Source organism: Salvelinus namaycush, chromosome 39 (genome assembly GCF_016432855.1).
Source record: "Salvelinus namaycush isolate Seneca chromosome 39, SaNama_1.0, whole genome shotgun sequence".
Classification (NCBI taxonomy): Eukaryota; Metazoa; Chordata; class Actinopteri; order Salmoniformes; family Salmonidae; genus Salvelinus; species Salvelinus namaycush.
In genome coordinates, this window is record NC_052345.1 from 5,000,523 (window position 1) to 5,072,611 (window position 72,089).

General features: G+C 44.1%; 4 protein-coding genes across 4 annotated transcripts in view; all 4 read right to left on the bottom strand.

The window, feature by feature from the left end:
* Positions 1-4,376, bottom strand: part of lyl1 (LYL1 basic helix-loop-helix family member) — an 8,495-nt gene extending 4,119 nt beyond the window's left edge. The window contains exons 1-2 of the mRNA XM_038978829.1: positions 3,920-4,376; positions 533-2,045 (exon numbers count right to left, since the gene is read on the bottom strand). Coding sequence (XP_038834757.1) covers positions 533-1,302 — 770 coding nt within the window. The 5' untranslated portion in view covers positions 1,303-2,045; positions 3,920-4,376. The remainder of the gene's footprint in view (positions 1-532; positions 2,046-3,919) is intronic.
* Positions 4,377-29,275: 24,899 nt separating this feature from the next.
* LOC120032471 (forkhead box protein D3-B-like) lies at positions 29,276-30,280 on the bottom strand. Its single transcript, XM_038978576.1, has one exon. It carries the CDS (start codon positions 30,278-30,280, stop codon positions 29,276-29,278), a length of 1,005 nt encoding a protein of 334 aa, XP_038834504.1.
* A 1,477-nt stretch (positions 30,281-31,757) lies between these two features.
* Positions 31,758-41,809, bottom strand: zglp1 (zinc finger GATA like protein 1). The gene is made up of 6 exons (XM_038978577.1): positions 41,716-41,809; positions 39,735-39,892; positions 36,849-36,937; positions 35,369-36,771; positions 34,456-34,641; positions 31,758-32,588 (listed from the first exon to the last, which is right to left on the bottom strand). Exons 3-6 carry the CDS (start codon positions 36,921-36,923, stop codon positions 32,453-32,455), a joined length of 1,800 nt encoding a protein of 599 aa, XP_038834505.1. The 5' UTR covers positions 36,924-36,937; positions 39,735-39,892; positions 41,716-41,809; the 3' UTR covers positions 31,758-32,452.
* On the bottom strand, positions 40,539-43,873 carry fdx2 (ferredoxin 2). The gene is made up of 5 exons (XM_038979102.1): positions 43,696-43,873; positions 43,092-43,143; positions 42,725-42,831; positions 42,280-42,367; positions 40,539-42,087 (listed from the first exon to the last, which is right to left on the bottom strand). The coding sequence occupies exons 1-5, from the start codon at positions 43,871-43,873 to the stop codon at positions 41,931-41,933; spliced, it is 582 nt and encodes a 193-aa protein (XP_038835030.1). The 3' UTR covers positions 40,539-41,930.
* Between the last annotated feature and the right edge of the window lie 28,216 nt (positions 43,874-72,089).

Genomic DNA, 72,089 nt, shown 5'->3' on the forward strand with positions numbered 1-72,089 from the left:
GATGTTGATGGAGTGTGCATGCTGTCAACAGGCTGTCTCTCATTAGGGCTGACACTGGCAGAGACATGCTGCTAAAATAGAACAATGTTCCTGCTGAGAATGAAGAAGAAGAAGGATATTTCATCATAGTGATTCTAGGAAATGGGGCTCTATGGGGAAGTAGCAGTTCTAGTTTAGTAATTGGTTAGGATTAAGGGTTAGGAAAAGCAGAAAGAGAAATCTACGATATAAACTGTCAGTTGTAGTAGTGAAACTGTCAGTTATAGTGAAACAGTTTGCCATACAGTATCAGAAAGCCAGTCATAACATGAAATATGATCATGCAAGTGGAGGCTGCTGAGGGAAAGACGGCTCATAAAAATGGCTGGAATGGAGTCATTGGAATGACATCAACCACATGGAAACCACATGTTTGATGTCTGTGATACCATTCCATTGACTCCATTCCAGCCGTTATTATGAGCTGTCCTCCCCTCAGCAGCCTCCACTGGGTAATGGAATATAACGTGAATATGAAACATTTCCCTATCACCTGTTGAAGAAGTGGTGTGATGGCAGATACTGGTGGGGCAGCAGGGGGCCCTGTGAGGAGATCGGTGGGGCCCCTGGTCTGGTCCCTGACAGGGAGGTGAGCTGGGTGAGGCGGATGCCCCCGTGGTGGTGGGTGTGGTGGTAAGGGTCATGGTGGTGGGGGTGGTTGGGGATGGGGTGCAGGGTAGTTAAAGGGGTGTTACTGGGGAGGGAGAGGGGGTGGGGGGGTTTACTGTGTCCCAGACTAATAACAGGGATGTGGGGAGGGAGGGGGGCAATAGAGGAAAAGGAGGAAGAAGAGGAGGAGGAGGATTGGGGGAGGACGGCAGGGGTAGTGGATGTAGACACTGGGGCTGGGAGGAGGGGAGGCGGAGAGGAGGAGGGGGCTTTCGGAGAGGAGCGAATGAAACCTCCTCCCTTGGTGTTGTTTGTTTCCATGGCAACCGGTGGTTCAGGTGCGATGTTGGTGGCGGCAGGGTGGTCAAGCAACTTGGTAGGGGACTCTGGAGGTGGAGGAGGGGAGGCAGGGGGGCTAGGTGGGACAAACCTGTCTTCCAAACTCCCTGGTTCATTAACCGGCGGTGGGCTGCTAGCGTCAAGTGAAGCCGGTGAGGGGGCCTGCTGAGGGCTCAGTCGTTCAGACTCCGATAGGGGGCCAGAGGGAGGGGAGGCAGAGGGGGGGTTCAGTTTCTCCATCATGGTACCTGTGGGAAGGCACCCCACCACTGCACCCCTCACCCCTTCCGCTATTCTGTCTCTCTCACCCAGCATGGTGTCTAGGCCACTAGCTGCTGCTGCTAGACCCCTATAGACCTCCACAGACCTATCTCAGCCCTGGGCCTCTGCTGCTACTCCAGATAATATCTCCTTATTATGCTGTTAGTCCCCTGGTCCTCCTGAACGACGGGTTGTCTATTGCTGTTATTAATCAGTCCAGGGATGTCTGTGATGGGCTGTCTGGGTCCTGGGTTTTCAGGGGTCAGGGGTCAGGGGGTGGTGTTGAAGCCTAAGGCTGATGCCCTCGGGTCTGGCTCAGTCCAGTCTTATTGTCACCTCTCATTCTGAGGGCTGTTGCGTGTGTGAGAGCGAGTGTGTGTGAGAGTTTGTGTGTGTGTGAGAGAGAGAGAATGACAAAAGGAGAGAGGGTGTGAGTGTGATCTTGCATTCATGGCCCCACTCAAGAGACTGTGTCCAATCTACAGTGGCTGGGCAGACGATGCTCACATCAATAATCATGTGCCAGTGTTTACTAGTGGTGTGACTGAGGTGTCTCTGGGTCTTCTTGGAGCTCCACAGCAGACTGGTTGGTCTGGCTTGAAGTTTAGTAGTCTAGACGTCTTTTTCCCATAGTACATCCTGAGGAATAGCCAAGTACGTTGTCTTTGAATGAGTCACCATCGGCCGACACTGTTGATTAGTCCCCCAGTCTGTCTGTCTGTCTTTTCGGATATGAATCAAACTGTCCATACAATCCACATTGTCCCAGGTGCATAAAGATTGGACGGTTTTCAAACCTGTAGAACAAAAGAGATAAGACACATTTGCTTTACATGATTTAGTGGGTCAAATACTGGAATGAATGAATGACATTTTATTTTCGTGTCAAATCACCAGTTGGCAACCCATCCCTTAATGGATTAATTGACACATAAACAAACATTACAATAATTCACTTTGGTTATTCAGTGATAATTCTTCGTCTGGAAGTGGTGAATAAAAAATAAAGCTAGATTTAGAATTTGGAATTAATTAAGAAATTAAAATGATACATTTTTCCATATATAATCTACATCAAAGCAAAATCTAGTATCCCTGGCCCTCTCACGAGCTGATGACAGGCTCAACATGGTTGTCATGGGTGTCCATTGTTTGGTATCATACTGTGTGTGTGTTTTCCTAATTTCAAGGAAGTTCACAGTTGTCATACGTTCTGCTTCTGCAAGACTTGGATGATTCATTATTCATGGCTGGATTTTGCAACTGTCTCTTCTCCTTATGCATAGCCTTATGTTTGGGGCAAATCCAACACATCACTGAGTACCTCCCTCTGTATTTTCAAGCATGGTGGTGGCTGCATCATGGCAACGGTATGCTTGACATCAACAAAGACTGGGGGAGTTTTTCAGGATAAAAAGAAACAGAATTGAGCTAAGGAGAGGCAAAATCCTAGACGAAAACCTGGTTCAGTCTCCTTTCCAACAGACACTAGGAGACAAATTCACCTTTCATTAGGACAGTAATCTAAAACACAAGGCCAAATCTACACTGGAGTTGCTTGTCAGGAAGACGGTGAATGTTCCTGAGTGGTGAAGCTACAGTTTTGACTTAAATCTGCATGAAAATTGCTGTCTGGCCTCGATCCCCAACACCTTGACAGAGCTTGAAGAATGTTTTTTATAATAATGGGCGAATATTGCACAATACAGGTGTGTAAAGCTCTTAGAAACATACCCAAGAAGTCTCACAGCTGTAATCGCTGCTAAAGGTGTTACTAGCATGTAGTGACTCAGGGCGGTGAATACTTATCTAATCAAGAAATATTAGTGTTTCATTTTTCATTAATCAAAAAAAAAAAATGCTTTTTTCTTCCACTAACATTCCAGAGTATTTTGTGTAGATCATTGATAAGAAATGACATATAAATCTACACATTTTTGAGAGAGAGAACAGGCGAGGTGAGCTTTCAATATAAACATTTGATTCATAGAAAAGTTTAATCCAAAAAATTACAGTGGAACAAATACACTCCCAAAGACGTGTTGAAGTCTTTCTTTTTGTTACACGTTTTTTGTAACATGTTATTATTTGCAATCAAATTATAATGTTGCTTAATTGCTTCACTATTTGTGTCATGAAGAGTACGTTACCTTCGATGTTCAGCTGCATTTGTGCCTACAATTCAATTTGAACTTGATGAAATTTTTATTAATGTTCGTAACGATTCAGATTTTTTTGTTGTTGTTATCCCTCATTTCCTTTGACATGAGACAAAAATCATATTGTATTTTTGTGTAAACTCAATGCACTCATTTGTTGTTCATTTCAAGTCATGAATTAGGAATATAATTTGGTGGTCTTATATCTGTATGGCTGCAAAGATATATATGTTTTATGTATATGATGTTATGTTTATTATAGCAGTAGTAAATACACAAACATGTATTTTATTGTCTGCAATGTTTTCTATATTATGTATTTGATCAAAGAACAGGCAATAACACATAACAGGTTTTCCTCCATAAAATAATTTAGCACAAAGAAAAATGAACTATAACTTCATACAATAAATGAACAATAATAACGTATGATAAATTGAGAAATGGCTTTGAACTCAATAGCATTGACCCTATACAGTAATATTTAAATTGACCAGTGTAGACCTACTCACCTACGCAGCATGAAAACCAGCGTGCTCTGTCAGTACAGTTGTTTACCCACAGGACCCTACAGTACCATAGGTAAGGTAGCACATGGCACATCTACTTTGCTTTCCGTCCTCCTTAAATAAATTGGGAACTCCAGTAATGTTTAAAAAAAGATGTAATATCAAACATCCAAAAGACCAAGAGATGAAGTCAGAAATTGGTCAAGGAATAACAAAATGAACAAAATGCCCTTTTGAATCCTTTGTGGTGATTCTGTTGAACGAAGGCGCACAAGCTGACAAGGTGATGCTGACCATGTCGTACTCGTGTTCTTATGTCATTCTCTAGTTCCCAATCTCTCTTTCTTTACTTTCTTCCCTCCTCTCCCTCCATGCCAGGAAGAGACAGAGCTCTAGTTGGATGGCGAGAGAGAGAGGTGAGAGAGAGCGAGAGAGAGAGAGAGAGAGAGAAAGAGGGAGAGAGAGAGAGCGAAGGGATAGACAGAGACAGAAGAGACAGAGAAAGAGAGAGAGAGCGAGAGAGAGAGAGAGAGAGAGCGAGAGAGAGAGAGGGAGCGAGAGAGGGAGCGAGAGAGAGAGAGCGAGAGCGAAGGGATAGACAGAGACAGAAGAGAGACAGAAAAAGAGAGAGAGAGAGAAAGAGAGAGAGAGAGACAGAGAGAGAGAGAGCGAGAGCGAATGGATATACTGAGAGACAGAAGAGAGAAAGAGAGAGAGAGAGGGACAGAGAGAGCGAGACCGAAGGGATAGACTGAGAGACAGAAGAGAGAAAGAGAGAGAGAGAAAGAGAGAGCGAGAGAGAGAGAGAGGGAGAGAGAGAGAGTGAGAGCGAAGGGATAGACAGAGACAGAAGAGAGACAGAGAAAGAGAGAGAGAGCGAGAGAGAGAGAGAGAGAAAGAAAGAGAGAGAGAGACAGACAGAGAGAGCGAGCGAGAGCGAAGGGATAGACTGAGAGACAGAAGAGAGAAAGAGAGAGAGACAGAGAGAGAGAGAGAGAGAGAGAGAGAGAGAGAGAGAGAGAGACAGAGAGAGAGAAAGAGAGAAAGAGAGAGAGACAGAGAGAGAGAACTTCGTTGCAAGGAGAGTTTTTCCGCTCCCCACTGGACAAGAGGATGTGCTAGTACAATGTGGTGGCTACTGATAACGCTCTCATAAGCCGCCTGTGGCCCGCAGATAAGGAAATGTACCCCCCTCCTCTCCTCTCCCCCTCCCCCTTCCCCCAACCTCAATACCAACACATGCTTGCGTATGCACACGTACGCATGCGCATACAAACTCACTCTGTATAGACATACACTCATGTGTTCACACACACACACAGGCACGCGTCGTTCCTCCAGGGTGGCCAATCCTAAAATATGAAGGGACTTGGATGTAACCATAATGGAGGGAATTTGTTTGTATCACAATAGAATAACACCCCAAAGGAAGACATGCAGACACGTACAGACAATAGATATTATTGGGAAAACCTAATAGATCCATTTCCTATTTAAACAACTTCCCTGTCTGCAGCACTTGCAGCACCATGGCTCTGACAAGTGTTTACCATAGGATCAACAGAGGTGGGAAAAGGTAGACAGATAGAGAGAAAGAAAAGGATAGAGAGAAAAAGATAGAAATGGAGACAGTCCTGGTTGTTTCTGTGATTACATCATCACACCTGTGGTACTGCACTGCATGGTGGCCAATACTATCATCTCAGTAATTTTCCTCAAGACCCTGCTTCCTCTCTCTCTCTTTCTCTCTCTCAAGGTCAATTCCTCTTTTTTTATTGTCTCCGTCATTTCCTACCCAGACAGTCTGAAAGACAAACATTGCAAAGGCCCCAGAGAATGATGACCATTCGGGACCTGTGATGGCATAGGCTAAGTATCACTGTAGGTTTACATATTAAACCAATCATCATGAGTTTAGCTCCTATGCGTTTAGCTCCTATGAGTATATCTCCTATGAGTTTAGCTCCTATGAGTTTAGCTCCTATGAGTATATCTCCTATAAGTTTAGCTACTATGAGTTTAGCTACTATGAGTTTAGCTCCTATGAGTTTAGCTACTATGGGCATATCTCCTATGAGTTTAGCTCCTATGAGTTTCGCTACTATGGGTATATCTCCTATGAGTTTAGCTACTATGAGTTTAGCTACTATGAGATTAGCTACTATGAGTTTAGCTACTATGAGATTAGCTACTATGGGCATAGCTCCTATGAGTATATCTCCTATGAGTTTAGCTCCTATGAGTTTAGCTACTATGAGTTTAGCTACTATGAGATTAGCTACTATGAGTTTAGCTACTATGAGATTAGCTACTATGGGCATAGCTCCTATGAGTTTAGCTCCTATGAGTATATCTCCTATGAGTTTAGCTACTATGAGTTTAGCTACTATGAGTTTAGCTACTATGGGTATAGCTACTATGGTATAGCTCCTATGAGTTTAGCTACTATGAGTTTAGCTACTATGGGTTTAGCTACTATGGGCATAGCTCCTATGAGATTAGCTACTATGGGCATAGCTCCTATGAGATTAGCTACTATGGGCATAGCTCCTATGAGTTTAGCTACTATGGGTATAGCTCCTATGAGTTTAGCTCCTATGAGTTTAGCTACTATGGGTATAGCTCCTATGAGTTTAGCTACTATGAGTTTAGCTACTATGGGTATATCTCCTATGAGTTTAGCTCCTATGAGTTTAGCTACTATGAGTTTAGCTACTATGGGTATATCTCCTATGAGTTTAGCTCCTATGAGTTTAGCTACTATGGGTAAATCTCCTATGAGTTTAGCTCCTATGAGTTTAGCTACTATGAGTTTAGCTACTATGGGTAAATCTCCTATGAGTTTAGCTCCTATGAGTTTAGCTCCTATGAGTTTAGCTACTATGAGTTTAGCTACTATGAGTTTAGCTCCTATGAGTTTATCTACTATGGGTATAGCTCCTATGAGTATATCTCCTATGAGTATAGCTCCTATGAGTTTAGCTACTATGAGTTTAGCTACTATGAGTTTAGCTACTATGAGTTTAGCTACTATGGGTATATCTCCTATGAGTTTAGCTCCTATGAGTTTAGCTACTATGAGTTTAGCTACTATGGGTAAATCTCCTATGAGTTTAGCTCCTATGAGTTTAGCTCCTATGAGTTTAGCTACTATGAGTTTAGCTACTATGAGTTTAGCTCCTATGAGTTTATCTACTATGGGTATAGCTCCTATGAGTATATCTCCTATGAGTATATCTCCTATGAGTTTAGCTACTATGAGTTTAGCTCCTATGAGTTTAGCTACTATGGGCATAGCTCCTATGAGTTTAGCTACTATGGGTATAGCTCCTATGAGTTTAGCTACTATGAGTTTAGCTCCTATGAGTTTAGCTCCTATGAGTATATCTCCTATGAGTATATCTCCTATGAGTTTAGCTACTATGAGTTTAGCTCCTATGAGTTTAGCTCCTATGAGTTTAGCTACTATGGGCATAGCTCCTATGAGTTTAGCTCCTATGAGATTAGCTACTATGGGTATAGCGCCTATGAGTTTAGCTACTATGAGTTTAGCTCCTATGAGTTTAGCTCCTATGAGTTTAGCTACTATGAGTTTAGCTACTATGGGCATATCTCCTATGAGTATATCTCCTATGAGTTTAGCTACTATGGGCATAGCTCCTATGAGTTTAGCTACTATGGGTATAGCTCCTATGAGTTTAGCTACTATGAGTTTAGCTCCTATGAGTTTAGCTACTATGGGTATAGCTCCTATGAGTTTAGCTACTATGGGTATAGCTCCTATGAGTTTAGCTACTATGGGTATAGCTCCTATGAGTTTAGCTACTATGGGTATAGCTCCTATGAGTTTAGCTCCTATAAGTTTAGCTACTATGAGTTTAGCTACTATGGGTATAGCTCCTATGAGTTTAGCTACTATGGGCATAGCTCCTATGAGTTTAGCTACTATGGGTATAGCTCCTATGAGTTTAGCTACTATGAGTTTATATCCTATGAGTTTAGCTACTATGGGTATAGCTCCTATGAGTTTAGCTCCTATAAGTTTAGCTACTATGAGTTTAGCTCATATGAGTTTAGCTCCTATGAGTATATCTCCTATGAGTTTAGCTACTATGAGTTTAGCTACTATGAGTTTAGCTACTATGGGTATAGCTCCTATGAGTTTAGCTCCTATAAGTTTAGCTACTATGAGTTTAGCTACTATGAGTTTAGCTACTATGAGTTTAGCTACTATGAGTATAGCTCCTATGAGTTTAGCTCCTATGAGTATATCTCCTATGAGTTTAGCTACTATGAGTTTAGCTACTATGAGTTTAGCTACTATGAGTTTAGCTACTATGAGTTTAGCTACTATGAGTATAGCTCCTATGAGTTTAGCTCCTATGAGTATATCTCCTATGAGTTTAGCTACTATGAGTTTAGCTACTATGAGTTTAGCTACTATGAGTTTAGCTACTATGAGTTTAGCTACTATGAGATTAGCTACTATGAGTTTAGCTACTATGAGATTAGCTACTATGAGTTTAGCTACTATGAGTTTAGCTACTATGAGATTAGCTACTATGGGCATAGCTCCTATGAGTTTAGCTCCTATGAGTATATCTCCTATGAGTTTAGCTACTATGAGTTTAGCTACTATGGGTATAGCTACTATGGGTTTAGCTACTATGGGCATAGCTCCTATGAGATTAGCTACTATGGGCATAGCTCCTATGAGATTAGCTACTATGGGCATAGCTCCTATGAGATTAGCTACTATGGGCATAGCTCCTATGAGTTTAGCTCCTATGAGTATATCTCCTATGAGTTTAGCTACTATGAGTTTAGCTAATATGAGTTTAGCTACTATGAGTTTAGCTACTATGAGATTAGCTACTATGGGCATAGCTCCTATGAGATTAGCTACTATGGGCATAGCTCCTATGAGTTTAGCTCCTATGAGTATATCTCCTATGAGTTTAGCTACTATGGGTATAGCTCCTATGAGTTTATCTCCTATGAGTTTAGCTACTATGGGTATAGCTCCTATGAGTTTAGCTACTATGGGTATAGCTCCTATGAGTTTAGCTACTATGGGTATAGCTCCTATGAGTTAAGCACCTGCAGTTTCAGTTGAAAGCACTCAAATAATTATAACTACAACTAATATTGTAGCAAGGCTGTATCTATATGGGTGGATTTGCGTGTAACGTATAAAAAGCAACATGCGGTCTGAAGACAATTCCCCCGAGTCGGGCTTTTTGCCTGCTACCAGATATATATTCTGTTCCATGACCCGTGAGTCCCCAGGCAATAACTTAACCTTGTGCTTCTGCATTCAATTGGTAGACATATACTTAGATGAAGTATTAAACAAAATGTACATTACACATATAGTTCAATATACGTGTAAGAGAGCGTGAGCTGACGGTAGACCCTTCAGAGCAGAGGAAAGTGTTTAACAAACTTCATGACAAATACATGTACATATGATCATTTATATTGCTCTGTCTGTAAAGCCTTTATCCGTTCTAAAAGCTGACATCAAAAGCTTGCACGGCAGCCCAGTCCAGTTGAACACAAAACATCCCCAGTCAGATTGGGCCTGCCCCTTCAAAGACTGACCTCAAAGTTCACAGACAATCAACTCCTTTATGCTCTCTCACCCGTGACAAAAAGAGAGAACAAACTAGACAAATTGTTGACATTTTCATTTGGGCTCCTGCGGTACTGTGTGAAACCCAAACTGTAGATCAGGAATAATAATAGCAACAAAACCCTAACAGACCACTTCCGCGTCACCCCTGACTGAGGAATAAAGCAGAGAGGATTGTTTTAATGTTAGACCAACAACGTTCTCTCATGCAAAACACTAAACAGTCAGCTCAATAAAAATGTCCCGAGGAAGAAATCAGAGTTGTTTCAGCGTGGTTTTAATGTTAGATTGTTTTAATGTCAGAGCGACAACGTTCTCTCGTTCTCTCAACGTTCTTCTTTATAAACATGTCCTGAGACATTGTCAGGAGCTTTTATAGTGTAATTACAGCTCCGGTCGATAGGGAAGATTTGCAGGTAATTGGTGTGTGTGTGTGTGTGTGTGTGTGTGTGTGTGTGTGTGTGTGTGTGTGTGTGTGTGTGTGTGTGTGTGTGTGTGTGTGTGTGTGTGTGTGTGCGTGCATGTGTTTGTTTGTGCGTGTGCAGTGGTGTAAAGTTTTTTTTAAGTCATCCCTGATCATCCCTATTGCCTCTGATCTGACAGACTCACTAAACACAAATGCTTTGTTTGTAAATGATGTCTGAGTGTTGAACTGTGGTTCTGGCTATCCATAAATTAAACAAACAAGAACATTGTGCCGTCTGGTTTTCTTAATATAAGGATTTAAAAATGATTTATATGTTTACTTTTGATACGTAAGTATATTTAAGCAATTACATTTACTTTTAATACAAATAGCATTTTACTTTCATTTTCTATTAAGGTGTCTTTACTTTTACTAAAGTATGACAATTGGATACTTTTTCCACCACTGTGTGTGTGTGTGTCACTGTAACAATATTGATCACAGCTGGTTTGTACAACATGTCCTAACGATGAGTGAAGAGCAAGGTGAAATGGAAAAAGTCATCACTGTGCAGGACCACCAAAGTAATCACTGTACAGGACCACCAAAGTCATCACTGTACAGGACCACCAAAGTCATCACTGTACAGGACCACCAAAGTCATCACTGTACAGGACCACCAAAGTAATCACTGTACAGGACCACCAAAGTAATCACTGTACAGGACCACCAAAGTCATCACTGTACAGGACCACCAAAGTCATCACTGTACAGGACCACCAAAGTAATCACTGTACAGGACCACCAAAGTCATCACTGTACAGGACCACCAAAGTCATCACTGTACAGGACCACCAAAGTCATCACTGTACAGGACCACCAAAGTAATCACTGTACAGGACCACCAAAGTCATCACTGTACAGGACCACCAAAGTCATCACTGTACAGGACCACCAAAGGCATCACTGTACAGGACCACCAAATTCATCACTGTACAGGACCACCAAAGTCATCACTGTACAGGACCACCAAAGTCATCACTGTACAGGACCACCAAAGTCATCACTGTACAGGACCACCAAAGTAATCACTGTACAGGACCACCAAAGTCATCACTGTACAGGACCACCAAAGTAATCACTGTACAGGACCACCAAAGTCATCACTGTGCAGGACCACCAAAGTAATCACTGTGCAGGACCACCAAAGTCATCACTGTACAGGATCACCACAGTCATCACTGTGCAGGACCACCAAAGTCATCACTGTGCAGGACCACCAAAGTCATCACTGTACAGGACCACCACAGTCATCACTGTACAGGACCACCAAAGTCATCACTGTGCAGGACCACCAAAGTCATCACTGTGCAGGACCACCAAAGTCATCACTGTGCAGGACCACCAAAGTCATCACTGTGCAGGACCACCAAAGTCATCACTGTACAGGACCACCAAAGTCATCACTGTACAGGACCACCAAAGTCATCACTGTACAGGATCACCAAAGTCATCACTGTACAGGATCACCACAGTCATCACTGTACAGGATCACCACAGTCATCACTGTACAGGATCACCACAGTCATCACTGTACAGGATCACCACAGTCATCACTGTACAGGACCACCACAGTCATCACTGTACAGAACCACCACAGTAATCACTGTACAGGACCACCAAAGTCATCACTGTACAGGACCACCAAAGTCATCACTGTACAGGACCACCAAAGTCATCACTGTACAGGACCACCAAAGTCATCACTGTACAGGACCACCAAAGTCATCACTGTACAGGACCACCACAGTCATCACTGTACAGGACCACCACAGTCATCACTGTACAGGACCACCACAGTCATCACTGTACAGGACCACCACAGTCATCACTGTACAGGACCACCAAAGTCATCACTGTACAGGACCACCAAAGTCATCACTGTACAGGACCACCAAAGTAATCACTGTACAGGACCACCAAAGTCATCACTGTGCAGGACCACCAAAGTAATCACTGTGCAGGACCACCAAAGTCATCACTGTACAGGATCACCACAGTCATCACTGTGCAGGACCACCAAAGTCATCACTGTACAGGACCACCAAAGTCATCACTGTGCAGGACCACCAAAGTCATCACTGTACAGGACCACCAAAGTCATCACTGTACAGGATCACCACAGTCATCACTGTACAGGACCACCAAAGTCATCACTGTGCAGGACCACCAAAGTCATCACTGTGCAGGACCACCAAAGTCATCACTGTACAGGACCACCAAAGTCATCACTGTGCAGGACCACCAAAGTCATCACTGTGCAGGACCACCAAAGTCATCACTGTACAGGACCACCAAAGTCATCACTGTACAGGACCACCAAAGTCATCACTGTACAGGATCACCAAAGTCATCACTGTACAGGATCACCACAGTCATCACTGTACAGGATCACCACAGTCATCACTGTACAGGATCACCACAGTCATCACTGTACAGGATCACCACAGTCATCACTGTACAGGACCACCACAGTCATCACTGTACAGAACCACCACAGTCATCACTGTACAGGACCACCAAAGTCATCACTGTACAGGACCACCACAGTCATCACTGTACAGGACCACCACAGTCATCACTGTACAGGACCACCACAGTCATCACTGTACAGGACCACCACAGTCATCACTGTACAGGACCACCAAAGTCATCACTGTACAGGATCACCACAGTCATCACTGTACAGGATCACCACAGTCATCACTGTACAGGATCACCAAAGTAATCACTGTACAGGACCACCAAAGTCATCACTGTGCAGGACCACCAAAGTAATCACTGTGCAGGACCACCAAAGTCATCACTGTACAGGATCACCACAGTCATCACTGTGCAGGACCACCAAAGTCATCACTGTGCAGGACCACCAAAGTCATCACTGTACAGGACCACCACAGTCATCACTGTACAGGACCACCAAAGTCATCACTGTGCAGGACCACCAAAGTCATCACTGTGCAGGACCACCAAAGTCATCACTGTGCAGGACCACCAAAGTCATCACTGTGCAGGACCACCAAAGTCATCACTGTACAGGACCACCAAAGTCATCACTGTACAGGACCACCAAAGTCATCACTGTACAGGATCACCACAGTCATCAATGTACAGGATCACCACAGTCATCACTGTACAGGACCACCACAGTCATCACTGTACAGAACCACCACAGTAATCACTGTACAGGACCACCAAAGTCATCACTGTACAGGACCACCACAGTCATCACTGTACAGGACCACCACAGTCATCACTGTACAGGACCACCACAGTCATCACTGTACAGGACCACCACAGTCATCACTGTACAGGACCACCAAAGTCATCACTGTACAGGATCACCAAAGTCATCACTGTACAGGACCACCAAAGTCATCACTGTACAGGACCACCAAAGTCATCACTGTACAGGACCACCAAAGTAATCACTGTACAGGACCACCAAAGTCATCACTGTGCAGGACCACCAAAGTCATCACTGTACAGGATCACCACAGTCATCACTGTGCAGGACCACCAAAGTCATCACTGTACAGGACCACCAAAGTCATCACTGTGCAGGACCACCAAAGTCATCACTGTACAGGACCACCAAAGTCATCACTGTACAGGATCACCACAGTCATCACTGTACAGGACCACCAAAGTCATCACTGTGCAGGACCACCAAAGTCATCACTGTGCAGGACCACCAAAGTCATCACTGTACAGGACCACCAAAGTCATCACTGTGCAGGACCACCAAAGTCATCACTGTGCAGGACCACCAAAGTCATCACTGTACAGGACCACCAAAGTCATCACTGTACAGGACCACCAAAGTCATCACTGTACAGGATCACCAAAGTCATCACTGTACAGGATCACCACAGTCATCACTGTACAGGATCACCACAGTCATCACTGTACAGGATCACCACAGTCATCACTGTACAGGATCACCACAGTCATCACTGTACAGGACCACCACAGTCATCACTGTACAGGACCACCACAGTCATCACTGTACAGGACCACCACAGTCATCACTGTACAGGACCACCAAAGTCATCACTGTACAGGATCACCACAGTCATCACTGTACAGGATCACCACAGTCATCACTGTACAGGATCACCAAAGTCATCACTGTACAGGATCACCAAAGTCATCACTGTACAGGATCACCACAGTCGTCACTGTACAGGATCACCACAGGCGTCACTGTACAGGATCACCACAGGCGTCACTGTACAGGATCACCAAAGTCGTCACTGTACAGGATCACCAAAGTCATCACTGTACAATATCACCACAGTCATCACTGTACAGGATCACCAAAGTCATCACTGTCCAGGATCACCACAGTCATCACTGTACAGGATCACCACAGTCATCACTGTACAGGATCACCAAAGTCATCACTGTACAGGATCACCAAAGTCATCACTGTACAGGATCACCAAAGTCATCACTGTACAGGATCACCAAAGTCATCACTGTACAGGACCACCACAGTCATCACTGTACAGGATCACCAGTCATCACTGTACAGGACCACCAAAGTCATCACTGTACAGGACCACCAAAGTCATCACTGTACAGGATCACCAAAGTCATCACTGTACAGGATCACCATATACCAATGACAGAGTACTCATGATGTACAGATATTCATCTATATGTCTGTACATCTTAACTCCATTAAGTCCACATCATTTAACAAATGACTACATGCTTCATAACATATACACACACACACACACACACACATGAGCACTCAAGCACACACACACACATAAGCATTCATGCGCACACACAGATGGGCTCCATGGCCACGTTTCCTCAGCCTCATGTAAACACTATTGTGTGTCTGGTGATAGGAATCAGTACGGCCTAATTGTTTGAGGCAATACTCGCAGTGCTATAGATGGAGAAAGTGACAAACAATACAGTGCAGCGTGTGTGTGTGTGTGTGTGTGTGTGTGTGTGTGTGTGTGTGTGTGTGTGTGTGTGTGTGTGTGTGTGTGTGTGTGTGTGTGTGTGTGTGTGTGTGTGTGTGTGTGTGTGTGAGAGAGAGAGAGAGAGAGAGAGGGAGAGACGGCCAGTGGGACAGACGACAGACACGTCTAAGCTCATAACCACAGATGCATTTGGGTGTTATTTTTCCTGGTTGTCTTGGAGTCTGGCTGTTCTTCTTCAAACAGAACAAAATGCATTAGTTATGATGGGGTGAACTCCCATTAGGTGAGAGTCCATTTAGCACTGGAATAGGCCAATATATAGAAAGACTAAGGCAATTTGAGAGCTGGGTGAATGTGCCAAATGCTATGATTTTGAGTAGATAGGACTTTTATAGGAAATGGAGCCCAGAACAATTACTCATACAGGTAGACTGTAATGTTTATCATTGTATTTCTATCTGCTTCCTGTAATCGTCAGGGAGAATCTAAACGAACATTGCACTTACTAAATGTTGGTTAGCATTATCAATAGAATTGCAGTACAGGGAAATATGTCAAGCTACACAATTATGTCTCCACTCAGTCATAATAGTGATTTGGCTGTGCTGTAACGACGCCATAGAAGAGCTGAACGTCAGTCGATGTCGACGGTCACACATCACTTCTTTCCCAGGATGCACCTGGCCGGAAGGGGGTCGAACGGACGCAGGGGACAGCTGTTTCCTGTGCACACTTCCTGGCAGCAGAGGAGGGGAGATGGTGTGTGTGTGTGTGTGTGTGTGTAGGGGGGGGGGGGGGGGGGGGGGGGGGTTCGTAAGGGCATTGGTGAGGCCTTCGGTCCTTTCCAAACAGGATATATCTGCCACAGCCACAGGTGTGAAAGCAGCGGACCACCAACGCCCATCACTCACACACACCACGAATGCAGCGGAATCTCACTGCACTGAGAAGCCCATGTTTCTGACTGGCTGGGAAGGGCAGCGGGGGAGGGGGGAGAGTTAGAGAGGGTAGAGTACTATAGCAACTCAGTTATGGACAGAGGCTTGACCCGTTGGGAAAGAGTGGCAGAATGGCGGTTGGAATGATACAAGATGATCGTTTCCTTTAACAGCAGATACCACGGTTAACACAAAGTTCAAGTTCACAGCCACAAAGCAAAAGCGGTAACTTCCATTTCTGGATATTTCAAATCTGTCCCCACAGTTAAAGCATTAACTACTGTGTAATGCATTATCAACCCACCAATTGGTAAGTGGTACATGGGACCTATCCTCACAGCCACGGTCTCTGCTACAATCAACTTCCCTATATGACCCTTGACCCCCGGCAAGTCCTCATCCTCATTCTATCACGTGCTCATCCCATTTCCCCTTTTGGCAAAGCCACCACAGGTACTTCCAAAAGGAGAAACTACAATGGCTGAGTGGGTTAGGGGTTGTGTGTGTGTGTGCGTACATGCGTCCGTGCTTGTCAGTCTGTGAATGTGTGTGTGTGTCTGTATTCTTGCGAGCAAGTTTTCCGTCTGCTTATCTGCATGCCCGTGTGTTAGTGTGTGTGCAAGCCCGTCTGTGTGTGTGCGCGTACATGTGTGTGTGTATGTATCTGTGTGAGTGTGTAATCCCCCAGGGTCACGATGACACTGTGTACTACAACAGAGTATCTTCTTCCTCTCTCCACTCATATTCCCCATCAACAGCACGGACACCGTCCAAATTCCACCCGAAATGGGTTCTGGCGTTCCGGGTCCATTCAGCGTGACCGACAATGAAGCCGCGGGCGGTGAGCCATGTTTGTCGAAACCTCTGTCCGTCCTGCAAAATAGGAAATACCGCCACATCACTTTTCCACTTTCACTCACACAATTTTCCCAAATAACTTGTTCCCATGTGATGGTTAACCTACACTACTCAACTCGTGTTCAGTCTCTGTACACGTCCCGAATACAACCTCTAGGTGGAGACAAAGGCCTGCGGTAGCCTACAGACAAAGCTGGCACCACTACAGTTCGTCCTCCTGCTAATACCTTGTGCAGTTCTCCAAGTTCACCACATGATGATGCTGTTCTGGTATTCCCCCAGCCTCTGCTCTGCCTCTCTGCTGGTGGGCTGCTGGCTCAGTTCTATAGTGCTGTGAGAGAGTGGGTGGTCCAGGCCAGGTGGAAGAGAGAAGGATTATCACCATGCCTGCCTGCACTCACAAAAAGAGAGGGAGGGAGGGAAAAAGAGAATGAACTGAGAGAGAGAGAAAGAGAGAGAGAGAGAGAGAGAGAGAGAGAGAGAGAGAGAGAGAGAGAGAGAGAGAAAGAGAGAGCAACAGAGGGAGGAAAGAAGGAGGGAGAGAGAACTAATATGTTCTGCCTGAGATAGACATCTGCCATCCAGATGTGAACTTCATGGAATGAAAAGTAAAAAGGATGAGAGAGAGAGAGTGGGGGGGGGGGGGCCAACACCCCGTTGGCCATGATGTTGAAGAACTGGAGTTCAGTCTTTCTCTCTCTCTCTCTCTCTCTCTCTCTCTCTATCCCTTCTTCCACCCACCTCCCAAGGGTTCATAGATCTACTTGAATGTGATGAATAAGGAAGACCACCTGTCTAAACATGGAGATGGTGATGACAAGGGAGAATGTACAGTATGTACCATGGGGATAAATATGATGGTGATGACAAGGGAGAATGTACAGTATGTACCATGGGGATAGATGTGATGGTGATGAAGAGGGAGAATGTACAGTATGTACCATGGGGATCGATATGATGGTGATGACGAGGGAGAATGTACAGTATGTACCATGGGGATAGATGTGATGGTGATGACAAGGGAGAATGTATGTACCATGGGGATAGATGTGATGGTGATGACGAGGGAGAATGTACAGTATGTACCATGGGGATAGATGTGATGAAGAGGGAGAATGTACAGTATGTACCATGGGGATAGATGTGATGGTGATGAAGAGGGAGAATGTACAGTATGTACCATGGGGATATATGTGATGGTGATGAAGAGGGAAAATGTACAGTATGTACCATGGGGATCGATATGATGGTGATGAAGAGGGAGAATGTACAGTATGTACCATGGGGATAAATTTGATGGTGATGACAAGGGAGAATGTATGTACCATGGGGATAGATGTGATGGTGATGAAGAGGGGAAATGTATGTACCATGGGGATAGATGTGATGGTGATGAAGAGGGAGAATGTACAGTATGTACCATGGGGATAAATGTGATGGTGATGACAAGGGAGAATGTATGTACCATGGGGATAGATGTGATGGTGATGAAGAGGGGCAATGTATGTACCATGGGGATAGATGTGATGGTGATGAAGAGGGGGAATGTATGTACCATGGGGATAGATGTGATGGTGATGAAGAGGGGGAATGTATGTACAATGGGGATAGACGTCATACACTGTAGAAGAACAGGGCTATCGATACTGTAATCATCAAGGTCGACCACAATTTTCACTCTGTCCTGCCCAGTCTCCACACATACCCATGTGTCTGCATTCTGCTGTCTAGCTGTTGACGTATCTTACAGTGGGTGAACCCTATGTTTAACATGCTCTACATGGGTGGTTCAGGGCTCTTAGCCTTGTAAACCCAGGATGAAAGCTGCAGCCAAATTAATCAAATAAAGCCTAACAGGGAAAAGAAGTGGCCTGTAACACAGCATTAGATTGTAATTGCACTTTTCAATGATAAAAAACAATCTCTGTTTTGGTGGTCCTGGCTATCGTGCAATTTATAAAACAAAACGGTCAGTGTGTGTGTGTATGTGCAGGGCAGCGGTCCATACAAGGCTCTGGCATGCATTGAGACAAAGGTTAATAACTTTATTTATAAAACATTTTTCATTTCCACATGTTTCTCATAGTTGGCTGAAACGACCCAATAAATAACTTGTACTCATAATGAGAGATTTAGTTCAACCTGTATGCAGAGAAAATAAAACATCCTGGATTACCCTCTAACCCCATACACTATCCCTATTCATATCTCTACATGTACACACACACACACACACACACACACACACACACACACACACACACACACACACACACACACACACACACACACACACACACACGTCCATACACACAAAAACACATACACACACGCGCACACACACAGCCAGGAAGGTGTGTGTGTTACCTGTAACTATTAAAGGTTATATGTGGTAACGTTCTTGGTTATAGGGTGTTATTAGTTTTATTCACGTTGGCCTCGTAATGGGGTGTTGTTTTTGCTCCGGCTGTATAAAAGGGCTGTAAAACAACACCTTTCCATCCCCTTTTTGCGTGATTAACCAGGGAAGAGAACAGACCTCCACAAAGCAGAGTTGAATGCGTTAGATGAATGGTGGCTAGGAAATACTAGGGACTTTTTCATAGCCACCGTGCTTCTACATCTGCATTGCTTGCTGATTGGGGTTTAAGGCTGGGTTTCTGTATAGCACTTTGTGACATCTGCTGATGTAAAAAGGGCTATATAAATACATTTGATTGTTAAAAAGCCCATGTTCAGTTGTTATTAACTTTTGTAGGTGTCTAACTACAAGTCATTCACTCATTGACTCAGTTTGGCTTAAAGCCATATTCCATTATTAACATTATATTTTTGCAATTTCATTGACTCGATCTCACTTCAACGTGGCAGGATCTTTTCATCAGTATGAAATACCAGAGAAAGTCACAATCAGATACAAATAAAACGTATGGAGTCTGTGATACATTATATAAATGACAGCCCACTTCATAAACGATTGAATATGAGTCTTGAGTCATCTGTACAGGCTCAATACAGGCCTCTGAGCCTTAGTCCTGCCCTGCTTTACTCAAGCACAGCAAAAACTCAGCTAAGTAGACCACTGTCAGTCAGCAACCAGACAGAGCTGGGATGCACTTCACACACTAGGAAATACAAGAAAAGGGGGAAACCAGAGAGAGAGAGAAAAGCCTGACTCTTTCACAAAACACAAAACATGAGCCGAGTTGAAAGACATAAGAGCCTGAATGGATTTGTATTGAATGACCATATGGAGACCAGACTTGTAGCAGGGTTATAATCACATGAGTCAAATTACAATGGGGTGCAAGTGGTTTCATTTCAGGGTTGTGTGTGTGTGTGTGTGTGTGTGTAAGATTCCTAGTCATGACTTTTGATTGACAGATGGATTGGCGGTGCGTGGGGCAGTTCTGCGTGACTTATAATGTAGCAACACTTCCTATAATGTAGCAGCCATTAAAATGTAGCAACCCTTCTTAAAATGTAGCAACCCTTCTTATAATATAGAAACCCTTCTTATAATGTAACAACCCTTCTTATAATGTAACAACCCTTCTTATAATGTAGCAACCCTTCTTATAATGTAGCAACACTTCTTATACTGTAGCAACCCTTCTTATAATGTAACAACCCTTCTTATAATGTAGCAACCCTTCTTATAATGTAACAACCCTTCTTATAATGTAGCAACACTTCTTATAATGTAGCAACCCTTCTTATAATGTAGCAACCCTTCTTATAATGTAGCAACACTTCTTATAATGTAGCAACACTTCTTATAATGTAGCAACACTTCTTACAATGTAGCAACACTTCTAATAATGTAGCAACCCTTCCTATAATGTAGCAACCCTTCTTATAATGTAGCAACCCTTCTTATAATGTAGCAACACTTCTTACAATGTAGCAACACTTCTAATAATGTAGCAACACTTCTTATAATGTAGCAACCCTTCTTATGGTGTAGCAACACTTCTCATAATGTAGCAACACTTCTTATAATGTAGCAACCCTTCTTATAATGTAGCAACCCTTCTTATAATGTAGCAACATTTCTTATAATGTAGCAACCCTTATTATAATGTAGCAACCCTTCTTATAATGTAGCAACACTTCTTATAATGTAGCAACACTTCTTATAATGTAGCAACCCTTCTTATAATGTAGCAACCCTTCTTATAATGTAGCAACCCTTCTTATAATGTAGCAACCCTTCTTACAATGTAGCAACACTTCCTATAATGTAGCAACACTTCTTATACTGTAGCAACCCTTCTTATTATGTAGCAACCCTTCTTATAATGTAGCAACCCTTCTTATAATGTAGAAACCCTTCTTATAATGTAGCAACACTTCTTAGAATGTAGCAACACTTCTTATACTGTAGCAACCCTTCTTATTATGTAGCAACCCTTCTTATAATGTAGCAACCCTTCTTATAATTTAGCAACACTTCTTATAATGTAGCAACACTTCTTATAATGTAGCAACCCTTCTTATGATGCAGCAACACTTCTTATACTGTAGCAACCCTTCTTATAATGTAGCAACCCTTCTTATAATGTAGCAACCCTTCTTATAATGTAGCAACCCTTCTTATAATGTAGCAACACTTCTTATTATGTAGCAACCCTTCTTACAATGTAGCAACACTTCTTATTATGTAGCAACCCTTCTTATTATGTAGCAACCCTTCTTATAATGTAGCAACCCTTCTTACAATGTAGACACACTTCCTATAATGTAGCAACACTTCTTATACTGTAGCAACCCTTCTTATTATGTAGCAACCCTTCTTATAATGTAGCAACCCTTCTTATAATGTAGCAACACTTCTTATACTGTAGCAACCTTTCTTATAATGTAGCAACCCTTCTTATAATGGAGCAACACTTCTTATAATGTAGCAACATTTCTTAAAATGTAGCAACACTTCTTATAATCTGAGGCCCATCTGTCAACTCTCATGTTTTAAATATCTGCCCTTTATGACAACTTTGGGTTTGTTGAAATGTGCTGCAAAGTTGCTTTATGGTCTAAGTTACACACATGCTGTACATACAGGTCCATTATATTACCACGCTGTACATACAGGTCCAGTATATTACCACGCTGTACATACAGGTTCAGTATATTACCACACTGTACATACAGGTCCAGTATATTACCACGCTGTACATACAGGTTCAGTATATTACCATACTGTACATACAGGTCCAGTATATTACCACGCTGTACATACAGGTCCAGTATATTACCACGCTGTACATACAGGTCCAGTGTATTACCACGCTGTACATACAGGTCCAGTATATTACCACGCTGTACATACAGCTCCAGTTTATTACCACGCTGTACATACAGGTTCAGTATATTACCACGCTGTACATACAGGTCCAGTTTATTACCACGCTGTACATACAGGTCCAGTTTATTACCACGCTGTACATACAGGTCCAGTATATTACCACGCTGTACATACAGGTCCAGTATATTACCACACTGTACATACAGGTCCAGTTTATTACCACGCTATTCATACAGGTTCAGTATATTACCACGCTGTACATACAGGTCCAGTATATTACCACGCTGTACATCCAGGTCCAGTTTATTACCACCCTGTACATACAGGTTCAGTATATTACCACGCTGTACATACAGGTCCAGTATATTACCACACTGTACATACAGCTCCAGTTTATTACCACACTGTACATACAGGTTCAGTATATTACCACGCTGTACATACAGGTCCAGTTTATTACCACGCTGTACATACAGGTTCAGTATATTACCACGCTATACATACAGGTCCAGTTTATTACCACGCTGTACATGCAGGTCCAGTTTATTACCACACTGTACATGCAGGTCCAGTTTATTACCACGCTGTACATACAGGTCCATTATATTACCACACTGTACATACAGGTCCATTATATTACCACGCTGTACATACAGGTCCATTATATTACCACTGTGAAGGGACTGTGAAGCAACAGAAACATAGGCACAGACACATGTATACACACACATGATAACATACGCACTATACACACACATACACATGGATTTAGTACTGTAGATATGTGGTAGTGGTGGAACAGGGGTCTTAGGGTACACAGTGTGTTGTGAAATCTCTGAATGTATTGTAATGTTTTTAAAATTGTATAAACTGCCTTAATTTTGCTGGACCCCAGGAAGAGTAATGGGGATCCATAATAAATACAAATTGTCACGCCTGCCCCCGCTCTCCCTCCCTGGCACTCGAAGGCGCCAGGCTCCCCAGCATTACGCACTCCTGCCACCTTCATTACCCACACCTGCCTTCCCCCCATCACGCGCATCAGCGATTATTGGACTCACCTGGACTCAATCACCTCTGTCATTACCTCCCCTATATCTGTCTGGTTCCCCGCTTTGTTCCCTACTTCAACATGAATTGTCGTTTGTCGTTGTTTACCCGTGTGCTGACGCTGTTCCTGTTTTATTACCTGTCTGTACCTGAGTAAATGTTGACTCCCCGTACCTGTTTCTCATCTCCAGCGTCGGTAGTTACAGAATGCTGAAGCCATCATACAAAGCATCGGGGAGTGCTGGCGTTCCGGTTGGTGGTGACGTCGGGTCCGGTGCCCGCCACCGATGGAACCGGGGGTGCCTAAGCCAGCTCTTCAGGCTGTCACGCCCTAGCTGGCTCGAGAGGTTCTTGCCCCGGTTGGCTCAGAAGGTGCCCATCCCACGTCGGGCCTCAGCTGGATCATCAGGTTTTTATGCCCAGTTGGCTTGCCAGGCTGCTATGCCTCCCCAGCATTATGGGGGGATTGCAGGAGTGCCGTCTTTCACGCCCTAGCCGGATCGTCGGGCTCTTATGCCTCAGCCGGCTTGCCAGGCTCCCAGTCCAGCGCCCGTGCCTTGGCCGGCCCGTCAGGCTCGCCCGGGGGAGTACTGTCACGCCTGCTCCTGCTCCCCCTCCCTGGCGCTCGAAGGCGCCATGCTCCCCAGCATTACACACTCCTGCCACCATCATTACACACACCTGCCTCCCCCCCCATCACGCGCATCAGCGATTATTGAACTCACCTGGACTCAATCACCTCTATCATTACCTGTCTGGTTACCCACTCTGTTCCCTACTTATTAATCGTCGTTGATTACCCGTGTGCTGACACTGTTCCTGTTTTATTACCTGTCTGTTCCTGAGTAAATGTTGACTCCCCGTACCTGCTTCTCATCTCCAGCGTCAGTCATTACACAAATACAAATTCCAGCAATGCATTCTGTATTCCAAAAATGATGCTACTAATTAGGCCTACTGTAGCTAATGATGCTAGGCCTACTGTAGCTAATGATGCTAGGCCTACTGTAGCTAATGATGCTAGGCCTACTGTAGCTAATGATGCTAGGCCTACTGTAGCTAATGATGCTAGGCCTACTGTAGCTAAATGAGTGGTGTGACAGCTGTGAAACCAGGCGAACTATCAGTGAATAAAATATGAACATTGGAAAGGAGAGAGAGAGAGAATCTCTTCATGCACGTTTACTAGACCAAATAATAATTCCACCAGGGTGGTCCGGCAGTGCAGTATGTGGGATCGTCAATACGACCCCGGAAAACATCCTAGCAATCCCCCCGCTCCCATCTGTGTAACTGGCTGGACCCACAAGGCTGGGGAAGGGGGGAAGGAGGAGAGGGTGGGAGTAACAAGTCCTCCTCTAAAATAACCAAGCTACCATTGACACTGTCATTCCCTCCCCCACTGGTCTGGCTGACTCGCCCTTTCTCCCCCTACCTCTCCCCCTCTCTGGGTTGAGGAAATGTGGTTCAGGTATTGAGGCATGTTGGCTTCAGGTCTAAGTTGCCCTGTGCTGTAAATGCTAGTCTTAGGTCAGTCTAGTCTTAGGTCAGGTTAGGACTTGGGGAGTGAAGCTGATTCTAGATCTGTAGCACTGTGTTGCCCTGTCTGAACGCACCCTCCACTGTAGCGTCTACAATTACAACACTGTAAAAGCACTCCTTCTCCTTCTCTCTCTCTCTCCCTCAGTCCTGCTTTGGGTCTCCAGCACCTGTCAGCTCTGGTTTTATGAGCACTGGAGGCAGAGCTGGACACAGAGCAGGGAGAGGAGAAAGAGAGAGGTAGGGATGGCAGGGGTATATGTATGATTTTATGGGCTGTAGGACGGCACACAGCACAGCGCAGTCTGTCCAGCCCCCAAACGCTCCGGAACATACTGTGAGAAACTCTTTATTTAGATTTTCATCCTCCCCTCTCTCTCTCTCGTTCTAACCCATAACCCTAGGCATAGGAGACCACCACTAGCCTGCTTCAATCTCGGTAACACTTTATTTGGATTTTCATCCTCCCCTCTCTCTCCCTCTCTCTCTCTCTCTCTCCCTCCCTTGTTCTAACCCATAACCCTAGGCATAGGAGACCACCACTAGCCTGCTTCAATCTCGGTAACACTTTATTTGGATAGTCCATCTGTAGATGCTCTACAGACTATCAGTTACATTTCAACTATCTATCTACTAACCCTAAGCCTAGCTCTAACCTTAATCCTTACCCTAATCCTTATTCTAGCCTAACCTTAGCAAGCAGTTGCTTATCAATGGATAGTTTGTTGATAGTATGACAATCTCTAGAGCATCTACAGAGGGACTATCTGGACTATCCAAATAAAGTGTGGACTCAATCTCATACTTCAACAGGTTCCACCCAGACAGATCACAACTACCCTAAGTGTCTGAGAACCTAATGAATTGTTCTGTACTATTCCAGATCTGGAGCGAGAGTCCTTCAGGCCACGAAGGAAGAAAAGACAACTGGAGATCCAGCAGCTTTTTCTAATTAAAAGCCTGGCTATGCTGCCCTAGCCAAAAGCCACAAATAACAACCCTCCAGCAGCAGAGAATTAGGAACCATTTTGTGTTTGCTATATAAAAAAAAGGAACAGGAGAGGAGGAGGATGCAGCTTACACCAGGGACCACCAACACAGTGAGCTAGCTAGCGCTGGGCTGGATGAACAGCATATTCACTACACAGCCGGCTGGGTGGCATGGACCTATAATACAGATATGAACTACAGCAGAGGGCAGACTGGCAGAGGGGAGAGGGAGAGGGAGAGGGAGAGGGAGAGGGAGAGGGAGAGGGAGAGGGAAAGGGAAGAGGGAGAGGGAGAGGGAGAGAGAGAGGGGGGGGGCTGAGCAAAGACAAGGAGGTGAGAGTTTGGATAGAAAGATAAGCAGGAGACAAGGAGAGAAGAGAGAAGAAGGAAGTGAGGAGCCGTAGGAAAGAGAAGCAGAGACACAACACACACATACACACTAGTCCACCCTGCCTCGTACACCAAGGTGGCACAAGGAGAGCAGCATAGTTGTGTGTGTGTTTCTAACATCAAGGTCAACAGTTTTTTCCATCAAAAGAGGCTGATCCGAACCAAATACCCCTCCATCTACAAATCACACAAGACCTGGGTAGTATCTGGGTATCTGGGTATAATCAAACCCCATAGTACGTGGTCCGATATGCAGAGCTACTTTTCTTTCCGACAGTTCTGTCAATCTGTCTTTCCTCTAAGAAGTAAATGGCTGGTGCTGTTTGTTGACCTGGAAACTGGGGTTTGTGACTGATGTGTGGTAGAGATGGGTATGTGCGCGCACACACATGTAACCGATGTGAAATGGCTAGCTAGTTAGCGGTGGTGCGCGCTAATAGCGTTTCAATCGGTGACGTCACTCGCTTTGAGTTACACACACACACACACACACACTGTATACACACACACATAGATTGATGTGTTGGATCGGTTAAGGGGTGAGTGAGGGTGAAGTCATGACATCTGGCTGTCTTCTGTGACATCACGTAGCGAGGCTAAACATAGCAGAGCAAATAGGGATTTTTGGACTTCTATTTTTTCCTGCTTTTGTTGTGGTCCTATTTCTAGCTAGGAGATAATTGGAAACATTCGGTGCAACACATCTCTAAAAGTAATAGAAGAGAATCTGGGACCATATTCGTAAAATGTCTCTGAGTGCTGATGTAGGATCAGTTTTGCCGTTGCAACACACATTTTATATCATAATGAATAAGATTATATGGACAAGGGGGACCTGATCCTAGATCAGCAGTTCTATTCTGAGATGCTTTTTGAATACAGGTCCTGGGTAAGAACATTGCAGTCAGTTATTTCAACAGAATAGGATGGAAGGATTTTACTTGACAGTCCCTATTTACACTTATGTGGTAAGAATGGAATTTTTGCACTTACTTCAAAGAGTTCTAAACTACCTGGTACTTAACGGCACATAGGAGTGGTTGTTTCAGCAAAACACAAAGATCCAAATGTAATTATAGGTAATTATGATGTAATTTCTCAGTAACCGGATAAATACCTGACTGTAAAATCAAAGCCACTCTTTGTCACCACCATCACCATTGTTAAACTCTCTTTCTCTCTGTTACTCTTCAGATGTTCCCTTTTTCAAACACATCTCCCTGTCCTCTACTAAACTCCTTTCTGGCACCATCATCTGTGTCCTTGTTCTCCTGAAACTCTGAAGCTCCACACAAACACTTGTGCCCGTGCACCCATGTGCACACACTTTCTCTCTCTCTCTCTCCATCTATCCCTTCCTCCCTTCATCTCTCTCGTTCTCTGTGGATGCATGGCTGAAGTGTGAGCTCATAGGCCTTCTGGGTGGCACTCCTGCTATATGTCACTGTCATCTGCTGCCACGAGGGGGGTCCCCTTTTCCAAATACACACTCCTTCATATCGCCCGCCATGCGCACACAGGGGCCTTTAAAACACAGTGAAGAGTTGAGTTTTAATGGGGCGCACGGGTGACGTGCACACACGCACACACACGCACACGCACACACACACGCACACACACAGAGGCAGGGGAACGGGGGAAGGAGAAAAAGGTATAATTGATTAAAAGCCCAATATGATGGTGTGTGCCAGGAAAAGCAAACAGCTCAATGAGATGACCAATGATGTAAAGTGGAGAGGTTTCGTGTGTTCCGATGCTCAGCAATCCAATAACACTAGGATTTATAACAGGAGATCAAATGCTCCAAAACACATGTCCATCCATCCACAAATGTATGTATTAATAGTATCCCTATGCTGTATCCACTGATGGTTTCAACTGAAGTGAGTAATATGAGTGTGTTAAAGCTGTGTAGTAATGCTGACATGGGTCTTTCTGCAACGGAGAGGCAGGCATATGGTAAACACTACAGACCAAGTCCAAAACAAAACGAACTATGCAGCACACAGAATCTATAGACACAGACAAATATAGGCTACATTGAAGTAAACAATTGCACATTACACTCAATATAACAATGTGATGTTTAATGTAGGCTGGATCTCTCTAGATGCGTCTGATTAATCGTGTAACAACATTACAGAACAAGCAGATGTTTCATAATTTATTTAGCGTGCCGGATTTGGAACTGTAGGCCTTTATAATACGAAGGCGTTCGTTTTGACAGTGGAATGCCTTCTTTCTAACACATGTAGGGGTGCAGGCCACGCACAGATTCACACACACACGCATACAGAGAAACTCGAGCGAGAGATGAAGAATGGGCAGATGTGTGTGTGCACTGTGAAATCTTGCATATACATTACAGCTTTAAAACAACAACACTTGATGTGGAAATCAATCACACGTTGACACGAAGAATAAAATAAAATAAACTCAATGTCGTCACATTTAAACGGTTTCCACTCGCGTGCACAAGCAGGTGAAGCTCATATTTTCTGCCACGCAGGCATGGCCAAATGTAGCAGAAATTAAACTACTGAATTAAACATTTTCAAATGGTAATTTGTAAAATTATAACGCCAGTCAATCAAACCAAATATTGTCAACTTAAACAAAAATAAGACCAGCACCTTTCAAAATAAAAGGCTATTGAAAACTCGTGTTTTTATGTTTCAGGGCTCCACATAGTTTGCGCTCCAAATATTTTGTGTGTTATTGATTGTAGTGTAGGAAAACACACTTCGCCTTAAAGATAGATAAGGCAAAATATAACATTTTCAAAGTATAGAGATTACATTTGCCACTGGCAAGATTGGCGCATATGCTAGATTAGGCTAATTCTGAGAGGTTCTGCGACAGTGAATCAAGACGAGTTGCATAATAAATCTGACATGTTCAATTACAAAATGTTTTTTGCTATGATTTGATTTTTTAAATTCTGTGTTGTTTTCAACATTGCAATTAATGATAAGTTGCCAAATGTCGTTATAAATCAAATGAAAACATATCATTATAAAGTGCTTATTTACACAAAATATAGGCCTCAAACATTTATATTGCAAAACATATTTTTTGGGTTGGCCACTAACATTGTTAGACATTTTGACTCAATTGACATCTTCAAAACATATAGATTTTTTCATTTGAAGCATTTATTAAATTGAATAGATACAAATCTATGAAAGGTGGTTTTCCCTGATGAATCCACGTCAATACAGAAAACACTATTGATTAAGCTATTTGTCACCAAGTTGCTGCAAGAGTTCATTTGCTATACGGCTGGAGTTGGGGAGAGAGCGCAGTTTGTGGTACTCGGGATGAAAGCTCCAGAGATGCGGAGCGCCCATCGAATGGAGCGAGGCCGGGGACAGAAATGAAGATCCGGGGACCAAAGCTTGGGCCACTGTGGAGGCTGAGCGGTGCGTCGTTTCGAAATTCTCAAAGCTAAGAGACGGAGGTGTAAGAAACGTCTTTTGGACAATGTTCGAATTCCTTGATAAAAGTGAGGAGAGCGCGGGCAAGATGCTGCTCACTGGTGGGATGCTTTGGTTAGAAACAGAATGATGTTCGATGCCCAAGTGATGGTACAATTCCAAACCGGGTACCTGAAAATGACACGGCCCTATTCCGTTCGCCCCGTAGAAGGAAAATCCAGGGAGCACGCTGCTGCGCTCGAGCGGGCACCAGGTGTCCATCATCCCAAATCGGTAATTCTGCCGTTTGAAACGTTTCCTCCGCCGTAGGAAGCTCCCGTTCTCGAACATATGAGACGACATAGGGTCTAACGTCCAGTAGTTCCCCTTCCCGGGGTTACCGGGCTCCCGGGGCATTTTGACGAAGCAGTCGTTGAGGGACAAGTTGTGACGGATGGAGTTCTGCCACGCGGGGAACTTCTCCCGGTAATACGTGAAGCGCTGGCTGATGAAGTCACATATCTCCGAGAGAGTCAGTCTTTTCTTCGGGCTCTGGAGGATTGCCATGGTGATAAGAGCGATGTAGGAGTACGGAGGTTTCACCGAGGCAGCGATTCTCTCTGTGCACTTTGGCGTAAAGTCACCCTCCTCCTCCGTATCCTTCGCTGGCTGTTTTGGAGACAGGGACGCAGCGCGTTGCTGCTCCAAATCGGCCCGGTCTTCTTTGGTCAAAGATACATACCCCTGGTTCCGTGTAGCTTTGTTCCCTTGTCCCTCCACATCGATATCTGCCCTCTCCATGAGCTCGAGCTCTCCTTCCAGGGTCATAATCCTCTCGCGGGTCCGGTGCCACCTGCATGCGCCAACAGGCGAGATGAGAAGCCTCGGGTCGGACACCAGCCAGAGCCGACACACGCGACGGGCCTGCCTCCTGCCTTTTCGCTTTTCATTAACAAAAAAAAAAAAAAAAAACAGCTGCACCAAAATACTTTTCACCCCCCTCCTCCTGCTGCTCTTTCTCTTCAGTCCTGAAAATAATTACGACAAAGACTTACTAAAGTAAACATCCATCACAAGCAGTCACAACAATCATTAGGCCTACAAACGTGTTTTTGATCTTGGGGAGAACTAACGTATGGAATAAAGCAGAGGCCATTAGACAACTTTATGTCCAACACACAATGGCACATTAGGACATAGGCTACACTTAGTCTTTGAGGCTTGTTGTCATCCACTCAATAAAAATGCACTTTGTTGTACTCAAATCAGAAGCCTGATTGTAAATCATTTGATGGGGGAACTATTGTCAGTTTAACAGATAACAGGACTCTAGAATATATCCCGAGAATATATCCCGTTTTCCCATTTGTAAAACCATTATTGAATACCTACAGCCCTTTATTTTAATAGAATCTGTCTACCACAACAAATGCCAATCCTAACCAGTTCTCGATCCATAGCATCCTTTTATGATGGCTTTTATTTCACTCGAGAGTCAAATATGGTTCAAAATGTATTGTTTTCTGAAAGTAAAAATGAATGAAGCTGGAGAGCTAGGACAAAATTACTTCGGTGCCAGTGCTGCGCTTTTACGTGTGGTCTCTTTGCAGTAATGCATAAACATTGTAAGGGTGTTAAAGACACTAGCTAACTCGATATCGTATAATCAATTAAAATTCATCATGTATTAGCCATTCTTTCCATTTTGTTTATGGCCAGCTATAACGAATAATATATTATTTAACTAAATGTTATGATAGGCTACTTATCTACTATACATGTGAAAGACAAGCTAGCAGTCGCCAGATTTTAATTTAAAACTGGTCTACACTAAATACTTAATGAGAATTCCAATATTTCCAGCAGATCCCAAAATCAGCAGATAACGCAAGTGGGTGGCCAAGCACATGGCAAATACTGTGTGGTTATTATTTCAGAATGGATTATGCACTTTTCTGATTTGAAAAAAAGACCTCGGCAAAATAAAAGAGCCGTTTCACTACAGGCACAAAATAATGCACAGGCCAGGTCATGTATTCAATCCTGCTGCAGCAGTTTCTGATATTAAACTTGCCTCTTTCTTATTTTGATACATTTTAAAGTCCCACTAATTGCATTTAATTTAAGCATAGAAACATCCCTGAAGTAATTCTCACAAATCAGTATGAATATGGTTCCGCATCAATTCATATTCCTCATTCTAGACCAAGTCGTAGGCACACACATTCAGAGGGTTGAGAGATACAATGAAAACAAAGCGGAAAAGATATGTTAACAAGAATTTTATGCACACCAAACCCAAAAGTGCACACCAAACACACACGTTTATTTTGTTTACAGGAAACAGTCAAGATAAGGAATTGCTTCATCTCTAATCCAGCCAGTTAATGCTAAGGGCTGTCCAGAAACAACCAAATAGAAAAACAAATTTAAAAAACAAAATACAAACTAAACAAGAACAAAAGATAATATATCACTCAACTTAATTGAACTTAATGTAACATACAAACTGGATAGCACCAAGGTCAAGCCTAGTAAACAAGGGGAGTAAACAGTCCTAAATGGCTACCTATTCCCAGTAAAGCAGGGCACTGTCTTTGGCCAGAGCCATGGGTCCTTAGTCCCTATAGTGCACTACCTTTGGCCAGAGACTCCCAATTTCCTGTATAGTGCACTACATTTGTAGTGCACTGACACAGACAGTCTATTGTCAACAGACGCAGCCTCCAAGCAGGAGACTGTTCTTCTATTGAACTCATTCTTCCTAAAGTGACTAGCGCACGCTACAGTGCTAAAAGCAGCCAGACCCGTCAGACTGACTCACCACGGCTCAGCCAACACCGTGACCCGCCATGACAGTATGTGATGTAATAAATGATCAAATAACTCCAAGAGTCGCAAAGTCAGGAGGTGTGGCCAATTACCATGTACCTGGAGGGAGACTGTCTGTGGTATCAGTGTCTAGGACCTCATGCCAAGGCCTAAGTGTGTTCCCTTCCCCTACAAGGCAGAGTGCTTGCGGTGGGACGTAGCCAGCCGTGATGAGTTTCCACATTTGAAGCAGCGCGAGTTGGAGTTGCCCTCCTTCCTAGGGATGTGCCAACACTGCAGACAGCGCACCTTGTACTTCTTATACCTGAGGAGTAAGTAGACATGGAGGAGAATAACAGGGGATATACATTTGAAGTCGGAAGTTTACATACACCTTAGCCAAATACATTTAAACTCAGTTTCACAATTACTGACATTTAATCCTAGTAAAAATTCCCTGTCTTAGGTCAGTTAGGATCACCACTTTATTTTAAGAATGTGAAATGTCAGAATAATAGTAGAGAGAATGATTTATTTCAGCTTCTATTTCTTTCATCACATTCCCAGTGGGTCAGAAGTTTACATACACTCAATTAGTATTTGGGAGCATTGCGTTTCAATTGTTTAACTTGTGTCAAACATTTTGGGTAGCCTTCCACAAGCTTCCCACAATAAGTTGGGTGAATTTTGGCCCATTCCTCCTGACAGAGCTGGTGTAACCGAGTCAGATTGGTATGCCTCCTTGCTCACACACACTTTTTCAGTTCTGCCCACACATTTTCTATAGGTTTGAGGTCAGGGCTCTGTGATGGCCACTCCAATACCTTGACTTTGTTGTCCTTAAGCCATTTTCCCACAACTTTGGAAGTATGCTTGGGGTTATTGTCCATTTGGAAGACCCATTTGCAACCAAGCTTTAACTTACGACTGATGTCTTGAGATGTTGCTTCAATATATCCACTTAATTTCCCTTCCTGATGAAGCCATCTATTTTGTGAAGTGCACCAGTCCCTCCTGCAGCAAAGCACCCCCACAACATGATGCTGCCACCCCCATGCTTCACGGATGGGATGGTGTTCTTCAGCCTCCCCCTTTATCCTCCAAACATAACGATGGTCATTATGACCAAACAGTTCTATTTTTGTTTCATCAGACCAGAGGACATTTCTCCAAAAAGTACAATCTTTGTCCCCATGTGCAGTTGCAAACTGTAGTCTGGATTTTTTATGGCAGTTTTGGAGCAGTGGCTCTTCCTTGCTGAGCGGCCTTTCAGGTTATGTCGATATAGGACTCGTTTTACTGTGGATATAGATACTTTTGTACCGGTTTCCTCCAGCATCTTCACAAGGTCCTTTGCTGTTGTTCTGGGATTGATTTGCAGTTCTCGCACCAAAGTACGTTAATCTCTAGGAGACAGAACGCGTCTCCTTCCTGAGCGGTATGACGGCTGTGTGGTCCCATGGTGTTTATACTTGTGTACTATCGTTTGTACAGATGAATGTTGTACCTTCAGGTGTTTGGAAATTGCTCTCAAGGATGAACCAGACTTGGAGCTCGACAATTTTTTTCTGAGGTCTTGGCTGATTTCTTTTGATTTTCCCATGATGTCAAGCAAAGAGGCACTGAGTTTGAAGGTAGGCCTTGAAATACATCCACAGGTACACCTCCAATTGACTCAAATGATGTCAATGAGCCTATCAGAAGCTTCTAAAGCCATGACATAATTTTCTGGAATTTTCCAATCTTTTAAAAGGCACAGTCAACTAAGTGTTTGTAAACTTCTGACCCACTGGAATTGTGATACAGTGAAATAATCTGTCTGTAAACAATTGTTGAAAAAATTACTTGTGTCATGCACAAAGTAGATGTCCTAACCGACTTGCCAAACTATAGTTTGTTAACAAGACATTTGTGGAGTGGTTGAAAAACGAGTTTTAATGACCCCAACCTAAGTGTATGTAAACTTCCGACTTCAACTGTAGGTCACACTGATTGATGGCCTTACGTGTCCTTCAAGTCCTAATTCTGCTCACATATAGGGTTATGCGATATTGTGGTCATCAAACCATCTACGTCACTGTCAACATTTACTATAACCACAGGGTCAGAGTTCATGGCCACGTGACCTGACCAGGAGAAACTCTGGACCGTGACGATGTGCTTGATAATGCACTGTATTTAATGCGACTCACCTTATTCCACAGGCGTTACACAGCGGGGTGCCGTCCTCAGCATCTCGCCACAGAGGAGTCTTCGTGGTGCAGCAAGAGGCACAGATCTTATTCTCTGATGGGGAGAAAGGAGTGGCTATCAGTACAAACAAATAGGCCTTGTGCCATAATCCTGCTAAATATGTTGTAGAATAATGAAATGACGTGTTTCAATGACTCAGTATGCGGCTTCTCTTTCATTCTGTTTTCTTTCTAGGTGCACGGTGAGTGGGAGTGCCAAAGCACAACCTGATCTTGCAACCCTGCCCTTAACACTGTACACTACGTTACTCATTAAAGTCTTAGGATGTTTACACAGCAGTTTCCCAAAATACCTCCATTAAAACTCCCCCTCATCAAATGTATTCCACCTGTCTATGGTTCTAGTTAAAGTGTTTGGATTTGTGTTGTAATGGTACCCCCTCCTGGATTACTGGAGTAGACATAGTTCTACACAACATCCAGTCGCTGCAAATAACCTCTCATGAACCCTTTTTTCTAAGAGTGTAGTGTTCTGCCTATTTCTACAGCGCTGGTATTGTTTTGTGCAGTAGTGGCGCCCCCTCCTGGTGAAAAGTGGTAGAGATTGGTAGTCACTGGAGGAGTGGTCGCTCTCTTCAGAGCTGCTGGTCCTCATGGAACTCTGGAATGAACGGGACCTGCCTGCTCTCAGTGACCTCCTGGTCAGACCACTAAAGAGCTCTTCACTCGGACACCTTTATAAAGCAGTTTGTTTGTAGAGAACATATTTTACAACAATATACTTCATAGGGAAATTTGTGACATACAAATTGAATTTCATATAATACTTTTTATTACCTAAGGCAGCTCTAAATAATAGGTGTATTTGAGTTATGGGGAGAAAGAGCAAAGCATACTCTGACATCACCCATACCTGTACTTCTTGGAGGTGATGAGAAGGCGACACTGCTCCCTGCTGTCGTCCAGCTCCGTCTGCATCCGGAACGTCACTCCCTGGAAGTCTGGGTCTCCAACATCCACACTCCGGCTGGGATGGAGCTGCTTCCTGGGGGCCTTGGTGGACCTGCACATGGGGTTAGACGGAGAGGGACACTTCGGGGCTGCGGGGATAGTGGCCATGTCATCCTCCATGTCCATACACCTTTGGGTGAGGTCCATTGGAGAGTCTGTAATAACACTGGTATCTTGTACTGTGTCTGTGTTCTCTTCCATGGAGCTTTCGTGGAGCTCTGCTTTGACGCCTGGAAAACGGGCATCTTGTACTGACTTTGCGTTCACAATCACAGACCCTGCTTCACTGTTCAATATGAGCAACATAGTATTATGAGGGGAGTTCGGGGCTGGTGGCATGTCTTCCTTGGGGTCAAAGGTGAAACATATGTTTGAGTTGAAGTCCAGGGTCATGTTAAGGTTCAGCTGTTCTGGGCCTGGATGTATGCATGTCATGGTGTCTATGGAGGGAGGTGACAGACTTGCCACATCCTTAATTGTAGCTACCTTGTGGACAAGCGGTTGCCCAAACAGGTTTATATATGACACAGACGGATGTTTAACTGACAGCCCGTCTTTTGCCTCAGGACGGGCCTCCTTCACTGTGTCGTCTTCTTGGATTAAGGCACAGGGGATGTTTCTGCTTTCTTCACTCACAGACAATCCATCACCGTTAAGACAAAATGTGACTCCTGTTTCTTTGTTCGTCGCAACCTCAGAGTCTGAAGCTCCCACACCAGGTTTAGTTTTGTAGCTGCCATTGACATCCGGTGATGTCTGAGAACTGGTACGTGGACTTGTGGGTGAGCAATAACCACCTCCACCCAACTGACCCATCTCTCCCCTGGACCTGACATGATGGGGAGAATCCACTCTGGTACTGACTAGAGTGGGGCAGACAGGGACAGTGTTCTTACTGCACCCCACACCTTCAGGAGGATGATCGTCAGAGTCTATAGGAACCAACAGAGCCCTAGCTGAGGTTCCCTCCTCTTGGTCGTCTGACTGGAGGAGTCTCTCACACTGCATGTTGATCAGGCTCATCAACTCCCACGGACTGCTGCTACTATGACGACTGGGCAGGACTGAGTTTGTATGTCTCCTACATTGTTCTAAGTCATCTTTTGGCTGGTTATGAATGCTCGTGAGAGAGGAATTGTGCTGAGGAGGATAAGGTCTATGATCAGACACTTGATCCTTTTTAGACCTTTCAGTTGATACAGGTGAAGTCTTAGGCTTTGAGTCTATGGAGCGGTTGTGGACAGGGGTGGGAGTTGCTAGCTTGGTGGTTTCTTGGATGAGGTAGAGGATGGTGGACTGTGTCACCTGAAGAAGAATAAAAGAAAGAAGACTCAACCACACACTGAGATAATATTGACCCACCTCACGCACAGCACACACACCTGCAGGCCCTCCTGGGTGTCCGGATCTTCCATGGTCCCTTGGCTGCCTGGTCTGTAGGTGGCTCCTGTGCTCATGTCGTTGTGCCCATCTTGTGGAAAGGAAACAATTGGAAAGTGTTTACTATACTATTACGTGACAATATAGGTTTGAATGTAAATACAGTATGTTTTATTGTTAAAGTTATCAGCCGAATACAGTACCAGTCAAAGTACCCAGAGTTACCTCTGCTGCAGAGGATAAGTTCATTAGAGTTACCTCTGCTGCAGAGGATAAGTTCATTAGAGTTACCGCTGCTGCAGAGGATAAGTTCATTAGAGTTACCTCTGCTGCAGAGGATAAGTTCATTAGAGTTACCTCTGCTGCAGAGGATAAGTTCATTAGAGTTACCTCTGCTGCAGAGGATAAGTTCATTAGAGTTACCTCTGCTGCAGAGGATAAGCTCATTAGAGTTACCTCTGCTGCAGAGGATAAGCTCATTAGAGTTACCTCTGCTGCAGAGGATAAGCTCATTAGAGTTACCTCTGCTGCAGAGGATAAGTTCATTAGAGTTACCTCTGCTGCAGAGAATAAGTTCATTAGAGTTACCTCTGCTGCAGAGGAAGTCGTTCATTAGAGTTACCTCTGCTGCAGAGGATAAGCTTCAATTAGAGTTACCTCTGCTGCAGAGGATAAGCTCATTAGAGTTACCTCTGCTGCAGAGGATAAGCTCATTAGAGTTACCTCTGCCTGCAGAGGATAAGTTCATTAGAGTTACCTCTGCTGCAGAGGATAAGCTCAATTAGAGTTACCTCTGCTGCCAGAGGATAAGCTTCATTAGAGTTACCTCTGCTGCAGAGGGATAAGCTTCATTAGAGTTACCTCTGCTGCAGAGGATAAGCTCATTAGAAGTTACCTCTGCTGCAGAGGATAAGCTCATTAGAGTTACCTCTGCTGCAGAGGATAAGCTCATTAGAGTTACCTCTGCTGCAGAGGATAAGTTCATTAGAGTTACCTCTGCTGCAGAGGATAAGTTCATTAGAGTTACCTCTGCTGCAGAGGATAAGTTCATTAGAGTTACCTCTGCTGCAGAGGATAAGTTCATTAGAGTTACCTCTGCTGCAGAGGATAAGTTCATTAGAGTTACCTCTGCTGCAGAGGAATAAGTTCATTAGAGTTACCTCTGCTGTGCTGCAGAGGATAAGTTCATTAGAGTTACCTCTGCTGCAGAGAATAAGTTCATTAGAGTTACCTCTGCTGCAGAGGATAAGTTCATTAGAGTTACCTCTGCTGCAGAGGATAAGTTCATTAGAGTTACCTCTGCTGCAGAGGATAAGTTCATTAGAGTTAACTGCACCTCAGATTGCAGCCCAAATAAATGCTTCACAGCGTTCAAGTAACAGACACATCTCAACATCAACTGTTCAGAGGAGACTGCGTGAATCAGGTCTTCATGGTCGATTTCCTGCCAAGAAACCACTACTAAAGGACACCAATAAGAAGAAGAGACTTGCTTGGGCCAAGAAACACGAGCAATGGACATTAGACCAGTGGAAATCTGTCCTTTGGTCTGATGAGTCCAAATTTGAGTTTTTTGGTTCCAACTGCCGTGTCTTTGTGAGACGCAGAGTAGGTGAATGGATGATCTCCGCTTGTGTGGTTCCCACCGTGAAGCATGGAGGAAGAGGTGTGATGGTGTTTTGCTGGTGACACGGTCTGTGATTTATTTAGAATTCAAGGCACACTTAACCAGCAATGGCTACCACAGCATTCTGCAGCAATACGCCATCCCATCTGGTTTGCGCTTAGGGGGTCTATCGTTTGTTTAACAGGACAATGACCCAAAACCCACCTCCAGGGTGTTTAAGGGCTATTTGACCAAGAAGGAGAGTGATGGAGTGCTGCATCACCCGACCTCAAACAAATTGAGACGGTTTGGGATGAGTCGGACCGCAGAGTGAAGGAAAAGCAGCCAACAAGTGCTCAGCAAATGTGGTTACTCCTTCAAGACTGTTGGAAAAGCATTCCAGGTGAAGCTGGTTGAGAGAATGCCAAGAGTGTGCAAAGCTGTCATCAAGGGAAAGGGTGGCTATTTGAAGAATCTCAAATATAAAATATATTTTGATTTGTTTAACACTTTTTGGGTTACTACATGATTCCATGTGTCATTTCATAGTTGATGTCTTCACTTTATTCTACAATGTAGAAAATAGTAAAACATAAAGAAAAACACCTGAATGAGTAAATGTTTAAAACTTTTGACCGGAGAGAGAGATATACATACATACATACACACTTCCTAAATAAAAACAAATACTTACCAATTACAATCAATTATTACACATGATAGTTGATTTCATTATACTATAATAATTCAAGATTGTAAAGTAGCCTATTAGTAGCCTACTACTGTTAACTTCTAGAACAGTCTGAATTAGCTGTCAAAATCAAATTAGCTTCGTGAGCAGAGCTAGAATTAATGGCCCAACAAACCTTTGAAAGTCTTTAGCAAATAATGAGTAAGCCTACAATGACATTCTATACACACTTACTTTGTCAAATTGTATTAATTTCTCCTCAAAACGTAACCATCTGCATTCTACTATTTGATAGACGTTCTGAATGAGGATGACACGTCTTGCTCGAGCTCACTGCTCAGTCTGAGGGCACGCTGAGGCCGTGCGTTTGAATAAGAACTTTTCTGCCACACAATATCTCCACATCCTACCTTAGAAAATATCAAGTATTTAAATAAAAAAATCGAATTATATGAGATCCCTTTGATCGATCGGATTAAATAGTTATTGAAACTATCGAGTTCAATCGCTTGATTGTGTAATGCCCTGATCACGTTGGTGATCACGGTACAGTCTCTTACCAAGGCGATCAGGGCCAACATGCAGACTCACCCTTGGTTTTCTCACTGAATCTGTCTTGAGAGAGATGACAATAGTTATTTCCCCCAATTTGATCACTAGCTTCAGGAAATTGATAGTCACGTTGCCGCAATGCACTTGTTGTTAGGCCTACAGGATGCCACAGATGTCTGTGATTGAAGTTGATTGGCCTGCATAAACACATAAAAGTGTGGGTTGAGTGACTTGCGTTCTGGATTTTCCCGAATTGTCGGCCTTGTGGCGCCTCGGTTTCTTCTGTATATATAAAACGTTTTTACATACAGGTAAATAGGCTACTAATGCTTTGTAAGAATAGTCATCCATTACAAAACACGTGAGGTTCTTGGTACAAATTGTAGGCCTACTGTTGAGTTTGACTTGCGATGCTTTATCTTGAACCATTTAAAATGATCTCCCACACAAAACAAATACAACGTATCAGTATTTAGCAGTGACACATTGGCTGTTTAGACAGGCAGCTCAATTCTGATGATTCTTTGCTAATTGGTGTTTTGACCCATCAGATCAGCTAGGGAAAAGATCTGTGATGGGTCAAAAGACCAATATCTGAATTGGGCAGCCTAACCGCAACCATTTTAGCAGTGGTATTCGAAGTCAGTCCTCAAAGGGCCAGAGGTGGTTTTCTTGACCCTTGTATGATATTGCTAATTGGCCGATTATGCAATTGGTTTCCAATTCCTGGGTTTTGAGGATTTAAACTGCTCTCAAGGACTGGTGTTGAATACTGCACTTGTGGTGTTCAATTGCCTTCAGTGTGGTTTTTTAAAAGCATAGGGCTTAAGACAGACTAGTACAAACTTTTGGTATTTTTATTGCACAAATCTAAAATAGACTTGCAAATTTGAGATATACCATATATACAAATTACACCTACATGTTTTGTGCGTATGATAGACAAATTAAATACAGTACAAGTGAAAGCATTCCAGGTTTGTAAAGGAGCCAACTAATACTGGATACAGGTGTTTTTTGATGGACAGTTATGAGACTACTAACGGTGAAATGACAAGGCAAATCATTACTTGGTATGGATGGACAGAAACAGAAATGACTTGGGAATTGGACAAAATGCACCTGTCAGTGTAAAATGGTTTAGGCTGCATTTTGAACAATCAGATCAGCTTTGATGTGCAAAGATCTGTGATTGGAAAAAATATCAAAATGAGGCTGTCTGTGTGAATGCAGGCCAAGTATCTCCTTGGCGTCATCAGTTATCTAACAGATTCAACCCTTTCCATTCCAATCGATCTCAAGCTGCCCTCTGCTTACAAAACATACTGCAAAAGTGCTACATCAGAGACGGTTAATGATTCCTGACAGGCTTGATGTGGAGGGGCTTGTTAAGGTCTTGACTAGTCACCACACACCCACAACAGTAAAATTCCTAGAAACTGGCCATAAGTAGATATAATGGTGAAAGCTATGTATACGTACACATAACATACTGTTAATTAGCTGTATGTGAGTGCTGTTATTGTAGAGACTGATGACTATTTGGAAGCTCCACCTGAGATGTGTGTATCTTGACCTTTGTAAATGAGTTGTAACATGGAATGTTCTATTCAAGGACACAAAGTTGTCCTTTGCGTAGCAATGACAGGCCTTTCTGAAATGCTGAATCAGGTTACTATGAAACAAAACTGTTTGTGACATTGAATGGTTTGATAGACATCTCAATCTTGGCCTGAGAACTCTTCTATACACATGACATATTTATACATCAATGCTGAAAACCATCTAACTCTTCCACAATCAGCATTACTTTCAGTGTGAGCCAAATACAACACACTTCAGAGGCTGCGTTTACACAGGCAGCCCAATTCGGATATTTTTTGACCAATCCCATCAGGGGCGCTGTCTAAATGCAGCCAGTGACTGGTATATAGCTTTTGTCTTCGTCACACAGATGTGGATATGTAAGAGCATTCTTGACTTGTGGGGGATCCTTCAAGCCTCCTCTATCCCAGCTCACCTCTTTATATCTGCCGACAGTTCAAAGAATGCAACTCTCTCTCTTACAACTCAGTCCTGAGGGGCCGTGTTCCAACATCCATACTAGCATACTACTTAGAATGCATGCCCAATACGTTGCTTCACACTAAGTAGGGTGCTAGTGTGGAGTGTAAACATCCATGCCCAATACATTGCTTCACACTAAGTAGGGTGCTAGTGTGGAGTGTAGTGTCCTCAGTGTGGTTTGGGAACATGGCCGTCCACGTAGAAGTTCCTGGTGACCTTAGGCAGGGTAAGCTCAATGCCCTCCAGCTCCTGGGTGAGGATGATCTGACAGCCAAGTCTGGAGTTCTCCTGTAGCGCTGGGGCCATGTCCAGCATGTCATCCTCTCTGGGATGAGAAGAATCAAATAGAAGCCATTGATTTGCATTGCATTATAAGAGTCAATCTTGTTGACAATGAAGAAAGTTTTGGGTTTTATTGTATGTGTTTATTTGACAGGGGCAATGTACAACCATAAGATGTGCAATGACATGAGCTCTCATGGACTATGGCATATCTTATAATAAAACAATCTCATACCTTTCGTCAGGCTCTGGTAGCTTGTCGACATGGGCTCTGTTCACATACACGTGGCACGTTGAGCAAGCTAGTGACGCCTCGCAAGCTCCTTAAAATCACGCATGGACAGGGAGAAAGAAACAAGATGTAAGTGTGGCTCCCGGGTGGCGCAGCGGTCTAAGGCAGTACGTCTCAGTGCTAGAAGCGTCACTACAGACACCCTGGTTTGAATCCAGGCTGTATCACAACCGGCCGTGATTGGGAGTCCCATAGAGCGGTGCACAATTGGCCCAGCGCTGTCCGGGTTTGGCCGGTGTAGGCCGTCATTGTAAAATAAGAATTTGACTTGCCTAGTTAAATAAAGGTATAAAATAAAGTGTTCATGAATACAATCATGGAGGAATCAATCACCAACTTTTGACCTGAATTCTCTCAGGACATCATCACAAACCCTATTAGCACTCACCTTCCAGTTCAATGTTGTGCCTATGGGCCAGGTACATTGCATTGTCTCCCACTTTAGCCTTCACTGGAATCCTCTTTCCTGATCTATCTATGTACACCACATTCACCCTAAGAGCAGACCAAAAACAACAATATTAAAAACTCATAGTTCACAAATGACAATGCAAGTGATAAATGCATGATGCACTCAAAAGACATTAAGGCAAATCAGTAACAAAGTATGTATATCCCCTTGAGTTTGTCTGCATAAGGGTTAGGGTTACTAACCTGACCATTTATGTACTGTAATGGAGTCAAAATGGCAAAGACATAAATTGCTAAAAATCAATTAGCTAGCTAAATGATGCACTGGCAAAGTAGTTACTTACACATCTTCTTGGGGGTCTTCTGCACTTGCACCCACCTCACTTTGGTACAGACCTTCACAAAAAAACAAGGACGGTTGACATTCAGTTCCATTTCCTCTTACTTACTGTACGACTTTGAGACCAACTTAGTTACAGAGAATTAGCAGCTTTGGAGATCAGTTACACAACTTATCAAACATTCTTAGCAACAGATACCATGATTGTCTTGCTATGTTATTCACAATGTGGGTGCAATTTTATGTAACCTTTATTTAACTAGGCAAGTAAGTTAAAAACAACTGATTATTTACAATGACGGCCTACACCTGCCAAAATCGGATTGTTTTGTTGTTCGCCGCCCTATGGGACTCCCAAATCCCAATCACGGCCGGTTGTGATACAGCCTGGAATCGAACCAGGGTGCAACCGAAATGCAGTGCCTTAGACCGCTGCGCCACTCGGGATCCTTACTAATAGTACCTAGTTACGATGTTCTTAGACATAGCTAACTAACTTGTTAGCACCTGTCTAGCACTAAATTTATATACATGAATTGGTGTGATGGAAGCTGAACAATTAGCTAACGTTAGATAGCAATCCAAGTGTTAGCAACCGACCAACTCACTTTTGGATGTCTGCAAGTGTCGGTTCAACGTCCGAAAACGATCAACATTCGACGAACTAGCTATACCATTCAAATAACTATTCAACCTGTTGAAAGGACATTTGCTACAATCTGGTATAACTCTTGAAAGTCTCAAAGTCAGCCCCACGCTCGACCGGACTCCAGCGGAGGCCGCCATGATTATGTTTTGATCACGTGAATGAAAGCAGCCAATAGAAAAGTAGCAATGACATACGCATGTTTTGACTGTCTTCGGTTATTTGAGCGGCGGCAGAGAGCGCTGTTGCAACACAGATTTATCGAACTATAACCATTTTTAGTCTGACTTGTAAATGCCTATATTATAAATTCTAAAGAGAACGTGATTCTGGTGCTCGTATATATATTAATGTTTTTTTTTTATCTCAGTCTTTGTGTACCAACAATTATCGTCTGCAATGTCTGTATATCTGTAATGTCTGTATATAGTTAAATAAAGGTTAAATAAATTAAAAAAATATCAAAGAACAACTAGGTTACTTTATCCTATGTGGATGTACCCCCATGTTGTGCCACTAACAAGGAGTGCGCGTACTGATACCTTAATTAATGTTCTAGGAATGAAATATGAAATACTGCAAGCGTCAAATTCGAGCTCTATTGTTTTATGTAGTTGGGGTTTTATGGGTACAAACAACATTATCCTTTGTCTTTTCAGTTCAGGTTGAATAAAAAAAGCCATGCGTGTGTAGGGGTGGTCAGAGACACATATTAGAGACACATATTTCCCTCAGATAACACAGATCCACAAAGAATTCGAAAACAAACCCAATTTTGATAAACTCCCATATCTACCGGGTGAAACACCACAGTGTGCCATCACAGCAGCAAGATTTGTGACCTGTTACCACAAGAAAAGAGCAACCAGTAAAGAACAAACACCATTGTAAATACAACCCAGATGTATGCTCATTTATTTTCCCTTTTGTACTTTAACTATTTGCACATCGTTACAACGCTGTATATACAACAACTACTGTGATTATTATTATTTGACCATGCTGGTCATTTATGAACATTTGAACATCATGGTCATGTTCTGTTATAATCTCCACCCGGCACAGCCAGAAGAGGACTGGCCACCCCTCATAGCCTGGTTCCTCTCTAGGTTTCTTCCTAGGTTTTGGCCTTTCTAGGGAGTTTTTCCTAGCCACCGTGCTTCTAGACCTGCATTGCTTGCTGTTTGGGGTTTTAGGCTGGGTTTCTGTACAGCACTTTGAGATATCAGCTGATGTAAGAAGGGCTATATAAATACATTTGATTTGATTTGATTTATATACACATAATATGACATTTGAAATGTCTTTATTCTTTTGGAACTTCTGTGAGTGTAATGTTAACTGTACATTTTTATCGTTTATTTCACTTTTGTTTATTATATATTTCACTTGCTCTGGCAATGTTAACATATGCTTCCCATGCCAATAAAGCCCTTGAATTGAATTGATACTTTTAAGGAGATGGGAAACTCGATTGGAATCGTATTAACCGACTATTGAGTACGGTGCTCATACATCGTCAATGTTAACAATGCCTGGTGCATTCTGGGCGATTCTAGGACAAGGAAATCAAATCAAATCAAAATGTCTTTGTCACATACACATGGTTAGCAGATGTTAATGCGAGTGTAGCGAAATGCTTGTGCTTCTAGTTCCGACCATGCAGTAATATCTAACAAGTAATCTAACCTAACAATTTCACAACAACTATCTTACACACACAAGTGTAAAGGAATGAATAAGAATATGTACATACAAATATATGAATGAGTATTGGCCGAACGGCATAGGCAAGATGCAGTAGATGGTATAGAGGACAGTATATACATATGAGATGAGTAATGTACGGTATGTAAACATTATATAAAGTGGCTAGTGATACATTCATTACATCAAGATGGCAAAATGCAGTAGATGGTATAGAGTACAATATATACATACTGTATGAGATGAGTAATGTAGGGTATGTAAACATTATATAAAGTGGCATTGTTAAAAGTGGCTAGTGATACATTTATTACATTAATTTTTCCATTATTAAAGTGGCTAGGGTTGAGTCAGTATGTTGGCAGCAGCCACTCAATGTTAGTGATGGCTGTTTAACAGTCTGATGGCCTTGAGATATAAGCTGTTTTTCAGACTCTCGGTCCCCGCTTTGATGCACCTGTACTGACCTCGCCTTCTGGATGATAGCGGGGTGAACAAGCAGTGGCTCAGGTGGTTGTTGTCCTTGATGATCTTTTTGACCTTCCTGTGACATTGGGTGGTGTAGGTGTCCTGGAGGGCAGGTAGTTTGCCCCCAGTGATGCGTTGTGCAGACCTCACTACCCTCTGGAGAACCTTACGGTTATGGGCGGAGCAGTTGCCGTACCAGGCGGTGATACAGCCCGACAGGATGCTCTCGATTGTGCATCTGTAAAAGTTTGAGCGTTTTTGGTGACAAGCCAAATTTCTTCAGCCTCCTGAGGTTGGGTGGACCATTTCAGTTTGTCCGTGATGTGTACGCCGAGGAATTTAAAACATTCCACCCTCTCCACTACTGTCCCTTCAATGTGGATAGGGGGCTGCTCCCTCTGCTGTTTCCTGAAGTCCACGATCATCTCCTTTGTTTTGTTGACATTGAGTGTGAGGTTATTTTCCTGACACCACACTCCGAGGGCCCTCACCTCCTCCCTGTTGGCCGTCTCGTCGTTGTTGGTAATCAAGCCTACCACTGTAGTGTCGTCTGCAAACTTGATGATTGAGTTGGAGGCGTGCATGGCCACGCAGTGGGGAGTACAGGAGAGGGCTGAGAACGCACCCTTGTGGGGCCCCAGTGTTGAGGGTCAGCGGGGTGGAGATGTTGTTACCTACCCTCACCACCTGGGGGCGGCCCGTCATGAAGTCCAGGACCCATTTGCACAGGGCGGGGTTGAGACCCAGGGTCTCGAGCTTAATGACGAGTTTGGAGGGTACTATGGTGTTAAAATGCTGAGCTGTAGTCAATGAACAGCATTCTTACATAGTTATTCCTCTTGTCCAGATGGGTTAGGGCAGTGTGCAGTGTGATTGCAATTGTGTCGTCTGTGGACCTATTGGGGCGGTAAGCAAATTGGAGTGGGTCTAGGGTAGGGTGTAGGTGATATGGTCCTTGACTAGTCTCTCAAAGCACTTCATGATGACGGAAGTGAGTGCTACGGGGCGGTAGTCATTTAGCTCAGTTACCTTAGCTTTCTTAGGCATAGGAGCAATGGTGGCCCTCTGGAAGCATGTGGGAACAGCAGACTGGGATAAGGCTGGATTGAATATGTCCGTAAACACACCAGCCAGCTGGTCTGCGCATGCTCTGAGGACGCGGCTGGGGATGCCGTCTGGGCCTGCGGCCTTGCGAGGGTTAACACATTTGAATGTTTTACTCACGTTGGCTGCAGTGAAGGAGAGCCCGCAGGTTTTGGTAGCGGGCTGTGTCAGTGGCACTGTATTGTCCTCAAAGCAAAAAAAGAAGTTGTTTAGTCTGACTGGGAGCAAGACATCGTGGTCCGCGACGGGGCTGGTTTTCTTTTGTAGTCCGTGATTGACGTAGACCCTGCCACATACCTCTCGTGTCTGAGCCGCTGAATTGCAACTACTTTGTCTCTATACTAACACTTAGGTTGTCTGATTGCCTTGCGGAGGGAATAGCTACACTGTTTGTATTCGGTCATGTTTCCCGTCACCTTGCCCTGATTAAAAGCAGTGGTTTGTGCTTTCAGATTTGCGCGAATGCTGCCATCAATCCACGGTTTCTGGTTGGGGAATGTTTTAATAGATGCTGTGGGTACAACATCACCGATGCACTTGCTAATAAACTCGCTCACCGAATCAGCGTATTCATCAATGTTATTGTTCAACACTATGCAGAGCATATCCCAGTCCACGTGATCGAAGCAATCTTGAAGCGTGGAATCCGATTGGTCGGACCAGCGTTGAACAGACCTGAGCGCGGGTGCTTCCTGTTTTAGTTTCTGTCTATAGGCTGGGAGCAACAAAATGGAGTCATGGTCAGCTTTTACCGAAAAAAGAGCGGGGGAGGGCCTTATATGCGTCGCGGAAGTTAGTATAACAATGATCCAGGGTTTGCGCAATCGATATGCTGATAGAATTTAGGAAGCCTTGTTTTCAGATTAGCCTTGTTAAAATCCCCAGCTACAATAAATGCGGCCTCAGGATATGTGGTTTCCAGTTTACATAGAGTCGAATGAAGTTCTTTCAGGGCTGTCGATGTGTCTGCTTGGGGGGGAATATACACGACTGTGATTATGATCGAAGAGAATTCTCTTGGTAGATAATGCGGTCGGCATTATTCCGGGCCGATTCAATCAGTTCCGGCCCCCCGGAAGAGGGCCGCTTCCTCATTGCTAGCTAGGTTGGGCCCAGTGGGAGTGACGCTTCTGGAGAAATTGGGTCCCTGCCTTTTGGCTGATCCATATGTAGTCTCATATGTTGATTGTGAGAAATTCTAAGTCAGGTGAACAAAAGGACTTGAGTTCCTGTATGTTGTTATGATCACACCACATCTCGTTAATCATAAGGCATACACCCCCGCCCTTCTTCTTACCAAAGAGATGCTTGTTTCTGTCGGCGCGATGCGTGAAGAAACCAGGTGGCTGTACCGACTCCGATAGCGTGTCTCGGGTGAGCCATGTTTCCATGAAACAAAGAACGTTACAGTCTCTGATGTCTCTCTGGAAGGCAACCCTTGCTCTGATTTCGTCTACCTTGTTGTCAAGAGACTGGACATTGGCAAGTAGTATGCTCCGTCTGCCCCTTCTACGGCGCCATTGTTTCGGGTTGCCGGCTGGGATCCGATCCATTGTCCTCGGTGGTGGGCCAAACAGAGGATCCGCTTCGGGAAAGTCGTATTCCTGGTCGTAATGTTGGTGAGTTGACGTTGCTCTTATATCCAATAGTTCCTCCCGACTGTATGTAATTAAACCTAAGATTTCCTGTGGTAACAATGTAAGAAATAACACATAAAGAAAACAAAATACGGCATAGTTTCCTAGGAACGCGAAGCGAGGTGGCCATCTCTGTCGGCACCGGAAGTTTGGAGACCTCTCCTTCAAGGAGTGAGTAGGAGGCTGTCAACCGGCGACTGAAACTCGGTGGTGAAGTTGGATTGTTTGCTAAAATGGATGACGAGGAGGAGACCTGTCTGACCACTGTGGCACGTTTTGGGAGCATGGAGAGGCCAGAGATGGAACAGAAGAAAAAGGCCATCAGTGGGTGTTCTGCAAACAGTACAGCAGATGAAGGCGCGGCATGAGCGTGGTGAACAGATAGACGTGGTTTTTGACAGAGAGGAAGAAGGAGAAGAGCCGAGTGCAGTGGGAAGATGTGTGTTGAGGAAGAATGGTGCCAAGTACAAACCCTATTCTGCTGTCTGTGATAGCTCTGATGGCTCAGAAATTGAACCTGATGATTTCCCAGCTAGCACAGTGGATCTGTGGATGTACTGGCCTGTCTCCTGGTAGCGCCTCCATGCTCTGGACACTACGCTGACAGACACAGCAAACCTTCTTGCCACAGCTCGCATTGATGTGCCATCCTGGATGAGCTGCACTACCTGAGCCACTTGTGTGGGTTGTAGACTCCGTCTCATGCTACCACTAGAGTGAGAGCACCGCCAGCATTCAAAAGTGACCAAAACATCAGCCAGGAAGCATAGGAACTGAGAAGTGGTCTGTGGTCACCACCTGCAGAATCACTCCTTTATTGGGGGTGTCTTGCTAATTGCCTATAATTTCCACCTTTTGTCTATTCCATTTGCACAACAGCATGTGAAATTTATTGTCAATCAGTCTTGCTTCCTAAGTGGACAGTTTGATTTCACAGACGTGTGATTGACTTGGAGTTACATTGTGTTGTTTAAGTGTTCTCTTTATTTTTTTGAGCAGTGTACATCCCCATAAAACGACTGAAGTCATTCCTCTAGTGTAAGAACTCTGGTGCTTTATCATGATCTGTCCATATGCCCCATGTCAGTCTTAAACCTAGGGTAATATACAGTACACACCCCATGTCAGTCTTAAACCTAGGGTAATATACAGTACAGACCCCAAGTCAGTCTTAAACCTAGAGTAATATACAGTACAGGCCCCAAGTCAGTCTTAAACCTAGGGTAATATACAGTACCAGCCCCAAGTCAGTCTTAAACCTAGAGTAATATACAGTACAGTCCCCAAGTCAGTCTTAAACCTAGAGTAATATACAGTACAGTCCCCAAGTCAGTCTTAAACCTAGGGTAATATACAGTACAGATCCCAAGTCAGTCTTAAACCTAGAGTAATATACAGTACAGTCCCCAAGTCAGTCTTAAACCTAGGGTAATATACAGTACCAGCCACAATATGGCTTTATAGAGTTCCTCTACTGTGAGTCTGTCGGGTCACTATAAAATATCATAGAGGTAATTCTTTCTTCTTCTATGAGTCTTCAGGGAAGGTCTTTAGTCAGTCAAGTCCGCCGGGGCCTAAGTAAGGGTGGGCGACTTCAGCTCTGATGGCTAGCTTGGTTCCTCTTCCTGTTCATTCATCCTTCAACCACATAGACCAGGCCCAAAAGTAGAGGCCCAAAAAATGGTCAAAGACTCCAGTCACCCAAGTAATAGACTGTTCTCTCTGCTACCGCACGGCAAGCGGTACTGGAGCGCCAAGTCTTGGACCAAAGGCTCCTTAACAGCTTCCACCCCCAAGCCATAAGACTGCAATGAATCAAATGGCCATCCGGACTATTTACATTGAATAGTCCCCCCTCTGTTTTTACACCGCTGCTACTCGCTGTTTATTATCTACACTTTACACACTTTACAAATTACCTTGTGTAACCGATGTGAAATGGCTAGCTAGTTAGCGGTGGTGCACACTAATAGTGTTTCAATCGGTGACGTCACTCGCTCTGAGACCTTGAAGTAGTTGTTCCCCTTGCGGCTGTTGTGGAGCGATGGGTAACGATGCTTTGTGGGAGGCTGTTGTTGATGTGTGCAGAGGGTCCCTGGTTCAAGCCCAGGTAGGGGTGAGGAGAGGGACGGAAGCTATACTGTTACACTTGACTAACCTGTACCCCCGCACATTGACTCGGTACTGGTACCCAGGATCCAGGGAGTCTTCACCTGTGTGCCTGTGGATTCCATTAGGGACCAGGAAGTGTCCCATCCCGGTGCATCCTTGAGCCCTCGGGTCGTCAGCTGCGGCTCTGTAAGGGTGTGGTGGGTGGAGGACTGTTAAACTGTTACACACATGACCTGCAGATGAAATGGCCTCTAGCTGCGAGCCTGTCCCCTCTTGCCATTCTTGTGGTGACTTGAGTGTGTGTGTGTGAGCGCATAAGTGTGTCAATATTATCTCAGCTCTCCCTTGGTTTCTCAGCATTGGGTTGAATGTCCTCCGATGGGAAAGCCATGCTTGTCTTACTTCAAGCTCAAACACACAGGCTCACACACAGACACACTCGCGCACACGTTCACACACCAGTGTACATTCTCCCCCTGTCTCTCCCCAGAGGCAGGCCTGGGTTTACCTTTCCTCCTCAGCGGTGGCCTGGGCATGTTAGGTTAGTGGAGTCGTCATGGTCCACTGCAACTCCCCTCTGAGAAGTCTCCAGTTCTGCCTGGGGCTGTGTTCTGATACTCTGATATTCCCAGGTCTTTCCACCCAGGACAGGCCGTCGGGGATAGAGTTATATGTCAGCAGACTCTTCCTATGGGTTTCTCTACACATGACCAATACAACTTGAAACGTGAAACTCTATACACTCGATCATGGTTGGTGTGTGTGTGTGAGTGCACGTGCGCGCCTGTGTGTGTGTGTGCATGTGTTATCAAAGACGTTTGATATTAAAATATCTACTAGTGATATTATGGTCATCCACACCACTTTGCATCATCCTGTCATCCTGGGATATTTGATGGCCTCTACAAGAGAGTGTGTTGGCAAAAGGGCAAGTCAGAACACGTCTTCTGAACACAACATTTTATGTCGTCTCATCCTCTCATTTTAATCTCATGTTTGCAGCTGCTCTGTGTATGCCTGAGTGAATGTAGACTTGTGCAAGACAAGCAGTATTGGGACTCCTTTCTCTTTCAGATCGTTCAGATAACACACAAACCTCAACCTGTCCAAGCTACGTAACTAATAAAGAACAGTTTACTATGTGCCCCTATGCCCTGAAAGCCTCTGTCTGCATGGGAACACAATAATATCTGTGAAATTAAACTGAAAAATATAAACAGAGGATTTTGGTGAGTAGCCTATCGGTTAAGAGCATTGGCCCAGTAACCGAAAGGTCGCTGGTTTGAATCCCCGAGCCGACTAGGTGAAACATCTGTTGATGTGCCCTTGAGCAAGGCACTTAACCCTAATTGCTCCTGTATGTCACTCTGGATAAGAGCATCTGCTAAATGACTCAAATGTAAAATGTAAACTACAACTGAATAAAGGTTTGGATTGTTTGATAAGTTTGACTAATTGTTTCTTGATTTGTTTGATAGCTTGAGCCTAGATTTGATGATGTGTGAGACATTTGCACACTGATTGTGACATTTTGATGGTGTGTGTGAATCGTGCCTGTGCTTTCTGCAGGTTTTGATTGTTACGGCAATTAACATCTTTCTGATCTCTGTGGCATTGTGACACTGATGTGATGATTCAGAGATATCTTTACTGTATGGTTTGTGCTATACTTTCCATGCCTTATGTGTGGAATGACGTGAAAAGCTGTCACAATCATTGAGCCCATTCACTCTCCCAAAACTCTACAGTTTATAGCCACATTCTTACCAACTGAGGCACATGGACCACAGCTCTGCTAACCCACAGACTTCAGTAGTAAAGGTTATGCTTGGTTTGTCTGTGGTTTGTTTGTTGTTTGTGAGTCGTTGGTGTGCTACCAGTGTCTGCCCAAGTAATAGACAGTATTGACTCATGACTGTTGACCTTTTGAAACTGTTAACCTTTGACCTTTCAACCTGAGATAGAGAAACAGAGGGGTGACAGGGTTGTATAACAAATAATTTCAAAGACCACAACACATCAAGGAAGCCATCGCTCAGTCCTGATGGTGTTTGTTTTCTTTAATCTTTGGAGAAACACATTTAAAAACATATTAATCAATTTGATGAATTAATCAATTAGTCAATGAATTAATCAAGTTGATGAACCTTTTTGTTTCATGTTGTTGGATTCAATTGAACTACTTCTATCTTTGCCTGAGACGGTTGTAATCATTAAACAGGATTTTAAATGAACCCTAATTAACATACCTAAATCAATAGATGCATTCATTGAACAATCCTACTACAGTATATTCCAACGTGTCAATCACAGAAAGCCACAGCATTCCAAGTTGCCATGGTAGACTGACCTGTCAATCACTTTACCCAGTTTGACACACAGAACACCCTGGGAGTATCAGCCAGCCCAGGGCCCTCCCCTGTTGTCATGACAGCAGGATGATTGATGGTCTCTCTGGGGAGTGGAGAGGAGCGGCTTGGGGACGGGATATCTTCGTAGTGTTGAAAGGTAGGGGGGGATGATAACTTAGTGGAGTTGGAGGGGTGATGAGTTGGGGTTTTGGGGGTGGATAGAGAGTGGGGGTCCGGTCTCGATCTGTTTCAGGGACGTTTGGTGACCCCAGGTGAGCTGGTGAGTTTAAGGTGGGGGGGGGGGGGGGGGTTATATTTTGATCTGTCTCAGGGACTTTCCCGTGACCCCTAGTTGAGGTGGTGAGTTTGGGGGAGTTATGGGGAGTGAGGGGGTTATGTCTTGATTTGTTTTCAGGGACGTTTGGTGACCCCAGGTGAACTGGTGAGTTTAAGGTGGGGGGGGGGGGGATTATATTTTGATCTGTCTCAGGGACTTTCCCGTGACCCCTAGTTGAGGTGGTGAGTTTGGGGGAGTTATGGGGAGTGAGGGGGTTATGTCTTGATCTGTTTTCAGGGACGTTTGGTGACCCCAGTTAACCTAGTCTGACTAGTCAAGGTTCAGACTGGAGCCCTGTGAGACATTGGATAGAAAGTTCCATAGGGATTACAAAGTGTTAACACCATGATGAACTGGGTCCTGTTTCACTTCACATGTGGCTGTACTCTACCAATATATGGGTTCATTATGGTACTATGGGTTCCTGTAATACCATTGACTGTTTTAAGACTCAAGTTTTTAAGCAACCTCTAAAAAGCTGCATAGGTAACTGATTTATAAGTTGTCACACATTGATGAGGGGGAGTCATGAAAGGAGAAAAACAGGCTGTAAATCGTCTCTCATTTCTGCAAACTGGTTGACCCAATGAAGTGTTCGCCCCAGCAAGTGCGAACTAGAACAATTCCTCCCAACTACAGTAGGATTTTTCAGCTGACCACCAACATTTTCCTAACCACCAGACCAGACCCCATATTGCATTCAGAAGAGAGAGAGGGGAGGATATCCAACATTGACACACACAGCTAAACCAACACACACTGCCTGGACAGGACCCGGTTGCATGAGCACACTCGCCAACTTGGCAATAGTCTCCCATCTTCACATAACAACAAGCTCCTTGGTGTTACGTTAGTGCGTGTGCGGTCCGCTCTGTCTGTCTCTCTTTGCTCTTTTTTTCTGACATTGTTTTATCTGCGTGCCCAACTCACTATGGATTATGTGTTCATCCCAAATGGCGCCCTATTCCATATATAGTGCACTACTTTTAACTGGTCTCTGGTCAAAATAAGTGCACTATGTAGGGAATAGGGTGCCATTTGGTAGAGATCTATGGTTTCTTCCTCTCCAAACCACAGCTATGTTCCTTACTGCCGTCTCCAACAACGGGCAGTCATGCTAAGCAGAGGAACAAAAGAATAATACTATTTCAATGGCAGGAACCAGCAGTAGGGAAACTATTGGTAAAGGCTGGACACTGACAGGCTAAAGAAAAGCATATTCACTTCCTACCTTTCAATTGGGTCTTCTGCTTTCCTGACAGTCATAGATGTGGAGTTTTAAGGCACAACAATGAAAGGAGCATTTCACTGCTACTTCTTCACTTTATGCATTGTCCACCATTTCACTTTTATCTATTAAATATTTATTTAACCAGGAAGTCCTGGCCAATAAGTGACTTTGACATATATTGTCCATTATGTTAAATTGGAAGACAACTTTGCTACAAAGATCTAACAAATACCAAGAAACTCCATTTATGGTAGCAATGTGGTTGTTTTCATTACAACTCTTCGGTCATTATGACTTTCTAATGTGAAGCCTCTTGTACTTATCTCTGTTTCTAACATCTTTGACCTGAACAAGGGGTAAGAGGAGCGTCTCAACGGGCCTGGAACTGAGGTCAGTTGTTGACCGAGTCCAAGTCAATATATCACTAGTGCTTATACTGGCAGAAAACTCCCTCTCATTCACTTCTCCATCTCTCCTTTTCTGTCTCTTTCACTCCCACTCACTCGCTTCTCATCCAACCCCCAAATGAATCGGAAAACAAACGTGTCTTTAATCAATTGGAGAGATACGTCTTTGCCGACTGGGCTCTGATGCTATCACGTTTCTGAGAAAATGGACAGAGAAACTTCAGGCAAAACAATACTAGAAGCACTGCTTTTTGATTTAGTTGGTGCCTGCTTGATCGGTTCCATTGCAACAGGCAAGCTCAAACACAGCTATTTCAAGTATTCTTTTAAAGAAACCAATACTATTGGAACCTAGGTCTATCCATAATGCTACTCCTGTTGTGTCTGACTCCCTGGGAGTGGAACGTGTGGATGGTAACATCCGTACCTGAGCAGCAGAGTTATTGTCTGAGCATCAGGGTCTTATCATCCCACAGACAGAGATGATAAGAGAGAGGGATCTTTGGCATGCCTTCCTGCCTGCCTGTGATGTGTCTGTCTACAGCAGGCAGGGTCCAGGCTGCATTTGGATTATAGATAGAGACAGAGTCCATGGTTTACCGCAACAGTGCCTTTGTGCCCTTAGATCCCAATCTAAAGGCTTACCATTGATTCCTAGGCAGATATACAGTACCAGTCAAAAGTTTGGACACACCTACTCATTCCAGGGTTTTTCTTTTTACTATTTATTTTCTACATTGCAGAATAATAGTGAAGACATCAAAACTATGAAATAACACACATGGAATCATGTAGTAACCAAAAAAGGGTAAACAAATCAAAATATATTTTATATTTGAGATTCTTCAAAGTAACCCGGAAGCTTATAAGAAATCCCGCTATGCCCTCCGATGAACCATCAAACAGGCAAAGCGTCAATACAGGACTAAGATCAAATCGTACTACACCGGCTCTGACGCTCGTCGGATGTGGCAGGGCTTGGAAACCATTACAGACTACAAAGGGAAGCAGAGCCGAGAGCTGCCCAGTGACACAAGCCTACCAGACGAGCTAAATAACTTCTATGCTCACTTCGAGGCAAGTAACACTGAAACTTGCATGAGAGCATCAGCTGTTCCGGACGACTGTGTGATCACGCTCTCCACAGCCAATGTGAGTAAGACCTTTAAACAGGTCAACATTTACAAGGCCGCAGGGCCAGATGGATTACCAGGACGTGTACTCCGAGCATGTGCTGACCAACTGGCAAGGGTCTTCACTGACATTTTCAACCTCTCCTTGTCTGAGTCTGTAATACCAACATGTTCCAAGCAGACCACCATAGTCCCTGTGCCCAAGAACACTGAGTTAACCTGCCTAAATGACTACAGACCCGTAGCACTCACGTTTGTAGCCATGAAACGCTTGAAAGGCTGGTCATGGCTCACATCAACACTATTATCCCAGAAACCCTAGACCCACTCCAATTTGCATTACGTCCCATCAGATCCACAGATGATGCAATCTCTATTGCACTCCACACTGCCCTTTCACACCTGGACAAAAGTAACACCTATGTGAGAATGCTATTCATTGACTACAGCTCAGCGTTCAACACCATAGTGCCCTCAAAGCTCATCACTAAGCTAAAGACCCTGGGACTAAACACCTCCCTCTGCAACTGGATCCTGGACTTCCTGATGGGCCACCCCCAGGTGGTAAGGGTAGGTAACAACACATTCGTCACGCTGAACCTCAACACGGGGGGCCCCTCAAGGGTGCGTGCTCAGTCCCGTCCTGTACTGCCTGCTCATGACTGCAAGGCAAGAATGGCAAGAATGGCACGAATGTCAAGAACAGCACAAATAAGCAAAGAGAAACGACAGTCCATCTTACTTGAAGACATGAAGGTCAGTCAATACGGAACATTTCAGTGCAGTCGCAAAAACCATCAAGCGCTATGATGAAACTGGCTCTCATGAGGACTGCCACAGGAAAGGAAGACCCAGAGTTACCTCTACTGCAGGGGACAAGTTCATTAGAGTTAACTGCAACCTCAGATTGCAGCCCAAATAAATGGTTCAAAGAGTTCAAGTAACAGAAACTGGTGACACTGTCTGTGATATATTTAGAATTGAAGGCACACTTAACCAGCATGGCTACCACAGCATTCTGCAGCGATACGCCATCCCATCTGGTTTGCACTTAGTGGGACTATAATTTGTTTTTCAACAGGAGAATGATCCAACACACCTCCAGGCTGTGTAAGGGCTATTTGACCAAGAAGGAGCGTGATGGAGTGCTGCATCAGATGACCTGGCCTCAACAATCACCCGACCTCAACCCAATTGAGATGGTTTGGGTTGAGTTGACCCGCAGAGCGAAGGAAAAGCCGCCAACAAGTGCTCAGCATATGTGGAAACTCCTTCAAGACAGTTGGAAAAGCGTTCCAGGTGAAGCTGGTTGATAGAATGCCAAAAGTGTGCAAAGCTGTCATCAAGGCAAAGGGTGGCTACTTTACAGAATCTCAAATATAAAATATAATTTGATTTGTTTAACACTTTTTTTGTTACTACATGATTCCATATGTGTTATTTCATAGTTTTGATGTCTTCACTATTATTCTACAATGTATAAAATAGTAAAAAAGAAAAATCCTTGAATGAGTAGGTGTATCCAAACTTTTGACTGTTACTGTAGGTGAAATTATTCCCTAAAAGTTAAAAGATTCCTGGGTGAATAAGTTGAATGATTCCCTAAAAGTAATTGGACTGTTTGGTATATTACTGAAATTATTCACTAAAAGTGAATGATTCCAAAGGCAGTTAGATGAAATTATTTCCTAAACCATGAATTGATTCCAAGACAGATTATGGCAAGGGTCCACTGAAAGAGCCCGCTGTTCTCTAGCAGGGATGTTACTCCTCTATCCATCAGATATGATCTACACCTCTGACCCCATATACAGCAGGCTTTACTTCAGCTTAAAACCTGGAGAGAGACATTTGTCTTCACACACTATGAAGAGCTATCTTGATTTAGGGATAGGACCAACAATTTAAACAAAGCATTGATACTGTGGTTTTGGGAACTTTTCCATCCCTACTGAGATCTCGGGATTAGGTCTCGGTAGATTAGTGTGTGTGTGTGTGTGTGCGTGTGTGTGTGAGTATGCGCGTGTGTGTGGACCCATCAGGGCCAAAATGGCCTGACAACTAATCTAATGCAAATGAGCTATTTTAAAATCTAACTGATCAAATAATGACGAGATAGATAAATAAACATGATTTGTAATATGTTGAATAGAATTAGAGAAGATACTTAATAGTGCTAAAGAATTAGAGAAGATACTTCATAGCGCTAAAGAATTAGAGAAGACACTTCATTGTGTGGTCAGTCACAGTCTCAGTTCAACTACACTGAGTGTACAAAACATTAGGAACACCTGCTCTTTCCATGACTGACTGACCAGGTGAATCGTGGTGAAAATGATTATCCCTTATTGAGTCCACTTGTTAAATCCACTTCAAACATTGTAGAGAGGAGACAGATTAAAGAATGATTGTTAAACCTAGATCTAAACCACAACAGTCTTTGTGGCCCTCTCCACCCCAAGCCCCCTTATAGCCAGCCCACCAGCCAACCCCCCCCTACCCTCCAACCCCTCAGGCCAGAGGGATGTTGATAAGGCCAGGCTGGGTGGGTGGCAGTTGAACGGTCTTTGCTCTGCTCTGGTTCTTCCTGGAAGAGGGGGTGGTAGTAGGGGAGGGTGGCCAGGCCCCAAGCCCAGGAGGGTGTATCAGTCCCTGGCATCATGCGGAGCCCTGTCACCCGCCTCTGTGAGTTACTGCCACAGGGTTTCCTGTTGGGTTAAAAGTAAACCTCCCCTCCGCCACTCCAGACCCCCCTATGCTTTTCCCCTGACCTCACACACACACACACACACACTTATGTGGCACACACTTGCAGGCTGACACACACACACACAGATGTGTGTTCACACACACGAACTCAAGCACATACATGTATGCTGGCACACAAACACTCAAAGTGCACCTAAGCGCAAAGTAAGGAGTGTTCATTGAGTCATCTTCAGTTTTTAGGAGATGTCTCTAATAAGACTTTTTCACACACCCTGTCTTGTGTCACACAGGAATACTATGGTAACTGTGGTTACTGTCTCTCATAATATATACTGGAATCCTTGCTAATGACAGATCACTCAATCATCTCCCTCCTCATTAAAGGGATGATGAAAACAGAACAGAACAGGTGTGTGATGTGGGGCAAAGACACTTCAGACTGAACTACCGCTCTGTGTGACAATCAATGTAAACCAGACAGACAGTGCAAGAGGGCTTACTCACATACATAGACAGACAGTGACACACAAACACACACACAAACACACACACACACACACACACACACACACAGGGTCCTGTACATTGCCTTGCTGACACACTTACCTCCTCCAGTCCCTACCCACCTGTCTACTACGGTATGCCTGAGGGAAGGCCACAGCATATACACACTGCAAAAACAGGCATAAACAACCGAACATTGAGACACACACACTAGCGCCACCAGACAGATAGATGACTGTGTCTTTAATCGCTTTTCCCAGCATTTGGGCTTCGAATCTAGATTCTCTGCCAAGGCAATGAATGTGCGAAAATGAATCCACCAAAAACCATTTGGCGTTGTGGTTTTTAATGAAATGGTAACCCACAGCCTTGGAGCTGAGCGTTGTGATCTCTTATCTGGTGTAGCTGAAGGGAAAGAAGCTCCACACATTCCAATGGAACAGATATACAATTATGAGGTCTCCGCCACAGTTTGGAGATCCCCCTTATAAGAAAGACTTCAATGTCTCATTTACTATGCTTAAGGCAGACTAACATCATACCCTATAGGATCAGAGCTAAGTAAGTTAACAGGCATTAGGCTACATTCTTTCCACTGACATGTGTTTGTTGTAGTATCACACTAATAGCACACCTACACACTGTTGAAGAATGTTGGAAAGAATCTTGGAATGTTATGAAGTATTCCGGAGGGGTTTGGGAATTGGAAGAGCTTAGCGGAGTATTGGCTCCTATTCCGGGTCCAGCTTATTGGACCAGGAATTGGATCCAGATCACGTTCCCAGGAGTTTGGCACTCTGCCAAACTCTAACCTCCCCTGTGCCGTTTCTGGGACGTTCCCCCTGACCCCTCCACTGCTCCCGATGTTCCGAACCTCTCCGGGAGCCAAATATCAGTGTTAGAGAGACTTGGTGGTCTCAGACCACCTGTCAATCATTTATGTCCTGTCCAATACAGTGCCAGTATAGTAATCTACCAGATAGGCCCAGAACATCGTTGAAGCATTTCAGTTGTGTTTTTACGAAGTATTTTGATGACATCAGTTCCTGTCTTCCACTGCTCCTAAACATCTCAGAGTGGAAAATGTCCATGTGAGAGAGACACCTTGGTGGTCTGGTCTTTAACTGTTAGCCATTTCTGTCCAGTTCAATATACATCAACACAGGGATTTTTATTGATTTAGTTTCTTAGTTCTCAATCAAATCAGAAAAAATCTATCCGAATTGGAGGGTTGCTATGACGTCTTTGCCCAGTGGAATTACTGTCCAAAACCATATGAAAGACAACCACCAGATGTCTCTGAAAAGTGAAAACCACTGCAGCATTTCTGGGTTGCATTTTACAAAACATTCTGGTGACATCAATTCTTCCCATTGCCCATAGTAAATGAAAGGTTAGGGCTCGGTTTGGGTCTCTAGTTTTCCTGCAGTACAATATGAGGATATGAGTGTTAGATGAACACTCGCGATGAGGGACGCCGAGGGAGCCGAGTGAATGTGTGTGTTAGGAAACGTGCCCAGTTTAAATAGCAGGTCCGTTTACAACCGCTGGACCCCTACAATAACAAGGATGGAACGGTACATTTTAAACTGTCAGCTGAACGGTCAACTGACAGTTTGCTACGTTCTAAAATCTGATCCAAATCTACAGGCCTCTGTAATGAGTCACACGGTACCACAAACTAGGAGGCATTGAAGATATACTGAGGTTCACATTCTATTACTCCCACTAACACCATATGTATCTTATAGGCTACATTCAACAGTTGAAAAGAAACAATGTGCGACGGTGGAAACCCCCATGTAAGGGCCAGAGCATAGATCCCTGCTAAGGAACAGTCAGGCTTCCAACTATGGTAACTGAGTCTTTCTCCCCTCTCTCCCACATGATATAAGAATAATGGACCTGTGCCCATCAAAGAGTCTGAGGTTACATCCCAAATGGCAACCTATTCCTTACATAGTGCACTACTTTTGACCAGAACCCTATGGGCCCTGGTCAAAGGTAGTGCACTATGTAGGCAATAGGGTTCCATTTGGAGTGCAGCCCAGGCCTGGAGATCCAACATGGAGGTTCAGATACCATCTCCACTGAGAACATCGTCCCTCAGTGTGTTATCTTCAACAAAGATCTGTTCAGAACCTGCTCCATTGAGAGCAATAAGGTTCTCATTCAATCTGGGTGTTCTGGACTGGTGGTGGGGAACTCGCTTGATGGCGTGGTGCGTGTGTGTGGCCCCCCAGCATACGCGCCCATCCTCCTCCACAGCAGCCCTTATCAGCCGCTCCAGGTTTCCATCACAGTCTCTACATATCTGTCTCTGTGGGAGTCAGTTAGGGAGACCTGAGAAGTAGAACAAGATAATGTCAGCAAGACAGTGATCACGGTTTGCATGTACTTCATGTGAATTCTCCAATGTTTTTCCTCAGTATGCCGGTCGGCCCAGACACTCAGCTTTCCCTGAACCGTAGTAGCAGTACTCTAGTCTAACCACATACTGCTAAGATCACATGCATCCAAATGGGACCACTGGATTGTGCTCTCCCAGGAAGGCTTCTCCTCAGTAAGCTTAGTCAGCCTAGAGACACTGAGCCAACTGCATCTAGAAGTTCCTGTGTCAGGCAATGCGGTGGCTCCCAAAGCCCCGTCTCCTCCTCCTCATCTGTACAGAGTTACTGTTGGTTGTGTTCTCTTGTGGTGTTGGCTTCTGTGGCTGTGCTTATTCTGCATCTCTCTGCTACCCTAAGCGGTCTCAATTTTAGTTAAATATCTGATGACGTGAAAGAACAATTATCCTGTGGATTCTTAATTGCTTTTTACCACATTATAGACTACGTGGTTGATGATTGTACAACATATAAAAACCAAATATGTCGAGCGCATTATAACATATGTGCACATTTAGTGAAGATTAAAATGGGATTTGATTTTATTCACTTTTGATTTAATTTATTTATGAATTGCTCATGTAATGTAATGTATAATATGTGTACCATCTGTTTATGCTCTCTCTCTCTCTCAGATTGATTTATTGGCATGAAATACAATTTGTAGATATTGCCAAAGCAGTATAGTGGTCCAGCATATCAGTGAATACATTACAATGCAATGAAGATTATGAAAACCTGTTCATTTAATTAGTATTAATAATAGTACATATAATCATGTTTACAGGTACAACATTACTGCTCTCGCTCTGCTTTCTCCTTGTCTCCACCATCTCTCAATCTCTCCCTGCCGTCTTTCTCCCCTCTCTCCCACACGATGTATGAATAATGGACCTGTGCCATCAAAGAGTCCAGGGTTACATCCCAAATGGGATGTATCTCTCATCTCTCAATCTCACCCTGCCGTCTCCACCTTTTATCTGGTTAGACAAACATATGGCTGTTCCTCAGTCCCCTCAGACCTAGAGTAAACACAGCAAAACGTCACTGGAGACGGCCCCTCAGTCCCAGGCAGCTAGCAGTAAGCTTAAAGTAAAAACACAACCAGACAACAAATGAGGGAGAAAATTCTTTATGTAAGTGAATGTTTACCACTGGATGGCTGAACATGTAGCCTACAGTAGAGATAGCATCCGGATCCAAACCAAATGACTTATATGGAACATTTTGTGTTGAGCTGGAATTTTCCCTCCAAGACTTTTTGTAGACAAAGTTTAGGGAGTGTGAACGTTAAATTACGACAGTGTCCCTGACCATGACTAACACTAAACATAGGAAAGGGAGTAACACAGGGGTGTCTGTGGAGCTTCAACTAGTTTACATGAACCATACCTCAAGTCCTACTCCAGTCTCACTTTCAGATCATGTATCATCTGATTTACTTAACTAGATGTCCATCTCAATAGGTGGTCTAGGTATCCTCTGACATGGCACCAGTGGGGGGGTTTCCTCTATTGTTTCCACAAGCAAGGGGGGAGGCCGATGACATCAGAGGGCACCATCAGACCGAATCCTTGAATGGCCTACTCCATGAAGATTGCACTTGTGTCTAAAAAACACTATTTTGCTCAAAACATTTTTTTTAACCTTTGCTGTATCTGTATGATAAAGTAACACAATCAGTGGAGTCCATCTTTAAGTGATCCATCACTTATCCATCACATTATGTCAGGTAGAGTGTAGATGTTAGTTAGTCCAGGTAGAGTGTAGATGTTAGTCCAGGCAGAGTGTAGATGTTAGTCCAGGCAGAGTGTAGATGTTAGTCCAGGCAGAGTGTAGATGTTAGTCTAGGCAGAGTGTAGATGTTAGTCCAGGCAGAGTGTGGATGTTAGTCCAGGCAGAGTGTAGATGTTAGTCCAGGCAGAGTGTGGATGTTAGTCCAGGCAGAGTGTAGATGTTAGTCTAGATGTTAGTTCAGGCAGAGTGTAAATGTTAGTCCAGGCAGAGTGTAGATGTTAGTCCAGGTAGATTGTAGATGTTAGTCCAGGCAGAATGTAGATGTTAGTCTAGGCAGAGTGTAGATGTTAGTCCAGGTAGAGTGTGGATGTTAGTCCAGGCAGAGTGTAGATGTTAGTCCAGGCAGAGTGTAGATGTTAGTGTAGATGTTAGTCCAGGCAGAGTGTAGATGTTAGTCCAGGCAGAGTGTGGATGTTAGTGTAGATGTTAGTCCAGGTAGAGTGTGGATGTTAGTCCAGGTAGAGTGTAGATGTTAGTCCAAGCAGAGTGTAGATGTTAGTGTAGATGTTAGTCCAGGCAGAGTGTAGATGTTAGTGTAGATGTTAGTCCAGGTAGAGTGTAGATGTTAGTCCAGGTAGAGTGTAGATGTTAGTCCAGGCAGAGTGTAGATGTTAGTCCAGGCAGAGTGTAGCTGTTAGTCCAGGCAGAGTGTAGATGTTAGTCCAGGCAGAGTGTAGATGTTAGTCCAGGTAGAGTGTAGATGTTAGTCCAGGCAGAGTGTAGATGTTAGTCCAGGCAGAGTGTAGATGTTAGTCCAGGCAGAGTGTAGATGTTAGTCCAAGCAGAGTGTAGATGTTAGTGTAGATGTTAGTCCAGGCAGAGTGTAGATGTTAGTCCAAGCAGAGTGTAGATGTTAGTCCAAGCAGAGTGTAGATGTTAGTGTAGATGTTAGTCCAGGCAGAGTGTAGATGTTAGTGTAGATGTTAGTCCAGGCAGAGTGTAGATGTTAGTCTAGATGTTAGTCCAGGCAGAGTGTAGATGTTAGTCCAGGTAGAGTGTAGATGTTAGTCCAGGTAGAGTGTAGATGTTAGTCCAGGCAGAGTGTAGATGTTAGTCCAGGCAGAGTGTAGCTGTTAGTCCAGGCAGAGTGTAGATGTTAGTCCAGGCAGAGTGTAGATGTTAGTCCAGGTAGAGTGTAGATGTTAGTCCAGGCAGAGTGTAGATGTTAGTCCAGGCAGAGTGTAGATGTTAGTCCAGGCAGAGTGTAGATGTTAGTCCAGGTAGAGTGTAGATGTTAGTCCAGGCAGAGTGTAGATGTTAGTCCAGGCAGAGTGTAGATGTTAGTCCAGGCAGAGTGTAGATGTTAGTCCAGGCAGAGTGTAGATTACGGACAGTAGATGGACACCCAACCCACACATACACACATGTTTTTTAAGTGACGTCACATCCTATCACTAATGAAGGACTTCTGAGGTATGTAGCACATTAAGGGAAAATTCCCCACATTCTTCCACCCACAGAGTACTTGTAGAGAAGAGACATGGGTTAAGGTTAATGCAAGGTTAACAGGCTAAGTTGCTAATATGCTTTGAGAATACAATACAGGCCATAATCAATCTGAGGCATCCATTGTTATGGTCTGTAGAATGTTTAGAATGTTGTCAGTCTATGGAGACCAATATAATTGACTGTAGCCATGAGAGCTGACCGGCTCTGTATGTGTGTGTGTGGGGGGGGGGGGGGGGGGGGGTGGAGGCTATGGACTCGTTCACTCCTCTGGGTAAACAAACTGTGTCGTTCAATATCTCACAATCTTCCTCCTAGACAACTGGTGCCGTTACCAGTAACCGCAAAAACTCACATTTTCCCCCTTATTAAAGATTGCCTTCATCCATGGTGGTTTTCATAAACCCTCACTCAATCCCCCTCTCTTTCCCTCTATTCTCCGTTCCCATTCTCTGTGGGTTTGGGGTTGGGGAGTGCAGGCAGGCGTCGCTGAGATGGGGGCCCGTCTTTCTGCCTTTTTCTTCAGGGCAGGGCATTCACTGGAGGGAGTAAACCCTGCCAGAACACATGCTGGGCATAGTGTTGTCCAGAAACATGAAGGAAATATATTTATTAGAGTGAAAACACAGGAAGCCAACATGTATGGACTCCAGCAGTTCTAAGTTTCTATCCCAGACAGAGAGCCAGAGTACAGAGTGTGGTTAGTGGTTAGAGGGTGGGGTTCATGAGGCATTATTTTGGGCCTGGAGAGTGTGCATTACCATACACAGTCATAATCCACCAAGCTTTATACCAGTGGAGGCTGCTGAGGGGAGGACGGGTCATAATAATGGCTGGAACGGAGTCAATGGAATGGCATCAACCACATGGAAACCACGCGTTTGATGTGTTTGATACGATTCCACCTATTGCGCTCCAGTCATTACCACGAGCCTGTTCTCCCCAATTAAGGTTCCACCAACCTCCTGTGCTTTATACTCCTGCAAGCGCGCGGGCACACATACACACTCTTATGACAAGGACTCTGGACTTAACACAGCGGTCAGTCCACAGCTAACAACCTACTTGACGACATACTGTCCTTCACTCTGCACACAAAACAAAACCTATACCAGCTGCTTACGTCCAACAGACACCAACATTCACCTTGTTTTTATTTTCATTAAAATGACCTAATCGTCAGCCTCGAACTCAGCTTCTTTTCCTAGAACAAAACCATTACCATCGCCTATCTCTGAATTCAGCTTATTTTCTTAGAAATAATCCATTACTTGTGGTCATTAAAATGACCTAACTATACCTACCACTGAGCAGATGTTTGTCTTAGAAACTGAAAATAGAGATAATGTCTAAATGAGAGAGAAGCTCTACTATCATCCAGACAGCTCTGGAAGTTCCAGTACTCCTGAGGATTCTCTAGGAAGAGCCACAGTGATTGGAAACAGCCAAATAAGCACAAGACGATAAAAATAGAGTATCCTTTTACAGCGCTAGCTGTGTTGCTAGGGACTCTTCTCATTCTTCTCCTGTGTCGCAAAACACGCAACTTTATACTCCGGTGCCTGTATCCTACATGGTTTGCCTTGCAGCAGGCATTCATGCTGGGGCAGGCACACACACACACACATGCATGCCCACGCATGCGCACACACGCACGTGAATTTGCACACATACACACACATGTAATTACACACACTTACACACACACTTACACACACTCACAAACCAAAGCATCTGGAGCCAGTCCCTCTATACCAGGTTTTTTAACTCAATTCCTGCAGGAACCAGTGACTGTATGCCCACCCTAGGATCTCGTTCCAACCTGCTATTAGTTCAATTATACATAGGGCATATTATTTCACTCTCCTGCACTTTACACGAAGAGTCATTTCCAATGAGGGAGGGAGGGGCTGAGGGAGGGAGGGGCTGAGGGAGGGAGGGAGGGATCAAAAACAACTTCTCAGTCAGGAGTTGAGCTTTGGGACAGTAAGAGGTCAAAGTTGACAGACTGAAAGATACTGCTGCTGAGCTGCTGTGGTGTCCCTGAGAACATGTGGTTTGTTGGTAAACTAAGCCTGCGCCTCAGCCCCCTCCGTCCATGTGTGTGTGGTGTGTGTGTCTCAGGCTGTTCTAGAGCAGAATACATATCAGAGCCTAAACCTGCTCACCCTGTTAAGACCAGGGCCATTTCCTGTGGAAACATTGGCACACACACGGAAACAGGCCGGTTCATCATAGTGCACCAACCAGTTCAATTACAGAGAAGTTGAACGCTTACCAAAACATACAACTGAGTCAAGATGGGGACAGAAACAAACATGGAGTTTAGATGTAATCTAGGCCGACTCTGCACTTGACTGGAATGCTGCTGTGTGATGGTTTATACTGCATGTAGAAATGGCCACAGGAAACCATAACCGATGGACAATGGATGTTCTTCTTCCTAGTTCTTCTGGTAATCATACATAGCATATAGGAGCATATGGGAAAAGGTTTGGGAATGGGAGAGGGACAGAAGAACACATACTGTAGAAGAGCGGAGAGTGAACGTTTGGGAAGGGGGATAATGAGTTTGAAAAGAGAAATGGAGAGAGGGGGAGTGGGAAAGGGAAGTCCCGGAGTTGGAGAGTAGGGTAAAAGTGGAGAGTGGGAGAAACCATTTGAAACATATGGGAGGAAGACGTGGGTGGGAGGATGACAGAGAGGGGGAGTGGGAGAGTTAGAGGATGAGTAAGAGGAGGAATGAGACAGAGCGGGAGAGGAGAGAGGGTGGGAGAATGAGAGAAAAAAGAGGAGTGGAAGTGTAGTACAGTAAATAAACAGAGGCCCCCTCGACAAAGAAAGAGCCCTCCAGCTGCTGATCCCTCACACTCTCTCCCTACCTTTCTCTCCCACACACTCTCTCCCTACCTCTCTCTCCCTACCTCTCTCTCCCACACACTCTCCATACCTCTCTTTCACACACAATCTCCCTACTTCTCTTTCTCTTCCTTGCTTTCTCTGTCTTTGTTTCTCTTTTTTTCTTTGTCTCTTTCTCTGTCTATGTCACACCCTGACCTTAGAGATCCTTTATTCTCTATTTTGGTTAGGTCGGGGTGTGACTAGGGTGGGCATTCTAGTTTCTTTATTTCTAGGTTGGCTTGGTATTTTTCCCAATCAGAGGCAGCTGTCTATCGTTGTCTCTGATTGGGGATCATATTTAGGCAGCCTTTTCCCACCTGTTTGTTGTGGGATCTTGTTTGTGTATAGTTGCCTTGAGCACTGCACAGCTTCACGTTCGTTTTGTTCTTTATTGTTTTTTGCCGGTTCACGTAATAAAGATGATGAACTCAAACCACGCTGCATTTTGGTCCGATTCTTACAACAACGTTTGTGATAGTCTATCTGTCTGTCTCTCACCCTACCTCTCTCTCACCCTTCTCTCTCTCTCTCTCTCTCGCACGCACAGAGCCAGGAAGGTGTGTGTTACCTGTAACTATTAAAGGTTATATATGGTGATGTGTGATGCAGCAGCCAGCACAGCTTATCTTCTTGTCAATTCCCCCTTTCCTCTCCTATAACTAATGAACGGAGACCCTGCTGCTCTCAAGCTGGGGCTCCTCCATACTGAGCACATACCAAACACGTTACCCTGCACAGTTCATAGGCTCAGTGTTGATTTATTACTCAGCACCAGACCTGGGGTGAGTTTCCTGAAAGCTTCACAGCTAATGTGGCACGTTACTTCTCTCGACGACAACTCAGATGTAGAGTGACTAGAGCGTAAAATCGATGTACGACGGGCAATCCTGTGTGTGGATGACTTGTTTTCAAAGGAAGCACTATGAGTGGAACTGTTAGGCTGCATCTGAAATGACACCCTATCCCAGATATATTATCCAATGGGCCTTGGTCAAAAGTAGTGCACTACATAGTGAATAGGGCGTCTTTGGGGAACACACCCTTAGTGTACAGCTGTACAGTGTTTCTGATTTGGAATGTCAACATGTTATGCTGTCACAATGAGTGACCTGTGCTGCTAATCCTAGTGCAAGATACATTCAATGCTATTATACACTATAGGGCTAGTTGAAGATAGGCTGCAGCTGATGCATAATGCTAGCTGGTTTCCATGCTATGCTATTTTACACTATATGGCTTGTTGAAGATAGGCTGCAGCTGATGCATAATGCTAGCTGGTTTCCATGCTATGCTATTTTACACTATAGGGCTTGTTGAAGATAGGCTGCAGCTGATGCATAATGCTAGCTTCTTTCCCATGGTCAAACCAAGAGCAATTATCTCAATCCGACATGGAATCTTACGGTTTCCACTTAACATTACCACAGATGTGTGAGTGTACACATCTCATCTCTACTCCTGACACAAATAAACTGCGGAACCAAGACACACACACACAGTCAGTGTGGGAACAGTGGAAGGGAAGAGAGAAAGAGGGGTTCAGGAGTGGCCAGTGAGGGGCTATTGAGGGCTCTCTTCTCTCTCCAGTCTAAACACTCATGAATTAGAGAAGGATCTGTCTCTGCATACTGAAGTATTCCTGGCTCATCCATGGATCCACTATAGGCTATCCCTTTCATACTGACATTTCCCAGCCAACTTTACCATACCACCGCCTTTTCATTATATGTGAAAGGTATTGCCTGTAGTAAAGCCAACGCTTTTATTTCCGCCAAACGACCTAGTAGCCTAGTGCCTAAACATGTCGGTGAAGTTCTGCCTACAACTGATATGACACGTAGCCATAATGCTGAGACGACATTGCACACACTTCCCTGTTTAACTCTTGATGGTCCTCCTGGCAGTTCTAAACGTTGTGAGGGAAGTCACTCCGTCCGTCTCTTAGCATAGCCCACCACTGAGCATGCACTGTTTTCTAAACCACAACTGGATGGATCCACAAAGAATGAATTAGTTTGTGATGAAAATATTGGCATAAAGTAGGCTAATGCAATTGTATCAAATTGTTGCTGACTGAAACTCCCAAAATCATACAACCCTTTTGATGCAATAGGACCTGCGCGTGGTCAACTAGATGATCATTCCAGACCCATTTTGATCGGGACATCGCCATCGTGCTGCTTTGAGACAAGCTTGGGGACTAGTCTTGATAAATCAATAAATGTCTGATTTCAGTGAATCTCCGTTTGGATATTGGCTAGGCTACAATTAGGCCGGGAAAATGTTAGTTCCTGATCATCTTGTCTAGTTGGCTCATTTATTAGAATATTTTGCCATTTTATGTAGTTTAGCAATTGGATGACTTTACTCGCAGCCACTTAGTAGCCTAGGCCTCAGGACCTGACTTCACTGACTTCTCTGATAATCAATCAATGTCATTTTGTTTCACTTAATCTTCATCTGTAAAGGCTATTTGGTTAAATGGTTTCTGGCTGGGCAAATAAGTGGAGGTGGTATAGCTCATCTATTTGCTTGATCATCTATGACCAATCAGAACCATTTAGTGTCACGAATCCCGCTTCCTGAGTCTGTTTTTGCCTGTGTTCTGTCCTGGAGTGTTTTTTCCGGTGTCCTGGAACGCACCCTGTCTGGTTGCCGGGCGACGTAGCTAGTTGGAGGATCTCTGAGTACCCGCACCTGTATCCCATCAGCTATCTGCACACCTGGTCCTGATCATCACCCCTCCACTTCATAAGCGCTGACCTGACATCCATTCCCTGCCGGATCGTTAGCCATGAACAGTATGTTGTGCCAGCGTATCAGCCTCCAGTTTGATAGTTTGTTTTGTTGTTTTGTACGTCTTGCTTGCCTTGAACTCACCTCTGTTTTTTCTGTCTACAGTCATTCACCCGGAACACTCATCCCATCCCTACCTGGTCGTCGGTGACTTCAGTTACTTCTTTGGATCTGCCTATTCAATCCCATCAACTCACCTCCGCTGCCCGCTCCGCCACTTGGATTTTTCTATCACTACATTTAAACTTGTAAATAAATACTCACCTTCGTCTTACTCTCCTTGTCCTGGTCTGCTTCTGGGTTCTACGTTAGAAAACCGTGACATTTAGCATGCCACAATGTAGCCTACAACAAGTTTAGGCCTATTATGTTGCCAGATCGCTACTCCAAAAGCCCATGGAGGTTGTGAAATATGAAGGAGAATCACGTTTTTTATATAGGATTGCTACTATTTTCTATCAGTATCATGATGAAGGTAAGACCCTATGCCTGCTCTCTAATGAAGCGGATAGACGTGTATTAGTGGATGCCAAAACATTTACCAAGAAACAAAATAATGTATCTTTCGTCTCTGTGTTTCATAAACGTCCTTCAATTCGCAAGAGGCTAAATGTATCTCACTGGAGAAAGCATCCAAGCAAAGGAAACAGCGCCCCCTGTGTCTCAGTAGCCTATGTGTAGCCCATCTATCTGATCCTGTGGTCAAAAAGAGTATGACATTGTTGCCGCCCGTAGCATTGAATGCAAGGGAAGCCAGCGAGCATTTGGCCTCCCTTTAATTTTTTTCTCCCTATAATAGCCAATCAGTGTTGAGCTAAACTGAGTGAGCTCAGCTGGAAATGGTCCTGGCATACCAAAAAATAGCCTGTTTGGATTTGGCTTCACACCAATCACATTTATCAGAAGCCAAACGTCATTGAACATTTGTTGAATTTGTTGCATCTCTTGTGTCTTTGTCCTCTGGTGGCTAGCTAGCTAAAATCAACCCTCTCCTAAATTAGCCACGAATGGAGATAAGGGTTTGTACTTGTGGTTTAACTTAATTCTCTGTACTGGCCGATGATTATAATTGCGTGTCTGATCCAACCATAAATTCATACATTGTGCCCCTGGCCTGAGAGGATGGATGTTTAACGTGTAGCTAGTAGGTTAATGTTAACTAGCTGGCCTGGCGCATCATTGCCCATGAAAGGAAGTCAGGATAGCGAGCAAGCATTTTAGCCAGGTAGGCTAGAACAACAAAAAATAAAAGTGTGTACTGTATGACAGTCACAGACCATTTAAGAAACATGAAAGAAGAGGATAGTTTGGCATTTCTCTACAAGTAGG

Excerpts from the sequence above, each read along its gene's own strand:
- LOC120032471 (XM_038978576.1), bottom strand. The coding sequence starts at position 30,280 with ATGACCCTGGAAGGAGAGCTCGAGCTCATGGAGAGGGCAGATATCGAT.
- zglp1 (XM_038978577.1), bottom strand. The coding sequence starts at position 36,923 with ATGAGCACAGGAGCCACCTACAGACCAGGCAGCCAAGGGACCATGGAA. Across the intron at positions 34,642-35,368 it reads ATCACCTCCAAGAAGTACAG|CACGTCATTTCATTATTCTA; the intron begins GTATGGGTGATG and ends GAGTCATTGAAA. Across the intron at positions 32,589-34,455 it reads TGTAACGCCTGTGGAATAAG|GTATAAGAAGTACAAGGTGC; the intron begins GTGAGTCGCATT and ends CTTACTCCTCAG.
- fdx2 (XM_038979102.1), bottom strand. The coding sequence starts at position 43,873 with ATGGCGGCCTCCGCTGGAGTCCGGTCGAGCGTGGGGCTGACTTTGAGA. Across the intron at positions 43,144-43,695 it reads ACACTTGCAGACATCCAAAA|GTCTGTACCAAAGTGAGGTG; the intron begins GTGAGTTGGTCG and ends TTTTTTGTGAAG. Across the intron at positions 42,088-42,279 it reads CTACCAGAGCCTGACGAAAG|AGAGGATGACATGCTGGACA; the intron begins GTATGAGATTGT and ends TTCTCATCCCAG.